Source organism: Pleurodeles waltl, chromosome 4_2 (assembly GCF_031143425.1).
Source record: "Pleurodeles waltl isolate 20211129_DDA chromosome 4_2, aPleWal1.hap1.20221129, whole genome shotgun sequence".
Classification (NCBI taxonomy): Eukaryota; Metazoa; Chordata; class Amphibia; order Caudata; family Salamandridae; genus Pleurodeles; species Pleurodeles waltl.
This window is the reverse complement of record NC_090443.1, coordinates 271,051,589-271,123,677: the sequence shown is the minus strand read 5'-3', so window position 1 is coordinate 271,123,677 and position 72,089 is coordinate 271,051,589.

The following is a 72,089-nucleotide window of genomic DNA, read 5'->3' as shown; positions in this document are numbered from 1 at the left end:
GGATGGGATTGAGGAGGACCCTAGTAAAAGAAATTCAGGATGCTGAGGAGGAACTGTGCCAGATAGAACGGCAGAGACCCGAAACCCTGATAGGAAGCAGTCCCTGCCAGATCAGAAATAGGAAGTAGCAGCTAATTTATAGAGACTCCTCTGCTTTGACTATAGGGGAGACATGGCACAAGCACATGTGGAGAGAGAAAAGGCAGGCACACTCTTGGCCTGGCTGGCCAATCCAGCAAAGAGAGAGACTGCTACTTTGGAACTGGAAACGAATGATGGGGGCAGAGAATTTAAGCAGGAGAAGATTAATGACTGTTTAGTTCGGTACTATTCAAAGTTGTATTGGAGAGCGAGCGCCTGGGAGGTAGAAGCGGGGGCATATTTGGACTCACTAGGGCTACCACACCCCACTTTTGAGGAGGCGGAGACTCTGGGGGAGGCTATCACCCAGCAAGAGATTAAGGTAGCAATAAAAGGAATGGCACGTGGGAAAACTACTGGAACAAATGGCTTCCCGGCGGAATGTTATATGACTTATGCCGACCAATTGGCCCATAAGCTGGTGAAACTGTATAATGAAGCCCAGACAAGGGGCTGTGTGCCTGACACTACTCAGGAAGCATTGAGAGTACTGTTACTGAAACTCGGTAAACCCCCCTGGGATTACAGAGCATTCGGCCCTCTTTCAATGCTAAATGTTGATTACAAAATCCTTAGTAAAGGCTAGTGCACCCGAATCAGGCAGGGTTCATACCTGGGCATACTACACTCCTTAACATTAGATGCCTACTCTCCATTCTGGAACAAGGAACCTCTGACTGGAAGGGTCGTGGTCATGGCTGTTGACATAGAAAAGACATTTGATAGTTTAGAGTGGGACTACTTGTATGCGGTAATGACATGGATCGGACTGGGAGGCGGCTTTGATACAAGGGCTAGGCTATTATACACAGACCCAAAGGCATGTGTACGGACGAATAAGGTGATATCACAAAGTTACAGGATGGAGAGGGGGACAATATAGGGGTGCCCACTTTCCTCCCTGCTTTTTACTTTGGCTGTGGAGCTCCTCGCGGCTCGGGCTAGGTTGGGAACACATTACGGAGGTCTGAAAATGAAAGGGCACTGGCACAGAGTAGCATTATATGCGGACGACATGCTACTATTTTTACAAGATACCTCATAGGATTTGGTTGGGGATAGGACTATGTTGGAGGATTTTGGGCGACTATCAGACCTTAAAGTGACTTGGCAGAAATCCTGGGTGTTCCCAATGATTGCAGAAATAGCACCACCAGATGATTTATTCTTTAATGGGGCCCGAGGTGTGTTTCGTACCTAGGTGTTAAAATATACCACCATCGAGCAGACCTCCTGGCCGGAATGTGGGCAGTGCTATGCGTGCCTTGAAAAATAGCACAGAATATTGGAAAACCCTCCCACTATCAGTCATTAGTAGGATAGCACTGTTGAAGATGCTTGCCCTTTCCCAAATTCTAAATTATTTTGGAGAACTCCCCTTGGGGATACCACAAGCAAAGTTTAGGGAACTGGATACAATGGTTTATTTTTTAGTTGGGGTTCAGGCTCCAGGTGGGTAGCTCGGACTATGCTACAATGACCATTGGAAGAAGGGAGCCTATCAGCACCAGACTTTGAGGGGTACGACCTGGCGGCCCTACTGCAGTGTTTTGTCCAGTGGGTAGCCGGTAGACAAAGGCCAGAAATAAAGTAAGGCCCTTTTGTGCCAGAGTTGACTAACTTAACTGGAATGTTGCTGAAGGTCAGGCGCACTTCCGCGACAGACACTGAGCAATTCAAGGTGATTGCCAAATGTTGGGATAGATGCCTGCGTAGGGCCCATGTTAAAGTACCTTACTCACCGGATATACCAGTGATATTGCTGACAGCTCTGCCACATGGAGTGGATTGGAGAAATTTGAAGGCTTCGATGGAGAAGGGGGCTTCTACCCTGGGGAATCTCTTTAGGGACAGGGAAATTCTTTCATTTGAGGATTTTAGAGTGGACTATAATATCCTTAGGGGACATTTTCTCTTACATATGGCAATCACTGCGGTGATTCACCGCCATTTGAGAAATGGCACAGTTAAACCACAAGCAATGGGCAGTTGTAGATATAAATAGCCCTCTCTCGGGCACTGTTAAAGTGGTTTCCTGTGTGTACAAGGCTCTAGGGGGAGATTGTCATCACCTGTTGGAAAAACTGAAGACTAACTGAGGGGAAATGTTGGGTACCCTGATATCGGAGGAGGCCTGGGATATCATTGTTGATAGAATACCTAGTTTTTAACTAAATGCTCATTTTAAACTGATTAATTTCTATGTGCTGCAGCGAGCTTATTTGACTCCTGAGCGAATACAGTGGTATTTTCAGGTGGGTGAAGCAGGTTTGCCTAGATGTGGAGAGAATGGGGAGGGGCTGCTCCACATGTTCTGGAGTTGTCCACAGCTGCAGCATTATTGGGAATGGATTACGATGCTGCTAGCTGTTGTCTAGACCAAGGATGTCCCTGGTACCCTGGAGCAGTCTCTGCTGAGCTTGTTCCCTAACACTTAGAAAAATAGAATTGCCAGCAAATTTTAGGATTTGGCTTTCCTTATAGTAAAGCTCGAGATAACACGCAATTGGAAATCAAAGGGAGGGCTGAAACTACTGCGCTGACGCAATGAACTGGCAAAGTGGGCAACAGTTGAGGGTGAAGTGCTATTGAGGGAGTCACACAAGGGGATTGGCTCCCTGGAGATGGCAAGTGTTTGGGAGGCCATAGAGGCTGAATTTCAGATGACTGCACTAGGTGATGCCACATCACCCTGAGGGATTACACTCGGAGATGCTTAACATGGGTCAATAATAACAGTTAATGGAACGGTGGAGGACTGGCTCCTCCTCCACCCCCGCAACTAGCTCTTTGTGTGAATAATGTGTATATTATAGGTGTACTGAACATAATGTGCACCTGAGATCTTACTGTATTAAAAGTTTTCGATAGATGCAATCGAGGGAGAGGAGAGTTAGTTGGGGAGCGGGCTGTTCCTGATGATGGTTGCAGAACGTTATCAGGGGGCATCAAATTCGACAAATATAATGATGTGATTAGACACACTTAATATGCCCATTGTGCGTACTGTATTAATGCTGTTACTTGTATAAGGAAATGATGATGCAAGCTTGATGTAGGTTTGGGCCCAACTGGGCCTTTTTCTTTATTGAAAAACTAAAAAAACGAGTTCAGAAAAATGAAGAAGGTAGGCAAAAAGATAAGGTGAAGACCACTCTAAGACTGTAAGGCCTAGCAGGTAGGATCCTCATCACTTTCAAAGACTTTGTATATATTTTTTTATTGCACATATTTTATAATAGTATGTAAAAATAACCTTGATTATGTTTCTGACTGTGAGTCGGATTACGATCTTGGCGGACGAGGTTACTCCATCACAAACGTGATGGATATCCCGTCCACTGTATTACGATCCCATTACATCCCACTGAGATCGTATTACGGTGGAAAGAATATCTGTCACATTTCCTAGTTTTAAAATATTGTGCATATTTCAGTTCTCAGAAAGTTCTGAGTTCCACCAGAACTCAGAGACTAGGATAAGTAGAGATATTTGGAGGGTATTTTTGCTTTGACATAGACAGTGTTAAATGTGTTCATACATTTGATAAGATAGTAAAAGATCTTTATGTAATCTTCACATGTCAGTTATACAGGTGGACCTCAGTGGCTAGCTGAATGACAAGACAGAGGGGTGATATAAATTCCTCTCTTTCCTCTACTGTATTATTCTCCTTTCCCTCAGTCTTCTGTGAAACAAGGCAGTCCTCTTGTGTATGCTTGGCTGTGGATTTCGATAGGCTTGTCCTTGGAACTTGACTTCAAGGTTAGTGCTTTGTGACACATAGAACATGCTGCTGTTACAAACCTATGAAAGGCTCAACTTTGACATGGGATTTGAAAACACTGATATTTCCAGTCCATATAACAAAGTGCTTGATTTTGTTGTGAGTCCACTAGGGATCACCTGTGACACAAGCATGCTTGCAGCCTAGGAGTGGCTCAGCTATGACGCATGAGGTGCTATTTTTTCCAGCCCATGTGAAACTCAACTTTGGCAGAAGAAGTGCATTGCATCCTGCCTATGGAAAGCTCAGCTGTTGTGCTTGAGATCCTGACGTTTCCAGATTTGATGCGTTCAGCTGGTTGTGACACAGGACATTGATGTACTATTGTTTGTGGACCACAGGAGACTCAGCTGTGACACTTAAAGTGATTTTGTTTTCAACCAAAGAGTGGATTAGCTATCTTAATCTGACGGAATTTCTCTTGGAACCGTTTTGTTTAGACTCCATCTTGAAAGACAGTCAAATTAGTTATCACCTCACAAAAAGAGTGTGTGATAAATAGACTTGCCTTCCACATCTATATTTTTCTTGGTCATTAAGACGTCAGTTTACTGCCACAAGGTATGACCAACATTACAAACATAACACTTGACCATCCTTTCTGCAGAATTGCAGTGATAGGAGACCTGAATGCAAGGGTATCCCAAAATTACTATTCTACATCTGAATGAATGCTCAAGGGTGAGGACTGGGCCTTGGTGGTACCAATGGAGACAAATACAACTACAGGTAAAGACTAGTCTAATTGACTAAAAGATGAATGTTGCAGTAATAAATGGCAAATAAAAAATTAAAATCCAGGAAAAGTTATTCAATGCAGTGACTTGGTAAAAGCAACTGCAATAAACTGTGGGGCCCATTCTGATCTAGGTGGTGCAGTGTATCTGTGGGAGATTTCACTCCACCCCATTATGAGTTCACTGGGTGCAGATTCATTGTCATCCCCCTGTGCTGAAAGCCTGTAGAACAGAGGTTTTCAAACGTTTTAATGCCACACCCTCCCCAGTAGGAAAAAAAAAATCATAGGCCCCCCTTCCAGAATTGTTTGCAGTTATTCTATTAAGTTTGTAATGTTTAAATATTTCTAGATTCCAGTGGCGGCCGGCAGCTTTAGGAGGGAGGGGGGCGGGCGGGGCACACACACACAGACTCATTCTTTCACACACAGACACGCACGCACGCACGCACGCACATCCATTAACAACACTCATACCATTCAAACATGCACCCACGCACCAAACATTCATTTTAAAACATCACACACACTCATTCTTTCACACACGCACGCACATCCATTAACAACATTCATACCATTCAAACATGCACGCATGCACCAAACATTCATTTAACAAGATCACATGCATTCATTCTTTCACACACACACGCACGCACGCACATCCATTAACAACACTCATAACACTCAAACATGCATGCACGCACCAAACATTCAATTTAAAACATAACACACATACACACACACACACACCCACGCACTTACCTTCAGCCTCCAGGTCCCAGGAGGGTTGGGACTGCTGCCTTCCCTCATTGGCTGCCCTTAGCTCAGCCAATGAGGGAAGGCAGTAGTCCCAGCCTCGTCACAGAGTGGGATGGGGTCAGTGAGACTGCTGACCCCACCTCACTCTGTGACGAAGTGTCACTGATTGACATTCGCCCTGGGAGCTTCAGGGCTTAAACCTGAAGCGCCCAGGGAGAGTGTCAATGGGTGACGCTTTTCTCGTCACCCAGGGGAGGGTCTCGAGGCACCTTTGCTGGGCCGAGGAGGTCACGCCCATAGGAGCTGTGATCTCCTCAGCCCAGCAAAGTTCAGCTCAGGCAGCCAGGAGTGTGCGCAAATAGCGCATGTCTCACTCCTGGCTGCCTGACCTGCACATGGAGAGTGTCTGTCAGGCTGACCTTTGTTCAGCCTGACAGACACTCTTCATGGGGTAGGGGGCCGTGGCCCCTCCACCCTAAAGGACGGGCCGCCACTGCTAGATTCATTTAAATATTGCAGTTTAGTTCTCTTCCCTTTTTGAAAAAATGCAATAAATGTTATACAGCTTAAAGCATTGTTATATGCATAATGCCCCCCCACATCACTTGAGGGCCCCCTATGGTGGCTCGCTCCCCAGTTTGAAGACTCCAGCCGTAGAATCGGTGCAAAGAAACACAACCAGAATCAGTAATGAACATGCTGGAAAGGGCACATTTATTCAAACTTATAATAGCATGGAATGAGGGTGAATATATTGAACGGTAACTATAATTCTAGGCCCTGGCATTCCTCTGTCCGCATTATCATGCAAATTAGATCAAGCCTTGTGTGTTCACGTTGTTACTGGGTGATGTGGAATCACTTCCAGCGATAAATATGAACGTAAACAACCACACGCCGCTTACGTTAGAACTATTGTGGTCTTTTTTCTGTACTGAAAAGGGTCTCTGGTTTCGATGATTCCCTCTTTGGAAGCCCCTAGCCTAGCCAACATTGATGGACAACATTTGTACAGAGGAAAATGACTACCAACCAACACAGTCTTCAGGTTCAGCCAAACATATTATTGCTACCCTAAAATTATTGAAAGATTTAATGAGGAAAATAGTTTATGTGGCAAAACGCCATGAGCCAGAGTGCGAATTGGAGCTAAATAAGAGACAGCAATATTTCACAGTATTTTGTGAATGAAGAGAAAGGAAACACATAATTATGTGGGAGAAAATACATTCCGCACTGTTTAACCAAAGCTTCAAGAGATTCTAGAGAAATGAAGTCCAGTCGTTGGGCACAGAGCAGAGACAATAAGGCCCGTATTTATACTCCGTTTGCGCTGAATTAGCGTCGTTTTTTTCGACGCAAATTCGGCGCAAAACTAACGCCATATTTATACTTTGGCGTTAGACGCGTCTAGCGCCAAAGTATGGGCAAATAGCATCATTTTTTTGCGTGAACGCCTTCCTTGCGTTAATGAGATGCAAGGAAGGCGTTCCCGTCTAAAAAAATGAAGGCGACGCAAATGCGTCGTATTTATACTCCCGGGCAAAAATCACGCCCGGGAGTGGTCGGGTCAAAAAACCCCGCATTTGCGCCACTTTTTAACGCCTGGGTCAGGGTAGGCGTTAAGGGGCCTGTGGGCTCAAAATGAGCCCACAGGTGCCCTCCCATGCCCCCAGGGACCCCCCTGCCACCCTTGCCCACCCCAGGAGGACACCCAAGGATGGAGGGACCCATCCCAGGGACATTCAGGTAAGTTCAGGTAAGTATAATTTTTTATTTTTTTTATTTTTTTTGGTGGCATAGGGGGGCCTTATTTGTGCCCCCCTACATGCCACTATGCCCAATGACCATGCCCAGGGGATATAGGTCCCCTGGGCATGGCCATTGGGCAAGGGGGCATGACTCCTGTCTTTACTAAGACAGGAGTCATTTAAATGGCGTCTGGGCGTCGAAAAAAATGGCGCAAATCGGGTTGAGGCGATTTTTTTGCCTCAACCTGACTTGCCCCATTTTAAGACGCCCTAACGCCATTTTCCCCCTACGCCGGCGCTGCCTGGTCTACGTGGTTTTTTTCCACGCACACCAGGCAGCGCCGGTCTGCTAGCGCCGGCTAACGCCATTCCATAAATACGGCGCCCGCATGGCGCTTCAGAATGGCGTTAGACGGCGCTAAATTTTTTGACGCTAAACTGCGTTAGCGCAGTTTAGCGTCAAAAAGTATAAATATGGGCCTAAATACCCTTATCTAAGAAGAATGTACTTCTCGGAAAGTTACCTTTTAAAATTCTATGAGTTCCATGGGATCATTGACGATCTCAATAAAGTACAGGTTAGCCTCAGCCAATCAGAAAAAAAGCTCTAGCCCAAGCCAGTGACAAAAATGCTAGGGAAATCTATACAATCTATCAAACACTCACAATTCCAGGTACAGACAGTTTTATCAATGTCTATCCTTCAAGCACCGTTTCAGTTATTGGCAACAATCTAGCAACTATTGAAGTCTACATTCAAAGCCATTCACATTAGTCCATCTTGGCATGGACAACGTACTGTGTTCATAAAAAAGAGAACAAGTGATCTCTTTGTGGCACAGTGTTAGACATGGTCAGTATTACTAATAATTGAGGACAATATGTACATCAACATTGTCCAATAAAGCCACAAAAAAGAGCAGTTTGAAGATACCAAGTCGACGGAGATGGGTTTACTTTGCTGCGATTCTAAAAGACCATAACTCTGAGGCTGAAATATGAATCTAAAATGTATGTTTTTTCTGTGGTCTGAACCCCGAACGTCAGCCCTTTTCGTTGCTTCTCAAATTTAACCGAGTTTAAGGTAAAATGTGGAAAGCATACCTAATAGTAAGCTCAATCGTGTTGGCAGTGGCCGTTGGGCTAGTCAGCAATAATGAGTTATGTCTTAACAGATAACAAAGATAACTCACAAGGCAAAGAACCTTGGTCCAGTTCAAACACGTTTCCCTATATTCACTACGTAATCTAGTGTGCATTGGATGCTAATGGAATGGTGTTTCTTCTCTTCCGTTTCACATACTATCATTTGATGCGGGATGCAAGCTGGATCTAATGAAGCAATTAACAGCTTCTTGATCGCAGATGAAAAGGGCCTTAAAGGCGACAATAACACAATTAGGTTTCCATCATAATTCTTGTTACTGTCTTTCCTTTAAGTGGATAGAACCTATTTGTATGACAGGTAAATAGTAAGAGGTGCATTTCTCACCATCAAACTAATTAGTTTCGTCCACAAAGGTTATAAAAACATGGACAAATATGTAAAAGAAAAAGGGAGTGATTTAGACTCTGTCAAAGGCTTGTCCATTCTACTGAGAGATCCCAGCTCGCCTGGCCAGGATCTCTGTTCTCTAAAGGCAGTCACTAGTGTGGTGACCCTTTTCACAGCAGAAATGTTTCAACAATCCGTCCATCATTTTATTTTGTGGTATTGCTATGTTTGCCCTAAGTGGCCAGGGTATGCCCAGAAGTGGGTCACTTGCTTGCTGCACCACTGGATTCAAGTTAGTCTGTCTGATGAAGGGTGATATGCCAAAACCAGTCCCAGGATGCTCATTTCCGATCCAAGGGCGTCCTGGCATGGCAGTTCGTGCTGGACTGTTCCCATGGGGGGCAGGGTCAAGACTGATTTGCATATGGTTGGGTCCAAACTATGCTGATGTGGTGAGCAAAATAACAATGGATTTAACCCAGATCTGTGACTGTGGGTGAATATTTGAAAACTTTCACCACTCTGTCCATCATCTTTTTGTGTTGCTAAAGTTGCCTTAAGTGGGAAGGGTATACCCAGACGTGGGTCCCTTGCTCGCTGTATCACTGGATTCATGCAAGCCTTGCTGATGAGGGGTGATACCCTGAAACTGATCCCAGGATGCTTGTTTCCAGTCCAGGGATGGCTAGCATTGACAGTTTGAGCTAGACTGCTCCCATGGGGAACAAGGTCAAGACTGATTTGTATATGGCTGGGTCCAAAATTGAGTGATGTGGTGAGCAAACTAATGATGGATTAAACCCAGATCTGTGAGTAGGGGTGAGTGTTTGAAAACTTTCAACACTCTCTCCAACATTTTATTTTGTGGGGTTGCTATGTTCGTCCTAAATGGCCAGGGAATGTTCAGAGATGGATCCCTTGCTCTCTGCCCCACTGGATTCAAGCTAGTCTGGCTGATGGGAGATGATACCCTGAAACTGGTCCCAGGATGCTTGTTTCTGGTCCAGGGAGTGCCTTCCTTAGCAATTCGGGCTGGACAGTTCCCATGGGTAGCAGTGTCAGGACTGATTTGCATATGACTGGGATCAAACTGGGGTGATGTGTCAAGCAAAATAACAATCAATTTAACCCAGTTCTGTTACTGAGGATGAGTGTTTGAAAAGTTTCACCACTCTGTCCATCATTCTTTTGTGTTGCTAAAGTGGCCCTAAGTGTGAAGGGTATCCCCAGACATGGGTCCCTTGCTTGCTGCACCACTGGTTTCAAGGTTGTCTGTCTGACGAAGGGTGATATCCTGAAACTGGTCCCAGGATGCTCCTTTTTCAGTTCAGGGGCTGGCCTGGCTTGACAGTTTGGGCTAGACTGCTCCCATGGGGTGCAGGATCAAGACTGATTTGCCTATGGCTGTGTCCAAAATGGAATGATGTGGTGAACAAAATAACAAGGGATTAAACCCAGATTTGTGACTAGAGGTGAGTGTTTGTAAGGTTTCAACACTCCGTCCAACATTTTATTTTATGGGTTGGCTATGTTTGCCCTAAGTGGCCAGGGTATGTCCAGACATGGGTCCCTTGCTCTCTGCGCCACTGGATTCAAGCTAGCCTGGCTGATAGGAGGTGATACCCCAAAACTGGTCCCAGGATGCTTGTTTCTTAGCAATTCGGGCTAGTTTCTTCCCATGGAAAGCAGGGTCAAGACTGATTTATATATTGCTGGATTCAAACTCGGGTGATGTGGCGAGCAAAACAACGATCAACTTAACCCAGATCTGTGACTGAGGGTGAGTGTTTGAAAAGTTTCACCACTCTGTCCATCATCCTTTTGTGTTGCTAAAGTTGCCCTAAGTGGGGAGGGTATCTCCAGACATGGGTCCCTTGCTCGCTGCACCACTGGATTAAGTTGGTCTGTCTGATGAAAGGTGATTCTCCGAAACTGGTCCCAGGACTCTCGTTTCTGGGCAGGGAGGACCTGGCATGGCAGTTCGTGCTAAACTCTTCCCATGGGGAGCAGCGTCAAGAGTGTTTTGCGTATGGTTGGGTCCATACTGGGGTGATGTGGTGAGCAAAATAACAGTGGATTAAACTCAGATCTGTGACTGGAAGTGAGTGTTTGAAAAGTTTCACCACTCTTTCCAGCATTTTATTTTGTGGTGTTGCTATGTTTGTCCTAAGTGGCAAGAGTATGCCCAAATGTGGGTCCCTTTCTCGCTGCACCACTCTAGTCAAGCTAGCCTTTTAGATGAAGGATGACACCCCAAAACCGGTCCCAAGAAGCTTTTTTCCGGTCAAGGGAGGACCTGGCTTGGCAGTTCGGGCTGGACTGTTCCCATGGGGAACAGGATCAAGACTGATTTCCATATGTTTAAACTGGGGTGACATGGTGAGCAAAATAATTATGGATGAAACTCAGATCTGTGATTGGGGTGAGTGGTTGAAACGTTGTCACACTCTGTCCATCATTTTATTTTGTGGCGTTAGTATGTTCACCCTAAGTGGCCAGGGTATGCCCAGACATGGGCCCCTTGCTCGTTGCACCACTGGATTCAAGCTAATCTGTCTGATGAAAGATAAAACCTCGAAACTGGTCCCATGATGCTTGTTTCCGGTTCAGGGAGGACCTGGATTGGAAGTTCGGACTAGATTGTTCTCATGGGGAGCAGGATCAAGACTGATTTGCATTAGGGTGGGTCCAAAGTTGGGTGATGTGGTGAGCAAAATAATGATGGAGTAAAACTAGATCTGTCACTGGGGTTGAGTGTTTGAAAAGTTTCAACACCTCATTCTTCATTTTATTTTGTGGTGTGACAAGAGAGAACCTACTTGTTGCATTCACTACATGAGATATTGCCCTAAAAAACAAAGGATGCAAGCATCTTCATGAAGGATTACAGATACCTTTTCATGGTGGAAATACACTAAATAAATCCTTGCTTTCTCTTGACAATACCCATGAAATTAGGATGATTAGTGGGTGTTGTCTTGTGTGAATACTCATCTGTATGTGTGCTTGGGATGGGTTGGGGTTGAGTACAATAGGACTGGGAAGTTGGAGGGGGGACAATACAAACAGGGGCAATGGCTGCCATCAGAGCCAGGGCCAGATCCTGAATTGATCTCTGTTGGGCCGCCAATCCACTGTGGATGCCCTCCAGGAATACATTGCATTGCTGCATCTGGGATGCCAGCCCCTGGATGGCATTCACAATTGCTGACTGCCCTACAGAGATGGATCTCAGGAGGTCAATAGCCTCCTCAGTCAGGGTAGCAGGGCTCACTGGGGCAGGGCCTGAGGTGCCCGGGGTGAAGGAGAAGCCCACCCTCCTGGGTGAGCAGGCACGGGAAACTTGGTGAAGGGCTGCTGGGAGGGCGATGCTGGTACAGTGGTGGCAGCTGTACCTGCAGCTGGGGTGGTCACAGAGGTGTCCCCCACCACCAGGGAGCTCCCATCGGAGTCCATGTTGTCTCCTCCAGTCTCCGCAGTGGTACTCCCCTCGCCCTCAGTCCCACTGGTTCCCTCGGTGTCCATGGATTCTGCTTCCTGGGTCATGTGGGATGCAGTTCCCTCTGTCGCCGGTGTCCCTGCTCCTTTGCCAGATGATGCTAATGCAAACAAGGACAAGATGACAAAATAAAAAATGGGTGGAGAGAGACAAAGGATACACTGGAACAATGACTGCACCAACACCACTATTGGCATACACATCACCGTCACACACAGGGAACAGGCTTAAGCACTATGCATTGGACTACCGGGGATATGGCTAGCCAATAAGGCAAATTGAGGGCAACACATTGCCAACTGCAGCACTCCTGGGACCCACGATGCCCTGCCTGAAATGGACTGCTAACAAGCTATGTCACCTGTATTTGCCATACACCCATTACCCTCAGATGACCCACACTGCAATGTCTGGCCTGGCCTTGGGGGCATCCATTGACACACATCCACCACACGACTACCATCCCACCAGCCAAAAAATGCATTAATACCCACTATACTCACCCCCTTGTGGCTGCTGTGATTCCCTCAAGTGCCCATCCAGCTCAGGGTAGGCCACTGCCAGTTTGAGGGCCATCAGGGGGGTCAGGGTCCGACGGGCAACGCTTCCTTGTTGGGAGGCCATCCCCAGCTGGGTCTCCGCGGTCTTCCGTGCCCAGTGTCTAAGGTCCTCCCACCATTTCCACCAGTGGGTGCTCTGCCTGCCATAGACCCCCAGGGTCCGCACGTCCTTGGCGGTGGCACGCCATAATTCCTTCTTTTGATTGGCGCTGACCTGCAGAGGCAATACAGACAGGAGAATACCATTAAACAAACAGTCCAGCCCGTCACACAAATGGCCCACCATACCTATTTCCATCACCATTGGCACACACATAGCCCAGCACACAACATGTACACCACCAGCAGACAATCCCCCCACCCACCCTTACACGATGCATGCACACACATCTCCATGCATCCTTGACACATGCATTGTAGCCAAAGTGTACTCACCTGTTGGTCTGGAGGCCCATACAGCTGTCTGTACTGGGGTAGGACAACATCCACCAGTCGCTCCAGCTCCTCCAAAGTGAAGGCAGGGGCCCTTTCCCTGGTCACACGGGCCATGGTAGGTTCCAGAAACAGGTCACAGCAGCACACGCAGTATAGGTCTTCTTCTGTTGAAGGTCAGAAACCAAATGAGGATTGAGTTAGAAAATGCTGGTCACGTCCGCAGAGGTGTACACCGTCACCACCAGCGTAGATCCCCATTGGCCACTGTGCTCCATAGAGCCCCATATTATCCATTGAGGAATTGCACACTGGTGCAAGACCGCCTTCCATCACGCCGCCCAGGTCGGCGGAGTTACCTCACTTCCAACTGCCCCTACATATAGGACAGGCGGTCGCCGTTTCCAGGGGGGGGTGGGAACAGGCATATCGACATTAACTGCGTCACAGCCTAGATTAGCACATACCTCACCATTAACACTGTCCCAATATAAGTGCACCATGTGGACTGCTGTTGTGGTTTAGTTGTTCAAATTGTGTCAGTCTGCTCACTCTTGTGTCCCTTAGATACCTACTGCTGCGGATGAATAGGAGGAGGAGACATACCCCGTGTACAGACCCCTGGTGGTCTTAGCTACAGTGGAGGACATGCACATTATGATCACCTATAGACTGGACAGGGCCACAATCACAGAGCTGTGTGCCCAGTTGGAGCCTGACATGATCTCATCTATCTGTCATCTGACTGGGATTTTCCCTCTTGTGCAAGTGCTATCAGTGCTCCATTGCCTGGCGACAGGTTCTTTCCAAGTGACAGTGGGCTTGGCAGCAGGAATGTCACAGCCAACGTTCACAATTGTGCTGGCAAGAGTGTTGTCTGCCCTGGTAAAACACATACGCAGCTACATAGCTTTCCCTAAAGTGGAAGATTTGGCCACTGTGAAGGCCGGATTCTATGTAATGGGACATATCCCCAATATTATTGGGGCGATTGACAAGACAAATATTGCGTTTGTCCCCTCCCGCCAGAATGAACAGGTGTACAGGAATAGAAAGAGTTTCCACTCCATGAATGTGCAGATGGTGTGCCTGGCAGACCAGTACATCTCCCACGTCAATGCTAAGTATCCTGCGTCCTTGCATGATGCCTTTGTCCTGAGGAATAGCAGCATCCCAAATGTTATGGCCCAACTACAGAGGAACAGGGTGTGGCTAATAGGTGAGCCTTGGTCCCCACCCACTGTATGTTAGTGTATGCCTCTGGTGTTAACCTCATAGGTTAGTGTGTGGCTAAATGTTGTCCCTCAGTACCTGAAGGTGACTCTGGCTACCCAAACCTATCGTGGCTGCTGACCCTGTGAGGAATGCCAGGACAAGGGCTGAAGAATGTTTTCATGAGGCACACGGCCGAACCAGACGGATCATCCAGAGAACCTTCGGCCTCCTGAAGGCCAGGTTCAGGTGCCTCCATCTGACAGGTGGATCCCTGTGCTACTTGCCCGTTAAGTCTGCCAGATAGTAGTGGCATGCTTCATGTTGCACAACATGACCCTCAGACTCCATGTACCTTTTCTGCAGGAGGAGGAGACAGGAGATGCCCCTGTGGCTGCAGTAGACCCTGATGACAGTGAGGATGAAGAGACTGAAGATGAGGATGAGGACAACAGAACATCAGTTATCCATCAGTTCTTCCAATGACACACAGGTGAGACAGTGCAACTTCACATTTCTATGTGTATTGTATTCTGTGTGGCTGTGGCATGATGGCATTAACCACTTTTTACCTCTACTTACTGTCAATTATGGATTAGCATTTTACAGATGTTGGTGCAATGACAACTGTGTACTGATGGGCTGACTACAGCCAGCTACAGGTCTTTATTTCTATGCTCTCACAATGTACAGTTCATTTGCAATGGATGTAACTGTTTCTATAAATACACTGTTTCAACACATGACATGCAAATATTTGAGTTGTGTTTAAGGGTGTTTATTTTAGTGCTAAGAAATTGAGGGGAAAGTGCAATGGAATGGGGTGATGATGGAGGAAAGTCCAGGGTATTGTTCCAGTCTGTTTGTAGCACAGGTGCAGTGTCCAAGTGTCCATAGGAAGGGGAGCTACGGCAGTCCAAGGTGGACAAGGTGACTGAGTGGGACAAAATGGGGACAATCAGGAGAGTCTCATTTCCTGGTGGGGGAATTGGCAAGTGTCTCTGGCTTCTGTCTGGGTCGCAGGGATGGTTTGTGGAGTGGTTCACCTTCTGCAGGGAGAGGGGTGCTGGTGGCCTGTGGGTCCTGTGGTGGGGCCTCCTGCCAACTAGCGGAAGTGGAGGGCTGGTCAATGGACTGGCTAGTGGTAGGGGCCCGATGTTGTGCTGTTGCTTCCCTCATGATGTTAGCCATGTCTGCCAGCACCCCTGCTATGGAGATCAGGGTGGTGTTAATGGTCTGCAAGTCCTCCCTGATCCCCTAATACTGTCCCTCCTGCAGCCGCCTGTTCTCTTGCACGTTATCAAGGATCTGGCCCACTGTGTCCTGGGAATATTGGTAGGCTCCCAGGATCTGGGAAAGTGCCTCCTGGAGAGTCGGATCCCTGGTCCTGTCCTCCCCCTGGCGCACAGCAGTCCTCCGAGTGTCCTTGTTGGCCTGTGTCCCTGTCCCCTGAACGGTGTGCCCACTGCCACTGACCCCAGGTCCCTCATTGTCTTGGGGGCGAGGTGTGGACTGAGGTCCCTGTACAGGTGGCACACTGCTGATTGACGTGTCCTGGGGACAGAGGTGTGGGTATGCTGGGTGGGTGCAATGGTGTTGCATCCTGATTGGGGTGGCTCTGTGGTGGTCTGTGAGTGGGATTGGGTGACCAGCTGTCCAGTAGTCCGTGATGGTCCAGGTAGGCCATCCAGATCCTGAAGTCCAGAGTTACTGTCATCACTGGGGGCATCTTCTGTTGAGGGACCCATAGTCGTGGCACCTCCTCTCCACTGACCTTGGCTGGGGTACCTGTGGGGATGTAAGTGATGTATTATGCTTCATGTGTGAGACATTTCTACATCCCTGGCTTCCCCTCTATCATTGGTGTTGCCCTGCCACCTTTTGCTTGTGTATAGTGATGTATTGAGGGATTGTTAGTTTCCCTATGCTATGCATGCTTTGGTGATGGGTGTCCATGCATGGCTGGGAGGGGTTTCCATGCATCGGTATAGCATGAAGGGCTTGGGATTGTGGTCAGTCATATGTGTAGGTGCAGTGCGTGGGATGGAGTGGAGCGATGGGAGTGGGGGGTGTGATGGCATGCAGGTATGGGGGGGTGATAAGTAGTAAATGTTGACTTACCTGTGTCAAGTCCTCCGGCTACTCCAGCGAGTCCCTCAGGAGGCAGTAATGCCAGTTCTTGCTCCTCCCATGCTGTGAGCTGTGGGGGAGGAATTGGGGGTCCACCGGCAGTCCTCTGTATGGCAAGCTGGTGCCTTGCTGCAATGGAACATACCTTCTCCGGTAGGTCGTTCCACCTCTTCCTGATGTCGTCCCTTGTTCTTGGATGCTGTCCCACAGCGTTGACCCTGTCCACAGTTCTCCACCGTAGAACCATCTTCCTGGCAATGGATATCTGCTGTACCTGTGCTCCAAACAGCTGTGGCTCTACCCTGACAATTTCCTCCACCATGACCCTTAACTCCTCCTCAGTGAAACAGGAGTGCCTTTGTGGTGCCATGGGTGTTGTGTGTTTGTGAGAGTGTGTTGTATAATGTGGTGGGGTGTGTGATGTGGGGTGCGTGAGGAATGTATGGGTGTATGTGGTGTGTGCCCAGTTATCTCTGTGCTGTTCGTGTCAATCTCCTGGCAGTAATTGTTGTTCATAAAGGGCTGTGGGTAATGTGGGTGTGTGTTTTATAGTGCTGTGGGTGGGTGGGTGTGGTGTGTGTATGAGTGTCAGGTGTATGTTTTTAGTATTGGCCAATGTAGTGTTGTTTTGTATGTGGGTGTCCATTCTGAGCGTGGCAGTATGTACCGCCAATGGTTTACCTCTGTCAAATGTCCGCTGTTGTGTTTCGAGGGTCGTAATGTGGTGGGCGATGTTCTGTTGGCGTAACGGTATGTGTGTTGGATCTGCCACTTTTGCACTGACCTTTGGTCTGGCGGGTTTGTGTATTTGGCTGTATTCGGTCGGATTGGTATGTGTCATAATATGGTGAATGGATATTCGCCACCGCAGCGGTATGTTGGTGGCTGTCAGTGTGGCGGTAGGCGCCATTTACCACCAAAGTCATGATGAGGGCCTTTGCTATTGGAATTAGGTCCTAACTATAAATGCCTACTAGCCCAGTGGCGGTCCCCGGGATCCGGGGGTCTGTGCATCCCCCCTAAGTTTTTTTTATTATGTAGCCCCAGGGAGGTGGTGGTCCCTGGGGTTAAAGGAGGGTCCATGTGGCACCCCTAAATATATATATTTAATGTTGCCCTCTTTAAGCTCCAAACCCTTTCAGCCACGCATGGCACAGGGGTTGCAACTTATATTAGTTCTTGGGACTCAATCCAGTTTCATAAACAAAGCAAGGAAAAGACTTAAGGGGCGAGGTAGGGATACCGTGACCTCCTAGGCCAAAAACCTTTTAAATGTTGCTGCAAATGCATGGAGGATCTGTGAATCAGTGGCAAAATTAAGAAAAAGAACAAGCTTGGGCTCCTTCACTTGTTTATTCATCCCCCCCTGAGGTTGGCCAGAGCAGGGTGGGATGATATGTATTTTTTTGAGGGAGGGGGGGCACGTGTGGCCCCTCTGCCCAGGCTGATTTGAGCCCATGGGATCCCATTCTCCAGGGTCGGATTGTGAAGGAGGAGGCATGTGCCCCCCCCAACCCACTAAGCCATTTTTTGACCTGTGGTCCCCATTTCCTTGGGCCAAATTTTTTTTGAGGGGAAAGAAGTGCACAGAACCCTCTCTGAGATTCTTGCAACCTGAGCTCCGGGCCATAACCCCTGCGAACAGATGTGTTTTTGAGGGGGAGGGAGGCAAGTGACACCACCTCTCGGATGCTTTTCTTCCCAGGGACTCCATCTGCCGTGGTCTGATGTATTTGTAAGGTGAGGAGGGCCACATGGCCCCCATGCTCAAGCCTCTAAAGGCTCCGGGGACCCCACTCCTGGGGCCCACTCACTAGCTATGTCGTAGGTAGCCCACTCATGATAGATTGCATTTTCCCTGCAACAGCTGGTGTGAGCAGGGAAACCTGTGTGTGCTCCTTCTTGGTGGGATCATTCTTAAAACTCCTATCATGCAGGAGCAAACATGTCTGCTCCCAGTGGGCAGGTGCTTAGAAAATTCTCCCTCCAGGTGGGAGCAGACTTTTGATTTGCTATCCTGCCTGCACTAATTTGCGCATGGAAACAGATCAAAATATTGCTCCCACCTGGAGGAAGCAGCATTAGTAGTTGCTCAATGTGGACTGGAAAAATGCCGGATCCCGCTGTATGTGGCCGGCTGCGGTTGCAGGTGCCTTGGGCCCCCCCCCATAACTACCAGTGAGAATATGATGGGAGCCCTGGGTGGGAATCAGAGCACCCACCTTTAAATAATGGAGGCCTGGGTTGATGGAGCTCCATGTGCCGATAATGGCTCCGAAGGAGGGGCCGCACCAACACCTTTCCCTTTATTGTTAGTCGTGGCCATGGGAGATGGGATTGAAGGGGCCTAACAAAGCTTGCGGGTGGGGCCATGAGCCTCACTTCCCCTAAATTTAAAATTATGTCCCCGAGGAATGGAGTCCCCAGGACCTAATAAGGCTCCGGGAGGGGAGACATGTAGCCCCCTCCACTTTAATAACAAAAAATTGATCCCGGGAATGGGGACTTCAGCGCCTAATAGGGGTCCGTGAGGGGGGGCACACAGCCTTCCTCCCCTTTAATTAAAACACAGCACTGATGGATGGGGCCACCCTGGACCTAATAGGGTTCGAGGAGGGTGGCCATATGGCACCCTTGCCATTTAAGAGAAGTCAGGCCCTACATTAATTTTTTTGATGCCCAGGGAGGTGGAGGCACCGGGGCTGTGGCGTGGCTGTGAGGCCCCCCCATACATTATGTTTATTGGTCTGGGGAGATAGCTGCCCCTGGGGCTGTGCGTGTCCACCCTTTCTTAAAACAATAGTTGCCCTGGGGAGGTGGTGGTCCCCAGGGCCTGTTGGGGGTCCACAGAGTCTCCCCTTCAATTATCTATTCCTTGCCCTGGGGAGGTGGCAGTCTCTAGGGCACAGGGAGGCCACGTCGTTCTCCCCCACACACTTTATCGTTACAGTCCCAGGTAGGTGGCAGTCCCCAAGGCCAAGTGGGTCCATAGGATCCCCCCTTATATTTATTTGAAGCTTTGTCCCGGGAGGTGGTGGTCCCTACGGCATGGGGGGGAGGCACGCCCCCACATAATGTATATTGAAAACCAGAGGTAATACCCGAGAATTGAGTAGGCCCTAGGAGGGGGGGGGCCCTTTCACCCCGCCTTAAAAAACATGCCCTGGGACCTGGTTAACTCTTGGGGGTAAATATAAAGAAATGGGCAGGAGAACACAATTGCTTTTTTTTCAAACAAAATTGTGGCAACATTTGTGAATAGACATGTTTTTTGCAGTGCTTTTGTTTGATTTTTTTATGCTTTTTAACCCTGGGGTGTCCCTAGGGTACTCCAGGACCAAGGTCAGTGGGGTTGGGTAAAGTTACTCTGCCCCCTTTTCTTTTTCTTTTTTTTACATCGTTTTGAGACTCTGTAGAAGCCGAGTCTTAAAATGGCTGCCAGCACTTCCTGTTTGAAGTGTTGGCAGCTGATAAGATCTCTGCACAAGATCGGGAATATTCGCAAAATTGTCGTAACCCTAGATAAATAAATTTGGATTTCCTTTAATTTCTCCTAAAATACTGAACCAATTTACACCAAATGAAAAAGGCTCATCTGCGGACCAAAAGCTACCCTTCTGCCAAATTTGGTGTAATTCAATCCAGTGGTTTGGGCTGCAAGTGTGTCTTAAGAGTCTAGGGGAAACACACTTTTTGGACCCTCTGCTTTTTCTTGGCCCCTGCTTGACAGATCACCCTGAAACGTTCCACACACAACAACATTCTAGGGAGCACTTTTTTTTTTTTTAATGTTCATGGGAAACTAGGCCCTAACCATACCTACCTATAGAGAGAGAGATAGATAGATAGATAGATTGATAGACAGATAGATAGATAGATAGATAGATAGATAGATAGATAGATAGATAGATAGATAGAGAGATAGATAGACAGACAGATAACTTGACCCCTTAGCTCTGGTGCTGGGTTCCTAGAGGGACCCCCCCAAGGCAAAAAAGTACTTTTTCCTAAAAATGTCACCACAAATTTGCGACTGAGTTACGAATCCACGGTACGACTTAAAAGAAAAAACAAGTGTGGTCTCTTACGCTTGTTTGAAGAAGGCCTCTGGGTGGGCCAGGTCCCGGGCCATGTTGAAAGTAAAGGAGGGGCGCACAGGCCACCCTACTTGGCTGATTTAAGTGAAATAGCTCTTGCTTGCTGGAAGTGGAGGTTTCCTCTGTTTCCCTTCCTGCAGAGAGGTGGGCAGGGAAACAGAGTAAACAATTGCTCTCACAGAAAGGGAATTGCATATTTAGCAGTTCCCTGTCTGTGACATCAATGCCGGCTCCCGCAGGAGGAATGCAGTCGACTGGGACCCCAGGGGCCTTCTGACTCCCCCCACGTCTCATTTCACACAGGGTGCCCTGCAAGGCACCCAGGAGAGATGGCAAAGCCCTGTGGGAAGGGGTCCCTTGGGCAGAAATTGGCCGGTGAAAGGGGACTGCATGGCCCCTCCCCCCACAAATATTTTAAAAAGTAAGCGGTCAGGCCCCGTGGGATGGGGTCGCCCAGGGACAAATTTGGCCAGGGAACGGGGGCTGGGAAGTTCCCTCCTCCATTTATTGAAGGCCGGACCCGAGGGAATGGCATCCCTGAGCTGGGATTGGCCCAGGGAGGGGGCCACATAGCCCTCTGCCCCATGGAATTTTAGTGGGCCCCAGGGGATGGGGGTCCAAGGGGCCAAAATTGACCAGGGAAGGGGGGCACACAGCCCCCCTCTCCCACACTACGCATTTACCAAAGAGGCAGCATTTACTAACTAACCAGTAGAAAATGCTTCAGTTGGGTAGACATTTTGTGCAAACTGTGGACTCTTGTTGGATAAAGGAGCAGGTGAGCTTCTGTTCAGTTTTTTTGTTCTATTTTTTCTTTTTTTTAATAAATTGTTTGTCTCTTCCCACACATAAATCTGATATTTACTCCCTCCTAGGGGATGAGCAACCGGATGGACTGTTCTTAACTAAAATTTGGTTACAGGATGAGTCCGGCCCTGACCTTGCCCAGGCAGTTCCCGACAACTACTATATTTGTAGGAAATATTGTCCCAGTAAAGGAAGAGGTGAGTGGCTATCATCCTTAAATCCCCCTTCAAATGTTGAGATGGGCCACTCACCTGAAAAGCAGGATGTCTGCAGGGGCGATGGTATACCTCCGACCTCCTGGAACACCTCTAGGCACTTCCTGGTGGACACTGAAATCCCGGCAGGTGTCCCAAAAGGAAAGGGGGAGTGGAAGAGAAAGAGACAAAACACTGCCACGTCTTGCCGGTCCAGCCAGGCACCTGTATCTTTGGGGGGCAGGTCGTTGTTGACAGAGTGATAGTAGAGTTAGTGCACTCAATTTCCTTGAAACTGAATATCTCTTTCTGATATGGGCACGGGAGTGGTAGAAGAACACCAGGATGCCCCAGCACTTTTCTTGGATAATAATAACTGTTAGCACAATTACTAACACTGCATTACCAAAAACCCAAACTGAGTACCACAACAATATGTACTGCAACACTAGGGCTGGCTTCACAGAGATTCACTGTTGCACACTACAATTAGAACTGTGGTTGCACTTATCATGCACAAGAGAGACAAACAAGGGCATTCATTATATCACATATAACTTTCCTGCATGCATAGGGTTAAACTAAAAGGAACAAAAACAATCCAAGAAATGTAAATGTCCACTCTGGGTTTAAACAATTAGGGTGGCACAGTTTGGTTTGGTTTTACTCTGTGTGTGAAAAACCCTTCTAAAAGCAAATTCCTCAAACCTGAAACACAGGCATGAATGACACAATTTAAATCCAAGAGTTATGCTATTAGAGAAAGAAAAGTCACGTAAATGCTCTTTTAAAATTACACTGTCACTTTTTGTAGTACTTGAGCTCAAGCAGATTTCCTGAAGCACATTTAGGCAAGTAACTACAATAATAATATAGAATGTTCAGAAATGCATTTGTCTCTTCAAGATAAGCACTCCGCCAAAATACGAGGGCTGAAATACACCAGCTGTTCTAGGAAAGCGCGGCGGTCAAAGAACAAACTCCCTGGAGAATACTAGTCACTTAGCTGCAGTCTTTTCCGGTGTGCTGGAGGAATGCCTGGTGTCAGCTGGTACAGGAACCAAGAAAATAATTGCCTCAAAAGTCCTGAATACGAGGATGACGGCAGGGGCTGGACTGCCAAGTCAGATGCTGAGATCAGGAAGCAAAACTAAGCCAAGCAGGGAGGCATGTTTCACTCTGCTATTTATAGCCAATCAGGAAAGCAGCTGAGAAGAGTCACCACACCAAATTAGAAGCACATGTCTACACCTGCTTACATTAGCAACCAAGCATTGGTAAAACAAGCATTGATAAAACCAATTGTGTAACACAGCACATTATGTTTACTTAGAAACATGAAGGTTTAACCAAGAACAGAGATACTCTAATCCCTGGGGACGCTGACAGATAACGCAGGAGGCACCTTGGGGATCCCTGACATCAAATTCCTGACCAATTCTTATCCACTCCCTGATTGTGAAAATTTAGGGTTCTCTATTTCTTTCTGTGCCACCTATACATTTTCTGGTATATGAATTCACCGACCACAAGGGAAGGGCAAGGAATTTATAAATGCCCTTCCTGAGTTGATTGCCAAGTTTGTGGCTTCAAAGTCTAGCTTCACACTTTTAGGTGACCGAAATGTTCATTTTGAGGATATGGTGGACAAAGCAAGCCACTGCAATTACTCAAGATCTCCTGGAAATTGCGGTTGCTCAGAGGGTATCCAAGATAACTGACTCGAAAGGTCCCTGTTTTCTCTAATAATGACAACTTAGTAAGTGTAAATCCGGTGCCAGTTATTTGGTTGGACCACTTGCTTGATCCTTTTAGGATCACCTGTCCTCAGCATCCCCCCTCCCATGGTCACATCCTCATCATTTCAGTGAAAATGGTCTAAGCTTAACATTGACGATTGAACCTCCGCTCTTAATAATACTAGAGCTGATATGAATACAGACTCTTCCATAGCCTATGCTGAGATCACTCACTGGCTCACTCAATCTCTGGCTTTATTGTGTACCATCACTAATCAGTTCACACATCAGCGCACCCGCTCAGCTCCTTGGTATACTCCTGAACTTCGACTTTTAAAACAAACCTGTAAAAGAGCTGAGAGATGCTGGAGAAACGATTACTCACTGACGGCGAAGGCCAAATATGTGGAAACTGTTAGGAAGTACCATGGGGAAATTCTAATCCCTAAAGTAGCATAGTAAGAAAGTAAAATACAGACGGCTTTGAATGGGCCAAGAGAGATATTCCAGATTATAAAATCTCTTCTAAAACTTGTCGGTAACTCTCCAATTCAAGTATCCCCGACTATGCATTGTAATAATATTGTCAAGCTCTTCAAGGAAAAGATAGATTATATTTACTCCTCACTCCCAGGTTTAGACTCAAACCTTGGAACCAAGGTTCAGAGTAAGGCCCAGTTAACGGGCAAGGCGATACTTTCAGGCTTCCCAGAAATCACTCTGGAAATGTTTTCTTCTCTGCTTAATAAGCTGAAGTCAGGCTCTCCACTTGATCCGGCTCCTCCTTCTGTCTTATTCAAAATCTTTGATGTGATTGGACCTTCCCTTTTAGCAGTCCTTAATCTGTTCTTGGCTAAGGGAATGGTGCTGGTTGCCTGGAAGCATGCAATAAAAAGAGCCCTTTTCAAAATGCACAAGCTGGACCCACTAGAGCTTAGGAATTATAGGCCGATTTCACACTTGCCTCGGCCAAGTAATATCCTTGAGAAATATGTAAATAAATAGCTTTTGGATTTTCTTGAGGAATATGACTCATGTTATCCTACTCAAACAGGATTGTGTCCTCGCCATGGTACAGAAACTGCCCTTTTGGCAGCTGTGGAAGAAGCAAAAAGACTTCTAGCTCAAGGATGTGTGATTGCTATCATCCTCCTAGACCTTAGTGCTGCCTTTGACACAGTAAAGTACAGGATCCTCTTGGAGAGACTCCAAATTGTTAGAGTGACTGGACAGGCTTTTCTCTAGCTTCAATCATTCCTCAATCAGAGAATGTTCCAAGTATTCGATGGTGACTGTAGATCAGATCCCTTGCCGCTCAACTGTGGGGACCCGGAGCGATTCTTGCTAAGCCCCACCTTTTTTAATGTTTGTATGTTCCCTTTGGCTGAGGTCGTCCTTGCACATGGTATCTCGCTAGTATTGTATGCTGACTATACCTAACATTTTTCAGTGAGCCATGTAAAGGACAATCAACCTCCCTCTCTTGACTCCTACATTAGGGATGTAACTAATAGAACGAGCCATTCAGCTCTGAAACTCAAGGGGGAGAAAACAGTGCTCCTGATTCTAGGTAGCCCCTCTCCAAATGTAATAAATCTCAGATGGCCTAATGACTTAAGCTACCGCCAACACCAAAGCTGGAGGTAAAAAGTCCAGGTATTAGGCTGTACAAAGACTTGACCATGAACACTAAAGCAAAAAAAAGTGGCTGCTACCTGCTTTGGGATGTTGAGAGCTCTTAGGAAAATGTAATACCTTCTCCCATCCCTGTCTAAAAGTCTAGCAGTCCAAGCACTCATTCTGGCATGACTGGACTATGGAAATGCACTATATCTGGGCACTCCCAAATCAACAGTTTACAAGTGGTGCAGAATGCTGCTTCCTATCTTCTACGTAACATCTCACAATTTTACTCCAACCTGACAAGCTCTAAAGTCACTACACTGGCTGCCTGTTGCTCAAAGAATTCAATTTAAATCCCTAAGCATTGCTTGCAGATCACTCACCCAGATGGTTCCCAAGATTGGGAATGCATGGATCACTTCTTATATCCCTACAAGATGCTTGTGTTCTTCCAACGCCTGTCTAGCTATGGTTCTTCTGATCCAGAGAGTAAGAAGCAGCAGATCTTTATGGTACAATGTTTCCAGGCTATGGAATTCTCTGCCTACTACTATGCAGACTACTGAATTGGAATTGCCATTCCGCAAACAGACTTGGCTATTCGCACAAGCTTGTTGATCACCTGGCTCTGATGGCAGATATTTAACATTGTCACTGCTGTGTCATGTGTAGAACACTATAGCCCCGGGGTGCCCTAGGGTAGCTATGCACTCAATAAGTGCTTAATACAATATAATACAATACAATACAGGGCTCATTTCACAGAAATTAAACCTCAGCTGGAAGCACTTACAAATATAAACTAATTTGGTCCCCCCAGTTGAAGCTCCACTTCTGGAAAGGACAAATTATCCTAACTCCTGGGCTTCAAGAAGGCAAAGCAAGTGTGTTTACTCTGCGATTCCATGTTGAAAACAATCTGAAATGCTTTGAATGTATCTTTCATCTATTGTAACGCAATCAGACACTTTCACACCCACATAGACCCTCTCACACCCAGTCTCACACCCAGACACTCTCACAGCCACTCTCACACCCAGAGATGCTGTCTCACATCTATTCTCACACCCAGAGAGACAGGTCCTGTGGTCAACTCCTGCTGTGCATGACCAAAAGCCAGCAGCAGTGTGGGGTTGGGTGGTTAGGGGGGTTGGCTGCAGACCCTGCCGTCAATCCCTGCCTTTTGGTGCAGCATTGGATTGTGTGGTTATAGGGAGTTGGCTGCAGGGCCTGGTCAAAGGCCTGACCCTGTGGCCAGATCACACCATGCTCTGCCTTTGGATTAATGTATAGTAATGAAAGTTACATAAAATTTGTAGAAATTCACTGAAAAAACAAAGGTTACAGGGACATTATAGTTAGGAAATATAATTATAAAAGCCTTAAAAATTCCCTTAAAAAAACAAAAGTTACAGGGATGTTATAATTAGGTTCTGAATTCACTTGCTCAAAACCATAGAAGTTTAGCAGTTATAGTTAGAGTGATTTCAAGTAATCATAACTCATGGCCTAAGCTAACTATAACTTGCATCCTCGCACCCAGGCTCTGGAGAACATCACCTCCCTTGGGCCACTAAAATTGTAAAGAAATTGGAGGGGGGCTAAATGTAGCCCCAGGGAGGTGGTGTTCCCCGGGGCTTTTTAAAGCTTATTACTTATATTGGCCATGCCAATTCATTAATTCATTCATGGCCATTCATTAATTGTAACACTAAATTAGTTGTTTACATTTTGGGTTGCGCATGTAACAAGGTCTACGTTGGCAGTACTATACGCCCCTTAAAACTCAGAATACAGGAACATCTGCGAGCCATAAAAAAACATGATTTTACATATCCACTTGCTACACACATGATACTTGTTCACCCTAACGATCCAAGAATCTGGTTCCATGGCATCGAATATGTTCCTGCCCATCCTAGAGGGGGCAATAGAGAAATGATTTTGCGCCAAAAAGAGGCGGCCTGGCTCTGTCACCTACAAGCGGTAGACCGAGGCCACAATACGGACCACGAGCTTCATTACTGTTTATAACCTGCTTATCTCTTTTGTAATTTATATCTCTTATGGTCATACAAATTCAATTTTTCTTTGTATCTGTTATGAATTGATCACTACTTATTTTGTTATAGTTTATTGTTATTCGCTCTATTTGTGCATCATGTTGTATTACTGTGGGTGCTCAGACTCATACATTGTTTCAAATGTTTGAATCTATTTTTAGTATGTTCTATGTAAATTGTTTACACAGTGTATTTAATGAATTACATATGTCTCAACTTGGGTCACATGAACACATCACCTTTGTGGGGGTTAATTTTAGGGTTCCACTCCTCTTTTTGCTCTCACTTCTCTTTCTAGTCACTTTTTCCCTCTTTTTTACTATTATTACGATTTGTGGTTTATTTTCTCCCACTGTTATTTCTTGTTTTTACTGTTCACATCTCACTATTATCTCCAATATTTTTGGCTTATTACAGCTGTTCCTTGACACACCAACCAGTCACTTCTTTAATGTCCCGGCTACAACAATATTGGTTTTATATAATTTTCAATATACACACTTTTTCTTTTCCTTTCATTTTTGCCCCTTTCTCAGTTCAAATAAACGTTCTGCTTTCACCTCTTTTCCTTTCACTAATTCATTCCAACTTGGTAAATGTTTGTGGTTTTTCTAGCCTCCCCCCCTTCGGTTCGTTCGTTTTCTATTCATTTTCTTCATATAACCACCCCCAACATGGCGGCGTTATTAGTCCGTCTTTTATTTTTACTCTCAGGTTAGGGAGACTGGTACTCCCACTTCCGGATCCCGGGCACATAACTTGTGCCTTTCGGGACCGGCTTTTGATTCGTGCTGTATCTTCGGCATTATGGCCGGCCATTCTTTGATTTGCCGGCCATACGCGCGCTCCGGCGGCCTTTCGGACCGCATCTTGATAGTAATCTATTTGGAGCCACCTTATTTTCCACTCATTAACGGACGGTAAGCGTCTTTGGAACCTTACATGGTTCCCATTATTGACTAACCCTCGGGCTTTTTGTGCCCATTACCCCTACTGCATATACCTTATAGGTTTGATTTTGATTTTCAGGTACATTTTACCTTTCCTGCGCCACATATCGGGCTGGCCACATGTTTCTTTCTACGTCTTTTCAGATTGCTTCTTTTGCGAAGTTACTTTTTTGAAATATTATATAGCGGTAAGCCTCTCTCGCCTCATTTTCTTTCTTTCACTTTCTTTTTGGACCATGAAATTTTATTGATTTGACATCCCATAGTCCGGTTACCTAATATACTGTAAATTATCATATCTATTTTGGAACTTATTCTTTAGGTGACTGATACACCAACACACATTGAGTTACTATTGACTGGATACTTTTTAGGGTACGTTGCTCAGTTTCTCCTTACAGTTGTCACTTTTACTTCTTATCTCACGTACTATTATCTGCTATATACACTCCATCGGAATCACCTTTTCTTTGCTACATTACGGGTACACGCTGCACATTATGCGAATGCATGACCAAGAACATGCCATGCACGGGTCTGCCCACATCAAATATATGTCGGTATACACATCTTTGATTGACCTTTTTGATTGATTTCCCTGTACACTTATCTTTATCTCTATTTCTGGTTGTGGTATTTTTACATTTATACATCTATTCGCTCTTTTCTGCACTAGAGCACAGAATATATATGTTTTCTCTGGTTATGTTACAGCCCTGAAGAAGCCCTATGCTGGGCGAAACGCATTGGCTATTCATCGTGAACTTATCATCTGTTCATGAACTCACTACAAGGACATAAGGCTCTCGGTGTTTTTCTGTTTATATATCATTTGTGGTCAGAATTTACACTGCCTCCTTTGGCGGTGTAAAGTTAATATTTTGGACTGTCAATGAAATATTAAATCGGAAATTTTGTTTCTTTACATTGTTACACTGGCTTTGGCCGTTTGTATATTGTCTTCTGTATAGTTTGCAGTGCACCACCTCTTGGAGCAAGATTAAAGTTATATTTATTTTAGAAGAGCTTATGGCGGTCATTACAACCCTGGAGGATGGTGTTAAAGCGGCGATAAGACCGCCAACAGGCCGGCAGTAAAAAAATTGGAATTATGACCGTGGTGGAAACCGCCAACAAAGACAGACACTTTAACACTCAGACTGCCACAGCGGTACAGACAAACAGCGCGGCGGTCACCACCAACAGACAGGCGGAGGACAAGGTACCGCCCACAGTATCACAACCTACCAATCCGCCACCTTTTCCGGGGTGGATTCACCGCGGATAAAAACACGGCGGAAACAGGAATTTCGAAGGAAAAACGCTCACCTCTACACACTCCACGAGGAAGGAGGGCACCATGGAGCCGGAAATCCATATTCTCCCTGCGATAGTCTTCCTGCTCCTATACGAGGATCATCAAAGCCGGCGGCGAAGACCACGGTGCGTACTGCACCTACGGCATAGGGGAGGGGGAGGCAAAAACACAGGGACACACACAACCAACATCCCAACCCCCACTCCGACCCTCACCCACTACAACACGCACACCAATGCATATCTATACATTACAGTAACACCCCCCAACCCCCCCGGAAGAATGCAAAGACAAAAGGAAATGAGTTGAACCATTGTAATATATCAAAATACAGTAAGCAAATATATACATATATATATATACACAATAAAAAAATATACACCACAATTAGTAGTGCAGGTATTGCACCATTCATAGTCCGTGGACCACTGGGCCCAAAATGCATGGGTGAGGCCCACACAAGATACCCGATCAAAGCGGAGAGAACGCTGCAGGGGCATCAGATTGAAACCAACAGGCACCTCAGGGGGAAGGGAAGGGGGGGCACCTCAGCCAGATGAGTGCACGACGCCAGATCTACGAGGGGGCTCCATGCCCACTGATGTATCCTGGGGAGTGCAAAGCCACAGTCTCTCAAGTCTTTGCAGTGGGTGGGTTGCCCACTGTACCATCCTGGGAAGTGCAAAGCCACAGTCTCTCAAGTCTCTACAGTGGGTGGGTTGCCCACTGTACCATCCTGGGGAGTGCAAAGCCACAGTCTCTCAAGTCTCTACAGTGGGTGGGTTGCCCACTGTACCATCCTGGGGAGTGCAAAGCCACAGTCTCTCAAGTCTCTGCAGTGGGTGGGTTGCCCACTGCTTTATCCTGGGGAGTGCAAAGCCACAGTCTCTCAAGTCTCTCAAGTGGGTGGTTTGCCCACTGCTTTATCCTTGGGAGTGCAAAGCCACAGTCTCTCAAGTCTCTCCAGTGGGTGGGTTGCCCACTGTACCATCCTGGGGAGTGCAAAGCCACAGTCTCTCAAGTCTCTACAGTGGGTGGGTTGCCCACTGTACCATCTTGGGGAGTGCAAAGCCACAGTTTCTCGAGTCTCTGCAGTGGGTGGGTTGCCCACTGTACCATACTGGGGAGTGCAAAGCCACAGTCTCTCAAGTGGATAACAGTCTCCACTGGTTCTGGAGGGGGCATGGTGCCCAGAGTGCTTCATCCTGCCAAGGACTGAGGTAGTGGATGCCTTTCTCCACTGGTTCTGGAGGGGGCGTTGTGCCCAGAGTGCTTCATCCTGCCAAGGACTGAGGTAGTGGATGCCTTTCTCCACTGGTTCTGGAGGGGGAGTAGTGCCCAGAGTGCTTCATCCTGCCAAGGACTGAGGTAGTGGATGCTGTTCTCCACTGGCTCTGGAGGGGGACTGGTGCCCAGAGTGCTTCATCCTGCCAAGGACAGACGGAGTGGATGCTGTTCTCCACTGGTTCTGGAGGGGGACTGGTGCCCAGAGTGCAGCACACACCCTGTGACGGTCCCAGTTGCGTCACTGCCCTTGCTGCAAATGGGCTAGAGGTGCATTCCATGGCGGTCTTTGCCCTGTTCAGCGGTCTCTGGCCTGTTCAGCGGTGCTTGAGTTGCCAGTGTGAGACCTGTTCAGTGGTGCATTCCATGGCGGTCTTTGCCCTGTTCAGCGGCCCCTGGCCTGTTCAGCGGTGCTTGAGTTGCCAGTGTCAGACCTGTTCAGCGGTGCATTCCATGCCGGTCTTTGCCCTGTTCAGCGGTCCCTGGCCTGTTCAGCGGTGCTTGAGTTGCCAGTGTCAGACCTGTTCAGCGGTGCATTCCATGGCAGTCTTTGCCCTGTTCAGCGGGTCCTTGGCCTGTTCAGCGGTCCTTGCCAAGTCTGTCCTTCATTGCCCAGCAAGGCTGTGGCTGGCGGTCCTTCAAGGGTCAGCTGGGCTGTGGCTTGCGGAGCCCTCCTGGCCAGCTGGGCTGTGGCTGGCGGTGGCCTCCTGGCCAGGACGATGGGGCTGGCCTCCTGGGCAGTGACTCTGGCGGTGGCCTCCTGGCCAGTGACGATGGGGCTGGCCTCCTGGGCAGTGACTCTGGCGGTGGCCTCCTGGCCAGTGACGATGGGGCTGGCGGTGGCCTCCTGGGCAGCGGGGATGATGGCGGTCTTCTCCGCCGTGCTGCTCCTCCTAGACTTTGGAGATTTCTTCTGCCCCTTCCCCACCTTGGGAGGAGTCACAGCTGAGTCGACACTCCCCCCGGGACCCTTGTGAGTGGCTTTGCTGGCTGAAGTCTTCCCCCTCTCCCTCCGGGCACTGTCCAACTTCTGGTGCTTCACAGGGGGGGGACTGGCTGTGCTGTGGCTCCGTGCCACACTGGCTGGCCTGGTGGCGGGTGCACTCCTCATACCTGTAACAACAGGCACCACTGGTCCCGGAGATTTTTTGGCTGAGGTGCTAGTACGGGACCTATGAGTTGGAAGGGGGGTGGGAAATAGGTTAAGGGGGGACAGGAAAAGTTTTTGGGAGACACTGGGACGGGTAGCTGGAGGGGGTTTGGGAGTGGATGAAGAGGTGGTGGTTGTAGGAGGTGTAACTTTTGTAGATTTGGGTGCAGGTGCATGGGCTGAAGGCTGTCGTGAGGTGGATGGCTGTTGGGTGGGTGTGTGCCTGTGTTTGTGTATCTTGGGAGGGGGCATCACAGACACACTGGGAGAGGACACAGGGGGCGTGGAAATGGTAGTGGGGTGGTGAGTGCACGTGAGCGGGGTGTGGTGGTGGGTGTGCTGGTGCGGGACATAGTGGCTGTAGTGGTAGTGCATGCAGGTGTGAGTGTAGACGAGACTGGGAGGGAGGAGGGAGGAGGGAGACGAGGAGGAGGGGGACACAGTGGAGGCAGTGGATGTTGGTGTGTCTGTATGTGTGTGATGCTTACGTGAGTGCCTATGGGATGTGTGGTGCTTATCTTTGCTTGAGCTTCCCTTGTGTGGTGAGGTGTGTGCAGGCTGGTCTGATGGTGTGCTTGGGATAGGCTGGGGTACAGGGGATTGGGTCTGGGTGGAGGAAGTTGGAGGGGGAGGCTAGATACAGGGACAATGGCTGCCATCACTGCTGAGGCCAGAGTTTGCAGGGTTCGATGAAGGGCAGCCTGACCAGAATGAATGCCCTCCAGGAATGCATTTGTGTATTGCAATTCCCTTTCTACACCCTGGATGGCATTCAAAATGGTAGACTGCCCAACAGTGAGGGACCTGAGGAGGTCAATGGCCTCCTCACTGAGGGCAGCAGAGGTGACAGGGGCAGGGGCTGTGGTGCCTGGGGCGAAGGTGATGCCCACCCTCCTGGGTGAGCGGGCACAGGGTGAAGGCTGAGGGGCTGCTGGGAGGGCGGTGCTGGTAGGGAGGGTGGCGGCTGTACCTGTAGAAGTGGGGGGCACAGATGTTGCCGCCGCCACCACAAGGGAGCCCCCATCGGAGGACGAGTCGATGTCGCTGGTTGCTGATCCTATGTCCGCCGTGGTGCTCCCCTTGCCCTCCGTCCCACTGGTGTATTCTGAGTCTGTGGTGTGGCCCTCCATGGCCATGTGGGATGCAGCTCCCTCGTGCTCTGATGCCACTGTACCTCCACCTGATGATGCTGATGCACACAAGAACAGGGAGACCACAAAAAGGGGGGGGACGACAGAAGAAAGACAGGTTGAGTGCATGGCTTACCGCTACCGTTGGCGGACACTACAGACACAGCAGCCCCCTGCACTATGTCGCGCTGTTGGGCTCTACAGATGCAATTCCTGGGATATGGCCTACATGGCTATGGATGACATCTGCACACATAGATGACACAGGGGCATGAATACCTGTACTTGGCACTCTACAGAGGTGGGGTGGGGTGCCACATGGCCTGCATTACGGAGGGGCCTAGCCTACGGAACTCGCCCTGGCCTAGGGAAACCCACAGCCCTCCTCCCCCACCCAGACACCTTCACTGCGCGCAAAGTCCGCTGAATGATGTTGTACTCACCCCCTTGTATCTGCTGTGATGCCCTCAAGCGCCCATCCAACTCAAGGTAGGCCACCGCCAGGATCCGGAACATCAGGATGGTCATGTTTCGACGGGCACCCCTCCCACATTGGGAGGCCATCCCCAGCTGAGCCTCCGCCGTCTTCTTGCTCCAGCGGCGAATGTCCTCCCATCTTTTCCGGCAGTGGGTGCTCCGTCTGTGGTGGACCGCCAGGGTCCGGACGTCCTTGGCGATGGCACGCCAAATATCCTTCTTCTGGTGGGCGCTGACCTACATGACATGTACAGGGGAAGAAGAGAAGTCATTACCAACTGCACCGTCTAAGTGAGTGGCCCACATCCCTACCCTTGCCATGTGGCACATGCATTCACAGTCCTTCATGCATGCAGAACTGTGCCCCCTTCATTCTTACAACCAGCCCTCTCCGCACAGGCATAGCCCATACAATGGGCTCCCTGTGTAATTACCTGTTGGTCTGGATAACTGTAGAGTAGCGTGTACTGGGGGAGGACCCCGTCCACGAGCTTCTCCAACTCCTCTGCAGTGAATGCAGGGGCCCTTTCCCCAGACGCACGAGCCATTGTCTCTTCCAGACTGAGGTCACAGCAGCACTTGCAGTGTAGGTCCTCTCCTGTCGAAGATCAGGTATCGAGTGATTGAACAGATAGAAAATGGCGGTCACGTCCGCGGTGGTGCGTACCATCACCACCAGCGTACATCGTCATTGCCTCCTGGGACCCATAGGGTCCAATGTTAACCAATGCAGCATTGTGCCGCGGTCTCTGACCGCCTTCCGCGATGGTGAACAACGCCAGCGCAGTTACCTCACATCCCATTGTCCCAGTTTAGAGGTCAGGCAGCTGCCATTTCAGGGGCCCACATGGTCTAATTACTAACTGCGTCACACATACCTAGGCCTTGTCTCACAACACAAATACAGGCCACATTTTGTGTATGAATGGTGTTATGTGTAGACTGTGGGTACATACCTCTGAGTTGTTTGACTCTGTGCTCGCTGTTGTCCTTCCTAGGCACCGTCCGCTGGGACATGTGAGGAGATGGCGGAATCCTCTGGTGTACCGACCGCTGGTGGACCTGTAGACAATGGAGGAAAGAAGTTTGATCATCACCTAAAGGTTTGACCGTGCCACAATCCAGGAACTGTGTGCCCAGTTGGAGCCTGACCTGTTGTCAGCAATCCGCCATCCCACAGGAATCCCCCCTCAAGTGCAGGTGCTATCAGTGCTCCATTTCCTGGCAAGTGGGTCATTTCAAACAACAGTGGCCATGGCATCAGGGATGTCCCAGCCTATGTTTTCCAACGTGTTGTCCAGAGTGTTGTCTGCCCTTCTGAAACACATGCGGAGCTACATCGTTTTCCCTCAGGTGGAGGACTTGCCTTCAGTTAAAGGTGACTTCTATGCCCTTGGATGTATCCCCAACATCATGGGTGCCATTGATGGGACCCATGTAGCTCTGGTCCTCCCCCACAGGAGTGAACAGGTGTACAGGAACCAGAAGAGTTATCATTCCATGAATGTACAGATGGTATGTTTGGCAGACCAGTACATCTCCCAGGTAAATGCTATGTTCCCTGGCTCTGTGCATGACGCCTACATCCTGCGGAATAGCAGCATCCCTTATGTGATGGGTTAACTCCAGAGGCACCGGGTGTGGCTATTTGGGGACTCTGGTTACCCATACCTGTCATGGCTACTGACCCCAGTGAGGAATCCCAGGACCAGGGCAGAGGAATGCTACAATGAGGCCCATGGGCAGACTAGGAGGGTGATCGAACGCACCTTCGGCCTCCTGAAGGCCAGGTTCAGGTGCCTCCATATGACAGGTGGTTCCCTATTCTACTCACCAAAGAAGGTGTGCCAGATCATCGTGGCCTGCTGTATGCTTCACAACTTGGCTTTACAACGACAGGTGCCTTTTCTGCAGGAGGATGGTCCAGATGACGGTGTTATGGCAGCTGTGGAGCCTGTGGACAGTGATGAGGAGAAAGCAGAGGAAGAAGACATTGACAACAGGGACTCAGTTATCCAGCAATATTTCCAGTGACACACAGGTGAGAAAACATTCCTGCCTACTACAAGTACTTTAACTCTTCTACCTCTATCCTGTCTGTCGATTTCAACCAGTATATGGTCACCGAGTTGTACATTTCCCTTACGGTTTCAAAGGTGTGGTTTCCAACGTGTGTCATCTGCTTAGATTCCTCATGGACTTGAGATGTGTGACATAGGTATGTTGACATTACATTTGAAAAAGCATTTTGTCACTGTCATTGCTAATACACATTTACGAAATCACAGACTGACTCCAGATTGTTTTGTGCTTCAAGGGTGTTTATTGAAGTGCTCAATATTGGAGGGGGGTTGTAAAATGGTGAGGGGTGATGGTGGAGGAATGTCCATGGCAGAGTCCAGTCTATTAGTCTCACAGGTGCATTGCCCATATGTGCATAGGAAGTGGAGCTGGGGCAGTTCCAATATGGACAGGGTTACAAAGTGGGACAGTGGTTTGACAATCAGGGTGGTCTCATTTCTTGGTGGGGGTCTTGGCATCGTGCTCTGTCTCGTTCCTGGATCTCAGGGACCGCTTGCGGGGTGGTTCTCTGTCTGCAGGGGGTGGGGTGCTAGTATGGTGGTCCTGTGGCGGTGCCTCCTGTCCACTAGCGCCGGCGGAGGTGGTGGGCAGTTCATCATCCATGCTAGTGTCAGGGGCCCCTTGGAGTGCCACAGTGTCCCTCCTGGTGTTAAGTATTCCCTCCAGCACCCCTACGATGGTGCCCAGGGCGGAGCTGATGCTTCTGAGTTCCTCCCTGAACCCCAAATACTGTTCCTCCTGCATGCGCTGGGTCTCCTGAAACTTGGCCAGCACCGTAGCCATCGTCTCCTGGGAGTGGTGGTATGCTCCCATCATGGAGGAGAGGGCCTCGTGGAGAGTGGGTTCCCTTGGCCTGTCCGTCCCCTGTCGCACGGCAGCCCTCCCAGTTCCCCTGTGTTCCTGTGCCTCCGTCCCCTGGACCGTGTGCCCACTGCCACTGCCCCCAGGTCCCTGTTGTTGTTGGGGTGGTGGGTTATCCTGGGTTCCCTGTAGTGGTGGACACACAGCTGATTGACGTGTCCTGGGGACGGAGGTATGGGCCCGCTGGGTGGGTGCTGTGCTGGTGTTACCAGAGGGTGGAAGGTCTGTGGTGGGCTGTGCCTGTGTGAGGGGAACCGACTGTCCTGAGGCCCACGATGGTCCGGGCTGGTCATCTGGATCCAGTTGGACAGAGTTGCTGTCATCACTGTGGGACTCTTCTGTGGGTGGGGTGGAGATGTCTGGATCCTACTGTCTGGTGACGTTGGGTAGTGGTCCTGCAGGGGTGTAAAAGCATGATTATTGCATCTGTGTGTGTCATGGTGTGCAATGGGTGGGTGACCGCGTACCCCAGTGCTAGCATTCCTGTGTGGGGGCTTGTGTGATGATGATTGAGGGGGGTGTTATGGATATGTGCAGTGGGCATGCTTTAGTGATGCGTGTCCATGCTTTGTTGTGTCATGCAGGGCTTAGTGTCGGGATGTGTGGTTTGTGTTAGTAGTACATTTGTGAGGAGTTGGAGTGATAGGGGAGGGGGCGAGGGTGGGGGTCTGTGATTGCATGCAGGTAGGGTGGGGGATGTAATAGTAAAGCTTTGACTTACCAGAGTCCATTCCTCCACCGACTCCTGTGAGGCCCTCAGGATGCAGAACCGGCAAGACCTGCTCCTCCCATGTTGTTAGTTGTGGGTGAGGAGGTGGGGCCAGTCCGCTGTACCGCGATGTGGTGTCTTGAGACCACGGAACGCACCTTCCCCCGTAGGTCGTTCCACCTCTTCCTGATGTCATCCCGATTTCTTGGGTGCTGTCCCACTGCGTTGACCCTGTCGACTATTCTTCGCCATAGCTCCATCTTCCTAGCTATGGAGGTGTGCTGCACCTGGGATCCAAATAGCTGTGGCTCTACCCATACGATTTCCTCCACCATGACCCTGAGCTCCTCCTCCGAGACCCTTGGGTGTCTGTAGGTGATAAGTGTGGTGATATGTAGTGGTGTGTGGTGTTTTGTGCGTGGAAGTTGTGTGGGTGATGGTGTTGAGTGCCTGTGGCTGCCAGTTTGTGGATGGTGGTGTCTCTCTCTGGCCTTCTTTCGGAAAAATGTTGGTCGTAGGGGTTTGTGGGTGATGTGGGTGTGTGTTTTATATTGTATTGGGTGTGTGGGTGTGGTGTGTGTATGTGTATCAGGTGTGTGTATTTCAAATTGTCCAATGTGGCTGTGTTTTGTATGTGTGTGTGTATTTTGAGCACGGCGGTGTGTACCGCCAATGGAATACCGCGGTTGAAAGACCGCCGCGTGGATTCGTGTGTCGTGATAGTGTGGGCGTATTTCTGTTGGTGTGACGGTGGAGGTTTTGTTTTCGCCAGTTTATCACTGACCTTTGGTGTGGCGGACTTGTTTGGGTGTCTGAATTTTGTTGGATTTCAAGATGTGGGTCGTAATAGCTGTGGCGGATTTCCTTGGCCGAGGCGGTGTGTTGGCGGTCTTCTGCACAGCGGTAAGGGGCTTTTACCGCCAATGTTGTAATGACCCCCTAAGTGATTTGCCCAGAATCACAGGCTGTTGAGCTGACGCTGGGATTCAAACCTAGTGCCAATGTTTACAGCTCTGACCATGGATCTGCATCCAATTTTATGCAACCCTCCCCAACAAGACCTAAAAGACACTGGGGCTGAGGTGACAATAACTGGCCACAAGGGAAGGCACTTCCATTGCCCCCTCCCCAGCCCCAAAGCAGCCTCAGGTCAATGACCTGGCAAGGGAGGTGTCAACAAGAGCGCACTGTTGTTGCTCCAGGAGGCTCAGGTGAAAATAGCCAGATGACACAAAATCTCCTGGCCTCCCAGCAAGGCCCCTGCATACTTCCACCCCCACACATACATTCATCCTGGCCTAAACGTGATGACCCAACAGGGGAGGACAATATTTCTGGCAGGGCAGGCCACATGAGGTAGGGTGCTGAGGTGAGATTGCCCCAAAGACTAAAGCAACACCTTGTCATAGGACTCTTGTTGTGAGGGTGAGACTGCTGGTTTTGGATGGCAGCACCACCATTTGTAAGGGTCTTAGTCAATCCTACACGGTCTGGTAACTGCTGGCCTAAAACTTTGGGCTAGCTAGCAGCACCTCACACAAACCTGGAAAGTAAAGGTGATTTGTGGCAGCCTAACGAATAACGCTCTGATTCCTCAGGGAAATCGCAGGTTCAGCACCTTCCTCTCATAAGTACAAGTATCACAAATGCACAGGCGAAGAAACGGATGCAGGAGAGTTTTCAATGTATATGTTGAAAAGACTGCAATACATGATGAAATGCATAAGCTGTGATTATTAAGATGATTAGACACATCACAATAAAAATGGTCACCATAAATGAGAAGCAGATAAACAGTCCCAGCATAATGGAGCAAGCATATGGCTACAAACACCTTTGATTCTCTACCTACACTTCTAGCAAGAGCATAGCAGTGTTAGCACTTCTCTGCCTGTACTAGTCCATGGAAGGAACACTTGCCCCCATAACTGAGAGACAAGGGTCTTCCTGTTGTCACCTCAGTTGGCTGTAGAGACAAGGGTGAGGTTAGCAAAGTGGCAATGAAGTGGCACTCAGTATAGGAATGCTCCTATAGCTGGAATGACCTCTCTAACCTTTGGCCTAGATGATGTTTTATAACAAAGCATGTTATGTTCTGAGAAACAGGACTGACATGATCATGCCTAAGTATTGAGGTTGGCTACGCACTCTTGTGGAAGTAATACTAGATAGGGTATCATGTACAGCCTTAGGCAGAGGTACAGTGTGAAAATGTTGTGCAAAGTATTAATAACAACACTTTTGCAGAATAGCAGCTGATTAGGCAAATACATCTAAGCTAAAAAACATTTATGTTAAAATTAATAAAAATGGATAAATGAAATAAAGCATGTAACTAGGTAGAAGGGAACCGGACACAGGCCTAAACTAGAATAAGTGTTTCCAAGCAACACTCTAAAATGGACCCATGACAACGTGGCCCCCAGACTTAATTTATAGCATGCAGGGGAGTGACATAGATACTGGCCTTACAATAAAGTGACCTGGTGGGGAGTCGGGAAGAAAGCAAGTCTCTTGGGCCGGTTTATAGAGACACTAAAAAAATGGCCCTTGGGTGAATCTGAGGCACCAGCCCATCTCCGAATGCCCGAATTCCCGCCTTCCCAATCCGACCCTGCTAATCGAGCCCATGGTAGCCTAGCTGTGATACAATGTATGGTTGTGCTGTTGTTTCGAGTTCATGCTGGAATCAGCTGTGACACAAGACTTGCATAAACATGCTATTGTTTGCAGCATATGAGGGGCTCGATTGTGACACGGAACTTGGGAGTGCCACCTTCAGTCCTTGATGGGCTCAGCTGAGACAAAAGATATGAATTTACAATATATCGACGTGCTATTGTTTCCAGCCTTCCTGGAGGTCCGCTGTGACACGGAATGTGGACCTGCTTTTGATCCCAACCTATTGCTGTCTCAGCTGTGGCACGGTACATGGGTGGCAGTGTTATTCTTTCCAGCTCTCGGTGGGCTCAGCTGTGACAAAGAACGTGGACGTGGAATTAGGGCTCACCTGAGGCACAAGATGTGGGCGTTCTATCGTTTGCAGCTCAGGGAGGGCTCAGCTGACACGGTATGTTGATGGCTGTGCTAATGTTTCTCTGATACGGGACGGAGATTAATGTCCTGATATTGCTTCCAGCCCATTGAGGGCTCAGCTTTGACACAGGATGTGGACAAACGTGCCACTGAGGGCACGTGGACGTATGTGCTAATGTTTCCAGCCGATTGAGGGCTCAGCTGTGACACAAGATATGGAGGGACGTGGTATTCTTTTCAGCTCTTGGTGGGCTCAGCTGAGACAAGGGATATGGACCTAGTGTTGTTTCCAGTCTATTAGCTCCCCTAATAACTCTGTCATTATTCGGCTCTCTGTGGCACATATAGTGTAATTGTTAGAGACGGCTCTGATTGCAGACTTCCTTTTATTTTTCTGCATCTAATTCACCCCAATTGAAAGACTCTCTTTCATGTCTGTAAAGAAACCTCTAAGCGAGGGATGAGAAAGCTTCCGAATGACAGCATTTCTTTTGTTTAATTTGCAAAAAAACAATCCCGAGTGCCAGTAAATTATACATGATCGACATGTTCAGTGCGCAACTGTGATGACGCCTTTCCTACTGTATGCTACGGTTTATTAAAGCAGCAAAGGAGCTTTGACACGGCACAGATGAAGTGAAAAAGAGGCCTATGTACACTGGGCAGGTCGGCGGCAAGCACGCCGTCTCGTTGTGAGACATCTCTGAAAATAGCCTTACACGTGAGGGTTCCCCTGTAGGATTTGCTGAAGGGACCCCAGACACACAAATAAGAAGGGGGCGGGGCTGGGGGGTGCTCCAGTATGGAAAAACCTGCCCCGCCTCACACACCCACCATGGGGGCCTATGTTGCGCCCCTGAGGCTAACGTGCAGATCACCACCGTGGCGCCTTTGAGAGAAGTCTCACGCTGACGCCTGATGACCACTTGAACATCAGTCTGATATTGAATTGGATAACGCTCACTTTATGGTCTGGTCAGTCTTATACTGAGGAGGACACCAGCTGCACGACATCTTGGATGCCACTCTCGTGATAACTTTATGGGAAGTGTGATTGAGCTTTGGAGAGCGGTATAGGCTTGAATAGCAGTCTTGTGACTTCACGAGCTGTGGTGTGGTGACTTGTAGAACGTTGTCCAAGAGAAGCCATCTTGGGGGGCAATCTCATGATGCTTTGGAAGAGGTCTCAAGGTGACTCGCTTTGTAGTTTCAAGAGACTTTGGAGAACAGCCTTATTCGGTATCGGAGGAGAGTATGAGAGTATTCTAATGCCCTGAAAAGCGGCCTTTTGCTGACTCGATGCCTTAGCGAGCAGGCTTGTGCCTCTTTTGAGGGAATTATAGTGACTTGGATATCGTTCTCAAAAGGTCTTCGAGATCAACCTCCTGACCCCTTGGAGAGCAGTCTCAAGGTGCATTGATAAGCAGTCTCAAGATGCCTTAATGAACAACGGTCTCATGTCGTTTCGAAGAGCATCCTGTACTGCCTTGGAGAGCACTGGCACGATGCCTTTTAATGTCAGTCGAAGCGTCCTCTCCGAGTCCTGCTCTTCACCAACCTTGCGCTCTCGCACAGCAGGGCTAAAAATAGACTGTAATCTTCAACCGGGTGCTTTCGGTTTTTCTCAGCTCAGTGGCCCGCGCAGTAATGCAGCCTAACAGCTGGGTAATCCACAGTCCACAGCAATTAGCTTTGGAGTCATGCAGATGCACATATCCAGCACAGTTGATTTTATAGGCCTTCAGTGGTGACCTGGGTCCAAAGCAAGTTTCCCAGTAGCAAATACTAAGTGGAACCAGAGAAACTGCATAGACCAGGCTGTACTGTCAAAGGTCATTTTCCAAACTTTATAGCAGATGAGATGGTCAATATTTTGAGCGGAGAAGTGCCCTGGGATGTACCCGTGTCAGAGAAGATATATTTAGAAAAAGTAAACTTGTGAAGCCAATTAAATTTACAAAACATTCTACGAAAAGATCACCCTCCATAAATAGATTAGTGACTCTAGCCCTTGTGGCAGGAACTGTGACATTTACAGGTTAAACTTTTCAATCCAAGTAAATAGTTTCGCAGTTTGCCTGACTGCTGCACCCTTCTGTGTAAGAAAACAAATGCCCCCTATTGCCCTTGCAACATATGTTGAACGCAACTGACTGTGGGATAAATATATAACATTTTAGTAGATTAGTGAACCTTTAACATTAGTAAAAGGCTTAAAGGATTTTTTCCCTTTGTAATATCACTGCCTTGATACTGTATTTATTTTGTGCATTTTTAGAGTTACTTTTATCTGAGTTCATGGAGCCACACACATCGTTAGCAGTGACTCTGAGGGCTAACGCAAGTGAATTTTTAGGTACAAGACAACATAACAAGATAAGAATATTTCAGTTTAACTGAAAGGTAGCTATGGCTAGCAGAGCGAGACATATCTCAGGTACGAAACCTATCTCAGAACCAACTGAATCTAAAACGAAAAACCGTTGACCTAAAGTGTGATAGCTAACTATGGAGGCCATTTAGCGTTTGGTGGAATGGTGCATCTGCCAGCAGCAGATACACCGCCTTGCCAAACTCTCCTTCCTCTCGCCCCATTTAGAGGTGTGAAAGCTGCTGGGTTTCCGCTAGTAGAGGCTCAGCTGGCTCTTCTGGCGGCAACCTTGACCCAGTGGTCTGTTCACCACAAGACAACTGCAGGCACTAATTAAGGCAGTGCAACTGATACTCACTTTCTCTACCTGTGCTCCATGCGAAGCATGGTGGTCCCGGGAAGTGAAATCACACGGTGACCCACATGTGCAGGGAGAAAACTTGAGGGGACCATTGTTATTTTGTTCTGCGAGAACAAACCTCCGCTTTGGGAGTTTTTTTCTTACAGAACTAATACTTGCCTGAGCAGGTGCATCTACCATGGCCCTACTGTAAGGATTTTGGGGGCCCTGGGCTAAATGTATTTTGAGGGCCCCTGTTCGGAACAGCTATGCATTTATTATTCAATTTCAGCTCTTCCATGTCCTCTTGGGCCCGGTCACTGACAATGCACAGGTCCAAATTCTTAAATGTAGTTACATCTAATATTCAGGGACAGTGACTTGTGTTTGTAATATTCTAACACAGCAGCCGCACACTCATATTAATGCAAATGATCTCTGTGACACCCTCCCATTTCTCATATTTGAGGTTCTGTTTTGATCTAAAACGTTTGTATGGATGTTGCTTGAAAAAACAAGATATATATAACATGCCCACACAAAATGTCTGTAAAAGACTGTAACACATCACGTACATTAAAAATAAATTAAAAGAAAAGAGTATGTAAGTCAATCTGTTTAAGAATTATTCAAGGTCATCAGGGTAAGCAAGTCTATTTGCAGAACAGAGGTGGCTCCATCAGGGGCCGCCTGAAAGACTGGGGCCCTTGGCCAGCGTCCACTTTGCCCATGCCCTAAAACGTCTCTGTGACCCAGTCACCAAAAGATCAGTGCACCCAGTGGACTTGCGACATAGGCAGTTCCAGTGAAGGCATAAAGAACCCCACTAGGTGGACGGCTACTCTAAATCTGAAGAACAGTCTGCACCAGCGGTGGAGAGTCACAGCTTCCGGTGACCTGGCAGGGCCGGCTGGCTTCCAGCTTGATTTTCAACGATGACCTATGTCTGTTGTGAAACACTTCCCTTTGTTGGTGCTTATGTTGAATGGCTTACCGTGATAGCATTTAAAATTAAAAGCCAGAAGTAAATGCTACTCTTTAAAGGCACATGAAAGAGTTGGGCATGTGTAAAACATCGCTTGATATGTGGCCATCATTGATAAATTGTGAGATTTTTCCATAATACCATTTTCAATGTCCTCTTTTTTCTATTGGGTTTATTCTTTGTTGTCAATGAACTAAAGAAGAGGTAATGGAATAATGAAGATTTAAAAGACTAGGAATGAAAAATCGTGGGGTAAAAAAAACCTGTTATGTTTTCTTGCAGTTGAAACAAAGCCAGTGTGAAATAAAAATAGCTTAAAACTTACGCTATTGATTCACGAAAAAAATGGAAATGTAGAGTATACAGGAAAGAACAACAGAGTCTCTCATTATTAGAGGCCTTTAATTCTTGATGAGTTCGGGAACCTTATTATTTGCTAAATAAGGAATAATGAAGTCTGCAAAGTTACCAAGGGTCTGTCCTATATATCTCTGATATTTTTGCTAAAGCTGTGGGGGGAAACTGAGGGAGGAGGGTTACAGATTACCGGGGGGAACAGTCCTGGAATTACAGATATCACCAAAGATTCCTCATTTCTCAGTAGGTTTCATGGTTCAACCTGTAATCCCCAATATGTCTGCATTCACAACGTTAACAAATCCATGGTATTGCTTCAATTTCTTACTGGTATTTGCATTACTTCATGTTCTTCTCTAGTTAGATTCCTCACCCATGAGGCCTCCGTGCCTCTCCCAACACTTTCCCCAAATAATAAAAGCCCCTCTGCCCTCCTTACTTCCTCAACAAGCCACTGAAAATACAGTTGGCATGGGCTAACAGGGCTGGGAGGGAGGAATCTAAGTGAGAAAAGGCCTTGAAGTAAAGCAATTACTCGTAAGTAATTGAAGCACTACCTCCTCATACTTCTCGTTTACATTCCTCATCCATGAGCTGTATCCAAGCCAGGGAAAAGCCAGGGCAACTGAGTTGGATGTCAACACAACGCACTTTATTAATCAAAAAAGTAACCAGTTACAATACTGCAAACAGAACTCTGGATCCAAACAGATCTTCAACTGCAGGACCCTGAATGATCCAGTAATGTTTAGTAAAGGTAAAGGGGAGGACCAAGTTTCCGCCCTGCATATTTCAACCAAAGATGCCTCCTGACACTCAGCCAGGGAACATGATCTTCTTCACGTAGACCGACCCTGAATCCCCCCACCAAATGAGAAGGAATACCAAACTGGGGGCAGGCCAAGGAGATTTGAGAACTATGCATCTGCTCGAAGTTTGGGTGGCAGGCTTCTGACCCTTCTTAGCAGGCCTAAAATTGACAAAGAGGAGTCCTGCCTGAATGCACCACCCTCTCCAGATAAATCAGAACTGCTCTCTGGACGTCCAGAGAGTGCATAGCAATTCCTTCAAATAAGGATGAGGAAAGAAAATAGACAAAATAATCTCCTGTTTGAAATTAAAGGAATAGTTCACAGTAGCATGGACAGAGACAAACACCTTGGTAAAATAATGATAACCAATTATTAATGTTTTGTCATTTGTTTATTTCTTCCTCAGTATTATTGCTTAGGTTCTAAACATTATTAGGCTGTTACTTCACCCTTGGCTTGGTTCAGCCGTTTAATCCTCTTCTCTTGTTGTTTTTCTACTTAGGAGTCCCCAACCTCTGGATGCACTGGTTAATTCAGTGGATTCACCAGACCACGGGAAACAAACAGGACAACGAGGATTCAGGTAAGAGGCTACCTCTGGGAAAAGGGAGGGAAAGGAGTTGCCAGTGAGGTATCAAAGGATCATCAAACAAGTGTCATGTAATGATGCAATAGGTGATTCTCAATATTTCCTTGTGGTCATGCGTGCTACCTTTTGTGCCCCGATAATGCCCAGAACATGAAGGCACTGGACACAGATTGTGGGGCCCAAACCAATCACCTGCCTCACCTCATTCCGCTCCCTAGTCTGCCAGTCCACAACCTCTCCGTGGACCAAGTAAATGGGCCCGTACCTTTGCCAGCCACATCCCATCTGGGACATAATGAAAGTGCACATCCTGCAACCTGTCGACTGCTGCCGTGATCCGACCCGCCTCTTCGCTCCGCTCTGTTTCTCCTGCTGCATCAATCTCCGGATTGCCATCGGTATTCTCTTTTCCTGCAATTCCTGGTGTCTTTTCTCCTCCTGGCTCTGCTGCAGCCGCCAGTCCTAGAAGTCCCGCCTCTTTTTCTGCTGGTCCTATGTCCGGGTTTTGTGCCTGTGATGTCACTGGTTTTCCTTTCTGCTCATTCCAGAATGAGCCCCCAGGGTACATGATAGTGTTGCCAAGTATCGCATCATCTATCCCCATATTGCCTAGCCTTCCACAGTGCATCTCAACCAAGCATGGCCGACCGGGCCATGTGGAAGAGGAAACCCTCGAAAGGAAATCCGCAGGAACCTGGCACCACCCAGGCAAGTGAAGAGTCTGAAAAGAAAAATGGTTGCAATGCCAAGAACCATTGTAAAATCTGAGTGTTGGTGTCCTTATGTCTGGCCAGCCTCCTTAAGGGAGCATGATCAGTCAAAAAAGTAACAGAATTGCGAAGCAAGTATTACTGGAGGGACTCAATGGCCCATTTAATCGCTAGGCATTCCTGCTCAATTATGGGATAATTGACTTTCTGAGGAAGCAATTTGCGGCTGATATACACCACTGGGTGTAAATGTCCCAAGGAATCTGGCTGTGACGGCACCACCCCCAGACCAAAATTGGTACCATCGGTTTGGAGTACAAAGGGTTTCGAGAAGTAGGGCACTTCAGCACAGGGTCTGCACACTGAGCCATTTTCATCTAAACAAAGCTAGCACACTGTTGCAGGGTTAAGTCAGCCATCTTATTCAGTTGCCTGTTTTTTAATAGATCAGTCAAATAGCGGCTTGTTCAGAGAAGCGTGGTATAAAGCGCCTATAATAGCTGACCAACCCTTTAAAGAATCTAATGTCTCGCTTGCGTTTGGTGTATGGCTACCCTTGGATGGCTCATACCTTGTCCACTTGGGGTCTTATGTGTCCTAATTCTATATGATACCCTAAGTGTTTGATGGAGGTTACGGCTAGATTGCATTTTTCTCAATTGGCCATAAGGACTGCCTTTCTAAGGGTTGTAAGAACAGATTCCAACTGTTTCAAATGCTGATCTCATGTGGGGTTGTGAACCACTATGTCATCAAGGTAGGCCACTTCATAAGGCTGAAGAGACTTTAAGAGGCTGTCCATTAACCCTTGAAACGTGGCAGAGGCCCCATGTAGTTTAAAGGGCAATCATTTGAACTGGTAGAGCCCTGAAGAGGTGGAGAAAGCAGTCTTTTCCCAATCCTGCTTGGTTAGGGGTATCTGCCAATATACTTTTCTAAGGTCTAGGGTAGTAAGGTATTGGGTGCTTCCTAGTCTTTCAATCAGTTCATCCACTGGCAATGTTTTCTGTTAATTTCTGGATGGCCGTTTCATGCACAAGCTGATTATTGTCAAGGACAGTGGCCTGGGACTTTAATGCTTTCTATAATGTCTTCCTATCCTGTTTGGCACCTTTTGCCTGTCTCTCCACTACCAACTGTAGGAGCATTTGTCTCTCAGTAAGTTGTCTAATCATTTCGTCCAAGGTGACAGTGGGCTCCAGCTCTCTCTGCCCTGCTACGTCTGGAAAATCCCACTTCTGACACCACTGTAGCATTGATAAATATACTAAAGTAATGTTATGTCTTTTGTTTATTTCTTCCTCAGTATTATTGCTTAGGTTCTATGCATTTTTAGGTTGTTACTTTACATCCCGCTTGTATCAGTCTTTTAATCCTTTTCTCTTGTTGTATTTCTTCTTAGGAGTCCCCAACCTCTAGATGTCCTGGTTCGTTCAGTGGATTTACCAGACCTCAGGAAACAGACAGGACAGCAAGGATTCAGGTAAGAGTCTACCTCTGGGAAAGGAGAGGGATGGGAGGTGCCAGTGAGGATACAAAGGATCATCAATCGTGTACCATATAATGGTGCAATAGGTAATTCCCAGTATTTCTTACCAAGAGTTCCTTGTGGTCATGCATGCTCCCTTTTGTGCTCCTATATTGCCCACAATGTGCAGGTGCTCGTAACAGATTGTGGGGCCCAAACCAATCACTGCCGCATGCTCTGCCGTTTCAGCCTCACCTCATTCCCCTTCCTAGTCTGCCAGCCCACAACCTCCCCAGTGACCACATAAACAAGCCTGTGCCTTTGTCCGCCACATCCCTCCTGGGACATGGCAGGAGTATGTGTCCTGCAACCTGACTCCTGCCACTGCAGTCTGATGCGCCTCTTCATTCCGGTCCATTTCTCCTGATGTACTGATCTCCAGATTCCTATTGATGCTCTCTTTTCCCCTGATTCCTTGTGTCTTTTCTCCTCCTTGCTCTGCTCCAGCCACCAGTCCTAAGAGTCTTGCCTCCTTTTCTGCTGGTCCTATGTCCAGGTCGCAAGCCTGTGATGTTGCTGGTTTTCCTCCTTGCTCACTCCAGGACACTCCCCAGGATACACAATAGTGTTGCCAAGTATCACGTCATCTATCCCCATATTGCCTGACCTGCCACATTCACCTTGTGAACAAAACCAGGCCCTGGGCACAAGACCACTTGAACCTCAAAAACAGTTAGGAATGGAAACCTACAAGAAAGCAAACCCAGTTCCCCCAACGTCCTTGTAATAGCCACCAGAAAGAATACCTTCAAAGTAAGAATCTGGAGATTAAGTGAATGGAGAGGCTCAAACGGGGAATAACACAAGGCCAGCAAACCATAGGAAGATTCCAGGCTGGACAAACTAGAGAATCTCTAGGGCGAAGGTTAGAGGACCCTTTAAACAACTTAGGCACCAGACCCTGAGGGTGTTCCAAAGAACTCCAGGGAGACCAAAATGCCCAAATAGCTGTGCATTTCCAACTTCAGGGTCAAAAGATTAAGGCCCAAAGGAAACCCATCTTGAAGAAATTGTAACACCTGATGAAGAAAATCTGAAAGAGGCAACACCTGCTGTCTATCACACAATTTCTCAAAGGACCCCCCCCCCCCCCCCAGTGATGGGCATAGGAAGCTCTAGTGGACAGTCTCCTAGAAGCCTAAATACAGGAGGAGACAGCGACTGAACAACCCTGAAACATCAAACCAGCCAATTTGCTCTCCAAGCAGTCAACTTGAGACAAACCAGAGACTCCTCCTGGAGCACAGGGAGTACCATAAGAGAAGGAACTCCTGAACTCTCTTCATCATCACTAGAAGAGGAAACCAAGAGGAGTGGGCCCATGCCAGAGCCATCAGAATCACACAAGCCTCCTCACTCCTCACCGATAATTGATCCTCCAAGGGGCAGCCTCACTCATTCTAGAACAAAAGCTGGGTAGATGTGTGTTGTGGGAGGATGCAAAAAGGTCAAACACCAGACAACCCCACCTGTGACGTATCTGACCTAGCAACAGGGGAGAGAGACAAAAGTCATGGCATGAGGGAATCGCCGTGCTCAATAGATCGTTCAGGAGCCCCTGAGTATAAATTCCCATCAGAGAAAGGAGACATGTCTGGGAGCAGGAAAAAACATATAATCTGAAATGGTCGATGGGGACAAGGCCTTTGACCTTTCCTGCCATTGGAGATATGATTTTGCTGTGGCACTGTTGGTCCAGATTAAGACCACATGGTTCCCAATCAAAGGGGAAAAGCCAAGAGAGCCAAACGATTCGCCTTGAGCACCCTCGAGTTGGCAGACCGAAGACTGAGAACGGATGTCCACAGAATCTGGACCTTATGAGAAGACATCCAAGCACCACACGCCTTCTTGTTCGTATCTGTAGTGAGTTTACAAATGGAAGGGAAGGACACAAAGAGATTCCCTTGAGATAGAAAGGGTCCAACCACCAAGCTAGTCCCTGCCCCATGGAGTTGGAGACCAGGAGGGGGAGAGACATATCCTGCGTTGCAGGATACCAGTGCTGAAGAAGAAAATTAATTAGCTTAAGTGGAATAGAGACAATGGAACCAAAAGCCCAGTGGCAACCAAATCTCCTTGAACATTCATTCCATATGATCCCTTGGGAGAAGAGGCTGTGAGGAGATGCAGAAAATGAGAGTAAATCTTTTGAACCCTCTTGTGTGGAAGGGTAACCACCCCAGATCCACAAGGAATCTGGCACCTATAAAGACCTGATCCTGCACTGAAGCCAACTCAGACTTTGCAGAATTAATGAGGAATCCATGAGACGTCAACATTTGAACTTTCAGATGAACAAATGCTGCCATTCGAGGGGCAGAGTTGGCCAGCATAATGCAATAGTTGAGATAGGGCTGAACACATATACCCTGTAGATGAAGAAGTGCCATAAATGGAGCCAGCACCTTCGTGAAAACCCATGGGGTGGATTTTAACTTGAACGGGAAAACATAGACCTGGAAGTAGGAACCTCGTATCGAAGAAACCACTGATGGCCTTGCTATAGGCACATGCAACTAAGCATCCTGCAAATCGTTGGTTGACAAAAAGTCTTGTACTGAGATCAATTAAATGATGCTTTGCAGGGCAACCATACCATTAATATTTCTAAATCATCGATTGAGTCTCTTGAGAAAAAGCACTGGCCAATAGCCTCCTGATACTTTCTGAACCAAAAAGAGAATGGAATACCTCCTTTCATCTGGAGGAACTGGAATAACTGCATCTTTGGACAGTAAAAATGAGACGCCCTCCCACAGGGTGTTCCTCTTCACCGGGACCTTGGGATCGGAAGTGGGGATGCATCTACAAGTCCGGAGGCAGAAAGGTGCATTCTATAGAGTAACCATTGCAAACAATCTTCAGAAGCCATTGATCTGAGACTGAAGTGTCCCAAACAATGTTCCTTGTAAGGCGCGCGCGCGAGCGCGCGCACACACCTTTCCTTCCCCCATCGCGCAGGCCCCTTTGGCAAGCGCGCACGTTGTGCTGTTATCAAATGTTCCACCTTTCCTATACTTTGTGGTAGTTTATATGCGTTATCACTTTCTAAGCCTAAATAAGCCTTTTAGAGCGATTTACGTGCTCACCTGAGGCAGATAATGCTCATATTTGAATCTGGATTGAAGTCAATGAAAACAGCGTTTAAATGCCGCGGGGAGTGTATTAAACATCATTTGGCGTACTTTAGCATACAAGCGAGCAAGTGATATTTGTCTTGGAAATTAATGGTTAATGAGCTAGGAAATGCTTCAGAACAGTAGAAAATGTGCTGTTATCGAATGTTCCACCATTCCTATACGTTGTGGTAGTTTATATGCTTTATCACTTTCTGAGTTTAAATAAGCCTTTTAGAGCGATATACATGCTCCCCTAAGGCAGATAATGCTCATATTTGAATCTGGATTGAAGTCAATGAAAACAGCGTTTAAATGCCGCGGGGAGTGTTTTAAACATAATTTGGCGTACTTTAGCATACAAGCGTGCAAGTGTTATTTGTCTTGGAAATGAATGGTTAATGAGCTAGGAAATGCTTCAGAACAGTAGAAAATGTGCTGTTATCGAATGTTCCACCATTCCTATACTTTGTGGTAGTTTATATGCTTTATCACTTTCTGAGTTTAAATACGCCTTTTAGAGCGATATACGTGCTCCCCTAAGGCAGATAATGCTCATATTTGAATCTGGATTGAAGTCAATGAAAACAGCGTTTAAATGCCACGGGGAGTGTTTTAAACATCATTTGGCGTACTTTAGCATACAAGCGAGCAAGTGATATTTGTCTTGGAAATTAATGGTTAATGAGCTAGGAAATGCTTCAGAACTGTAGAAAATGTGCTGTTATCAAATGTTCCACCATTCCTATACTTTGTGGTAGTTTATATGCGTTATCACTTTCTAAGCCTAAATAAGCCTTTTAGAGCAATATATGTGCTCCCCTAACAGGTCATGTCCTTGGGGTGTGTAACCAGGTCACAAAACTGCCTTGATGCCCTATTGCATGGAGCAATGATATCCCTTTTTTGCTTTAGTTGTATGGAGAGGCTAATGCCAAAGATCTTGGCTAGTTATGCGCTGCGCGCGCGTGAATGGTCAATTTCTTGGCGCACGTATCCTTGGCTGCAGCGCACAGAGACCGCACACTGCCGCACACAGTGGAAAAAATTAGAGGGAACATTGGTCCCAAACGTTGACAAAATCCATCCATCATCCGCCCACCTTGTCCAAAGTCAGAGAGCTGAAGTAGTCAGGAATGCTGATTGTATGGTCCTGCCTTGCTGAACCCATCTTGCACCTTCTCAGGTTTGTGCTGCTGATACCTGTAATGGCATGCCAAATAAGGTTCAGAGTTGTTTTGGGATAGTCTGTGGACTCCTGAGGCCAGGATCTGAAATTCTTACTGGATGACGTTCGTAAGGACCAGGAATGCTTCTTATTCTTAAATGACTTCCTCATGATGTGACCCAACTGATCCCTGAAGAGATTATGACACTCAAACGGGAGCTTCAGGAAAAGAGGCTTTTTCTGAAAAGTCAACCTTCCAATCCCAGAGCCATAAATTCCTTCGGGTCACCACCACAGAGCTGGAGGCCACAGAGGCAGTTCTGACGATATCCAAAACATCAGCCAGAAGCTTAGATTGTTGCTCCATCTGAACCAAAATATGAGGCACACCAGCCTCCTCCGGCATTGATTCAGTCAAAATCCTTGACCAAGGACTGGGAAATAAGAGCTGCAATGGATGCTGCCCTCAATGTCAGATTCGTAGTCCCAAAACATTTTTGAAACCAGAGTCCACCTATTTATCCACGGGATCTGCAGGAGCACAGTCAAGAGGATTCAAGGACGACCTGCCAATCGTAGGAGCCAAGATTAAGTCCACTTTAATGCAAAGGAGGATGAATATCCACCTCCTCCAAAGTATAGGATTTCTGCAGGAATCTAGGAATCTGGAATTGATCCAGCTCCTTCCAACCCTGAAAAATAGCATCTTTAATCTTGGGATGAAGAGGAATAGCCACTACAGAAGGCTTGTCATACTGAGGAACTAGCCCCCAGCCTACTCAACAGCTGGCGGGGGATCCAATCCTATCCTTGATTGTACCAAATATGCAATAAAATAGTGCCTAATTTCTGTCTGGAAATTAGATTGCCCCCGACACAATGACTGTTCTAGATAATAAGTCAGCTCAACATCTGAATCCATGCCCATCTGCGCAGATGCCAGAGTCTTAGGATTGGGAGGTTTAGAAGCTAAGGCCTATGAAACTGCTGCATCAGATCATGGCCTGGGCCTGCCGGGCCGTCAGCTTCTCAGAATCCTCAGGCGAATGACTTCTGTGTTGCAAAGGCAACTCTCCATCCTCACCCTCGGAAGAAGGAGAGGGAGAACACAGATGTTTAGAACTCTTCTTTCCCAATCTCCCAGAGGGTGAGCACAGGTTAATTGAGGGTATGTATCTGACTTACTCTGACTAGGCTTGTAGTCCCTACTTGCACAGGGTGAATTCCTCTGCCAACTAGACACTCAATTTCTAACACTGGTGATCAGCAGTGAGGATAGGACTTGTATTTGTGCAGTGTCTTACAGTAATTTTAGTGTACACTATTATACAGACCATTACATGTTTTTCTCCTTTTCTCTCAATTGGTCATTTTTCTGAATTATACCACTGCTTCATCCTCTTGTATTGGGACTCTTGTTGTTGCATAGGTGGTGCCTTAGCAGAATGGAGTCAATCCTAGATCTGTCTCCTGGCAGATTACACTAGGAATGAGCTGAAAATATTCTGCAAGCAGAGGGGGCTGAAGGTGTCTAAAAGATCCACAAGGCAGGGCATTCAAGAAGCCTTGTCTGCTTTTGATGACCCCTTTGGAATTCTAAAGATCCCAAAACCCTGGAATCTTCTGGATCCCAAACCAGAAAGATGAGGCATTGGAGGAAAATGCACAGGCTACAAGAGAGAAAAGGGAGCCCACAGAGAGGAAGGCCCCTGTTGGATCCTCTGTAGGAAACAGTGTCACCCCAACACCATGTCTCCTGAGGAGTTCAAGGACAGACAGGCTGACAGGGACCAGACGCTGCAGCTTTCCCAAATGGCTGAAGAAGAGAAAAGAGCTGAGGCTGACAAAGTCCTGGCAAAGGAGAGGATGGCGGAGGCTGAAAGGGCCCTTGCCAGGGACAAACTTGCCATGGAGGTAGCTGAGGCTTAGAGAGTCTTGGAAGAAAGGACGACCTTGCTGGCCCATGAAATGAGTCTCAAGGAGCTGGACATGCAGGCTAAACAGCTGTCAGAGTCTAGCAGAAATGGTGGCAGTGAAAGTACCATTTCCAGTGCTGAGGGAAATGTCTACACACCCAGAGATTTGGTGCCTACCTTCCGGGAGGGAGAAGACATAGACAAGTGGTTTGAGGTGTATGAGGTCACTCTAGTAGGGCAGGGTACAGGATCCCTGAAGAGGATTGCGGGGTGTCCTATAGAGGCATATACCTGGAGATGGGAGGGATGCCCTACTGGCCCTAGTTGGGAGAGATAGGCTGAGGTATCCCACCATGAAAGGGCCCCTTGTCAAGAGGTATTGCCTTACCCCAGAAGAGAGCAGGTTAAGTTTCTGTTGTGGGTCCATTTTAGTTTTCCCTGTGTATAGGAGTTTAGCTTAGCTTCGGCTTGATGGCCTGTGCCCTTTTATCTAGATAACATGCTCTGTTTTTATTGTTCGTCTTTATTCATTTTAGCACTGCTTGCATTTTGGAAAAAGTGTTTTTGTTTTATAATCAGTTGCCATTCCGTGAAAGCATCTTTATCAGTAATGTACGTATTGGATTGTCATCATGTTCTCTTGCTTTATGTCTGACAAAGAACAGAATGTGAACTTGTTAGGCAGTTTGTTATGATATTGCAGATACAAATTTGCGCACACAATCTAACGTTTCGGTACATACCAACGTCAGGATGTCTGCACAAACAATAACATGTGCCTTATAAAAACACCTTGTGAGACCAAGGCCATTAGAGGGGCTTCCACCCAGGATATTACATCTACATAGCACGTCACTTTTCAGCAGACCTCAGCCTTTGTGCCTACGAGGTGTGATTTTGAAATTGGAGTTCGACCTTCACATAAGTTAACAGGTAGGGACGCTTCTCATGGACACGGCATGGGCAGATTGGATTTATCACACCCTGCTCTCTTTAGGATAGAAAATACGCTTTAGGGAGGAATTTGCGTATTCATGTTTATTGCAATATGGTAGGGTTGTTCATATTTACATCGCTTATTTTCACAATCTTGATTTTATTGCTTGTCATTATCCTAATCATTACAGCTAATGCATTTTATCACAGATTGCAGTCTTGTCAATAAATGAATTGAAAACTATTGTGCATCTTATTTCTTGCCTGTGTGTGTGTGATAGACTTATTGCTAATTAAAAAAGAAAAGTAAGACTTGTTCAACCACAATTTCTTTGAGAGGTTTCCAGAGTCCATGCTCTAGGCTGCCAGAAATTACCTTTACTATTTTGTGTTTTGGTAAGGTACTGCTAGAGAGCCGTAAGGATTGGGCCAACAGCTCCCAAATGATGTAGGAATGACTCACTCACCTACAAGCAGGGGTGCTGCCACTTCTAATCCAGCAGTTTCATAAAGATGCAAGAGCCCTTATGACAGTTCAGGGGCAGTAGGAAGCTGTCTCACCAGTCCTGGGGGGATTTTGTGGGTCACGTTTGCACAGCAGTAGATCGTTGGGTGAATGATAATATGGAGAACACATTTGAGGGGCTGTTCAATTTGGCATCTAGAGAGCACATGTGCGGTCACTGTTTTCCAGAGCTATGCCAATACCTGATTGATTGTAAGTTCTCTGACCCCAGGGAGCTTGCAAAGCGAGGCAGACCTCTTGGTGAATACCAGAGTGTCTGGTATGGCTTTGGGAAGCAATCCTAAGGAAGATGGCTCAGGTTTTCCCCATGAGAGTGAGGGGAAGGGTCGCAGTGACCCTGAGAGGTCCCAGCGTATTAGGGGCAGGTGTAAAAGGGTCCCATGTCTTTTCCAAGATTAGGAAAATGGGTGGGGTGGGCAAAGTCCCAGGTGCCCTATTTTCAGCCCCAGGGCTTGGATTGCTCACAGGGTGTGTCAAGCAAGGGGATCTGGTTTGTACCAGGAGCCCATCCACCGATTGTAAGCCCACAGTGTCAGGATAACTTGGGGGTGGCTGCCACAAGCACCCCACTGGGAATGGTTTCTAGCAGTACCACCTCACAGAGGAGGGTGCAGAAGCCCAGCTGGAGAGGCAGGAGGTGGAAATGGTCCACAAGGGAGGGCATGCGGTCCAGGGGTTGTCAGCTCTAAGTTCAGAGCACCCCAAGACTAACCCTGGTTAAGCCACTTCTGGCCTGGGGGAGACACCATGCACTGTCACAGGGACAGATGGCTGTTGACCTGTGCCAGGTAGATTCTTGCTCAACACATGCAAAGTGTGTTTCTTTAGGTCGGTGGTAGTTGTACTCCCCTGGAAGTCTCGGCTTGCCAGGCACAGGTTCAGCCTAAAGGGACAGACCCTGGGATGAAGGACCAGTTGCAGGATATCACCACTGAACTGGTGAGAGGGGCAGTTGCCACAAGCTCTACAACAGTTTTGGCTACTGGGGTTACCGCTCCCAGGTGGAGGCTACAGGACCCCAGAGGGAAGAGCAAGGTGATGGAGAGCTCACCGTAGTCTCCTGTTCAGCCTCAGGGTACAGACCCAGGGCTGAAGGATCAGTGTCAGGATACTACTCCTGAACTGGTGGGAAGGGGAGTGGAGAGGAGATGCATGACATCTGGAGCTACTTCCCCCTACTCTGAGAAATCATGGATCCAACCAAGTTCAGAGAGACAGCAGCTGGCAAGTGCCCTGCAGTAGTTGGCAATTGTCAAAGTTCTATTGCTTTAGGCAGGGACGTTCATCAAGGGATTGATTAGTCTCCCCTGGCTTTAGGCTGAAGGGGGGGGGAGTAGTGTAGGAACTGTCCCTTCTACAGGGTAATCCGCAAACTGTTTGCCTGCCCCCTGTTTTACTGACCTTATTTGTGTTGGTTTTAGGACTCTGGGCACTTACCACTGCTAAACAGTGCTAAAATGTATGTGCATTCTCCTCTAAACATTCTATAATTGGGTTACACTTGTTTGCCATACTTAATTTACATGCAAGTTCTTAGTAAAGTGCATTATTTGAGTCCAGGGCATGTAAATTAAATGTTATACATAGGCCTACAGCACTGCTTGCGCCACCCTCTACAGTAGCCTTTCAAACATGTCTTAGGTCTGCTACTGCATAGCATGTGTGTGCAGTTCTAAACTGCCATTTCAACCTGGCAAGTTTATGCACTTGTCAGGTCCAAACCTTCCTTTTCATTACATGTAAGTCAATCCTAAAGTAAGTTAGCCCCAAGGCCAGGGTGCAGTGTATTCAAAAAGTTGGACATGCACTTTTAAATTTAACATGTACAGGTGGTGAAAACTCTTAAATTAGTTTTTTTCACTACTAAAATGCCTATCTCTCCCATAGGATAGCATTGGGGTTGCCTTGAAACATCTTTTAAGCGTAACTTCCAAATGGGAAAAGATAGAAATATGGAGTTTGGTGTCCCTGGACTCAAAATTTAAAATCACAACTTATGGTGAAGTCGGATTTTAAATTGTAAGTCTGAAAATGCCACTTTTAGAAAGTTGGCATTTTCTTACTTTGACCATTCTACGCCTCTGTCTGTCTTTGAATACACGTCTGGAGTTGTTGACAGCTGGGCTTTGTGCATTACCTATAGGCAGTCACACACAAAGGGAGCTTGGGTGTGACATTTGCATCCAGATGGCCCATCATCAGGCTGATGGGCCATTTACTGGCTTGATGCGGGGCATAGCTTAGCACTGCCTCAATTATACCTGAACAGGGCTGGATCTCTCCTTACACAGAGGGCTTCATAACCCCCTTTAGAGTGCCTGGAGCCAGGGAGGACAGGACAGGGACATTTTGGACTTCAAAAGGCCTGTCAGTTTCTCTTGCCTTCCAGAAACAGGGCACCAAAGTATAAATACTAGACTCCAAATCCTATCTCTACTGGAACCAAGGACACTCAGCCAGGAAGGACTGGTGTTCTGCCAGAGTGCCAACCACTCTGCAACTGCATTGCTCTGTGACCTACTGCGGCTGTGTGCTGTGCTGTAGGAGAGACTGACACTTTGCTGTTTGCTCTGCTATGTTGGCCTGCTGCCTGCTCTCTACATCCTTGATCCCAAGAGTCTCCAAGGGCTTGCTGTCTTGCCCCCTGTTCTTCTGCAGTCTCAGGGACATCAAAGACTGCTTACAACCCTCCTGGTGCTGCTGGACTCTGCCATCTATGAGTCTTACCCTTGCCTAAGATGCCACCCTCCAGTCCTGGGCCTCAGAAGTGGGCTCTGCAGCTACAAAAAGCGATGCAGCACCCGGAGTGCAGCAGAAATATCAGTGAATCGTGTCCTCACTGTTGACACATTGTTCCAACAAAAGTAATGTTTCAGCGGGCCCTGCATGGGTTCTGTAGCCGGCCTACCCTGCAAAGCGGTCAGCCCGAATTTTGGATTTGCATGGTTCCCTTGCGACCTCCAATAACCTTTTGACGGCTAGTGCCTTCAAAGCACTGTTGTCACATTTAATCTATAAAAACTCATATCTCGACTTCTACTGATTGGATTATTATAATTTTGGTCTTGTTTCACTCAGATAAATATTCTCTATTGTTCTAAATTGGTATTGAGTCTTTTGTGGTGTCTTTCAGTGTGTTGGCAATTAAGTCTTACAGAAATACTTCACACATTGCCTTTAAGTTAACCATGACTGCTCTGTGCCAAGCTGCCAGAAGGTGAGCACAGGTTAATTTAGGGTGTTTATCTGAATTACCCTGACTAATAGGATTGTGGGCCCTACTTAGACAGGGTGCATACCTCGGCCAACTAGAGATCCAATTTCTAACAAACAGTGAGCAAGGTAGTTCAGTGTGTAGTGAAGCTGCTGCTGAGAGTGTGCCATAAATGAAAGAAATATCCAAATCGCAACACTAAGGCACATCATAAATGTTGTAGAGATAAATATTAATTTAGAGGTTTGTAAGTTATAAAGTCTCATGTCATGCACCACCACTGAGTGAGATAGCTGAATGGTTGTGCATCTGCCATTGTAAGCAGGCCGAAGCCACATGTAAAGAGGGACCAAAGTCTTTAATACTGCAAGAGCATAAAGCCCATGATCTTAAAGGAAAGATGTGCTTTAAAAAAGCATAAACATACACATACACTGCACCACCAGTGAGCGAGGTAGCTTAGTGTGTAGAGCACCTGCTACTGCGTGTGCCATGAATGAAAGAAATATCCCAAGTACAACACTGAGGCGCACCATGAATGTTGCACAGATAAATATTAATTTAGATGCAAGTTATGAAGTCTCACTGAGTGAGATAGCTGAATGGATTTTTATCTGCCACTGTAAGCAGAGATGTGTGCACTGTCAGGCAATAGATATAACTGACAGAGTTTCCAGCACTGGAACCTGGGAAGCAGGATCAATTCTTGGCATTGGTTCAACATCTTGTGATTCTGGGAAAATCAAATTAGAATTGTTTCACAATACGATAAGTCGGGCACTAAGGTAACTGTAACTCGCACCCCTGCCATGCAAGTTTTCTCATCAATATTTTACTGGAAATGTTACAGTGATATTATCAGTGGTGTCATAGAAAATGTCATGAGTGATGTAATATCTGGGGTAATTAGCAATGCATGGCAAGGGCGAGAGTTATAGTTTTTTGAAATAACTCTAACTATAACAGCTGAATTTCTAATATTTTTTTAACGTTTGGAATGTGAGCCTACCCGTATCGTCCCTGTAACCTTTGGTTTTCTAAATGAATTTCTATGATTTGTTTAATTCTATTTGCTAAATATAGGACCCCTGTAACTTTTTCAGTGAATTTCATTTTTTGAAAAATGTAAAGTAATTTTAATTACTTTACATTTTTCCAACCACCACCAAGCACGGCCTTCAGCTAGGCCCTGTGCCCAACCCCCTATAACCACTCAACCCCCTGTCACCTTTGGTCTTTGGCAATGTGCAGTGAGTGTTGGCCACAGGGCCAGGCCTCCAGCCAGGCCCTGTGCCCAATCCTCTATGGCCACTGAACCACGAGCCATGCATGCCCGTCAGGCAGGCCCTGCGGCGAAACCCTTATATCCACCCAATGCCGTGCCACACATGGCCTTTGGCTGTGAGTGGCAGGGTTTGACCACAGGGCTTGGCGTACGGCCAGGCCATGTGGTCTACCCCACACAACTCATGAAGTGCGTCTCTGTTTGGTGGAGGTGTAATCATATTCGTATGCATCACAAACGCTTCTCCAAAATCGTCAGGAAACGTGCTCGGGGGGGGGCTTTTAATAAGCTCACCATCTTCCATCAAAAATGGGGGGTGATGTTGCATATCACTAATGTATGTGGAGTGGGACGAAATGGGTGAGTCTTCTAGATTCTTGTACATACTCGTAGTTTTTAAAAGTTTGAAGACAATGTCTGGTCTCAGCAGCAGATAACAAGAAAGAACCCACTCGTCACAGACACTACTTGAGATATTGCACTTGAAAAAAGCAAGGATACAAGGATTACAGGCAACTTCATGGTGAAAATGCACCAAAAACAAACTTGCGGTGCCTTGGCTATGCACATGAACTTAAAATGTTTAGGGGACCATGGGGGATCCTCAAGGCTCCTGCGGTCCCACCCAGCTCCCTGAATCCTGCAGGAGCCGACATTGCTTCTGCACACAGGGAGCTGGCAAAAATGCAGCTCCCTGCATGTGGGAGCAATCTTTTCATCTCTTTCCCTGCCCGAATGAAAGCGGTAGTAGATCTAACACTCCCACTTGCTGGGAGTAGAGTTATGCTTGCTTTTGCTTGGCAGGACCTGTCACTGCTCCTGCCAAGCGAAAGCAAACAGCTACCTCCTGAGGTTGGGAACCTCAGGAGATAGCAGGAGCCAGCCTTGTGGGGTGGCGGTGCCCACGGCTATATGTGGCTCCAGAATGGGGGCTGCATGACCCTCCTCCTTCATTTCTATTTGGCCCCACCGGTTGGCTACTACCAGTAGGTTATATATCTATATCTATATCTATATCTTCATCTATATCTATATCTATATCAATATATATATATTTCACTTAAAAAAAACAAAAGTTACAGGGACGTTATAGTGAGGCTCAGATTTTAACTGTACCAAACCATAGAAATTCACCAGTTATAGTTAGAGTTACATCAAGTAAGTGCTCTAAGGTAACTATAACTCGCGCACCCGCCATGCACAGATTTTTCATCAAAATGTTACTGCAAATATTACATTGATATTATCAATGAAGTTCTGAAAGATGGAATGATTGCCGTAATTTGTGGGGTAATGGGCAGTGCATGGCGAGAGTGCAAGTTATCGTTACCTTAGGGCACGAGTTATAGTTAGTTGTGAATTTCTATGGGTTGGTACTGTTAAAAATCTGAGCCTGACTATAAGTAACCTTTGTTTTTTTAAGTGAATTTCCATGGTTTTTTTAGTTCTATTTCCTAACTGTAACATCCCGATAACCTTTGGTTTTTTTGTGAACTTCTATGTTTTTTTAAAAAACGTATAGTAATTTAAATTACTCTACGTTAATCCAACCACCACCTCACACAGCCTTCGGTGGCCAGGCCCTGAGGCCAACCCCCTAAAAACACCCTACCTTGCACCGTGCACAGCTTTCACCCAGGCACAGGGGAGGTTGCCCACAAGACCTGGCCTCCAGCCAGACCCTGCGGCCAATACCCCCTAACCACCCAAAACCACAATGTGCACATCGCTTGGCTGTGCGTGGCGGGAGTTGGCCGTAACTTCTCTGGGTGTGAGAATCGGTGTAGGGGGGTTTCTGGGGTGGGAGTGGCTGTCAGATTGTCTGTCTGGGTGTGATAGTGCATAAATAGTTGTTTTCTTGGGTGCGTCAGTGTGTGTGTGGGTCTGTGACTAGGTGCATGAGGATGTCAGTGGGTCTGTGAGTGGGTGCGTGAGTGTTTGAGTAGGTCTGTGAGTGGGTGCATAAGTGTCTGAGTGGGAGAAATTGATTGAAAGAGAGAAATAGAAAAAGAAAGTGAGAGGAAAATTGATTTTAAGGCTTTAATATCTCATACTTAGAATGAGATATTTGTGTTCAATTTAAAATAGTAAATGTATTTATTACTTTAAATAAAACATTAAAAAAAAAAAAAAAAAGGAAATGAGTCCAGCTGGACTCGAACTCCCAAAGATCAGTGTGAAGGTATCTGACCTTCACACTGAGCTGTGGGTGTTTTTTTATTTTTTTATTTTTTTCAAAAAAGCCCTTCTGGGCTTTCTGGGATCACAAGGGAGCCTTCAAGGCTTTAAATAAAAAAAAAAAATTCTAACTTAAAAGCCCTTTCGGGCTATCTGGCATCGCAAGGGGCTCCCCTGCGGTCCCAACATATTATTTTATTAATGTGCGAAAGAGATGTAAGCTCTGCTGTTTGACAGTAAGACCTGCAGCCAAGCTACAGCAAACACCTATGTAATGGGGGTGGGCACCCTGGGACATAACAGTAGCCAGCCCTGGGGGGTGGCGGTCCCAAGGCCATCTGTGGCTCCAAGAGGGGATCTGCCTGCCCCCCCCAACATGAAGAAAGCCCTGGGGAAGTGGTGGTCCTCGGGGCTAAAGGGGCCTAAAACAGACCTCCTTTCAATTGTTTTCTGTTTGCCAATGGGGTTGGTGATCCCCCCGCATGTATCTATATAGAAGCTCTGGGGGTGGTGGTCCCTGCGGCTTGGGGGCCCAATAGGGACCACCTTTCTTTTTTAAAGATTTTCCACAGGTAGTGGTTCCAGTGGCAGCAGGCGGGGAACATAGCCCCCCTCTCTAAGTAAAGTGTTGCCCCAGGAGGTGGCTGTCCCTGGGGCGTGGGGTGGTGGACATTGCACATTTTGCCCCAGCAGTTAGTGGTCCCTAAGGTGCAGGGGGGCAACAGGTTCACTCACTTAAAATTACCTTAATTCCCTGGGGAGATGGCGGACGACAGGAGAGTGGGGGGGGGGGCAAAGGCTCTGCTGCATACAAAAAATAAGCCCCGGGGAGGTGGTGGTCCCTGGGGCATCGGGAGGGTCCCAGAGCCCCCCCCCTCCCACTGCTTTTAAAAAAAACAAAACAACGTGGGACTTGGCCCATGTGGAGGGGTGGGCATTAGACTAATGAAGCGCTGGAGACTACGCTTCATTTTGTAAGTTTTTTATTTTACCAGTGGAGTTCCCGATTTACCACGTTTCCACTCATAAAATAAAAAAATGCTTTTTAGCCCTAGGGAGGGGTCCCTTTTAGACCCCACCACCAGAGCTAAGGGGTCAGGATGTTCATACCCTGGCCCCTTTGGGGTTTTTTTGACTTTTTTTTGGGACTCAACTTCTGTTGTTGAAATGTTATCAGTAGATCTCTGCATGAGATTGGAAGGGGGTCACTAATCCCTTGCACCCCTAGAAATACAAATTTGCTTTCCCCTTAATGTCTCAAAAACTACTGAACAGAATTACACCAAATCAAAACAAGCATTCTTTCTGGACCAAGACCTACCTTCCTGCAAAATGGGGTGTAATTCTCCCCAGTAGTTTTTGCGCTGTCGCTGTTCAAAATCCCCATGGGGAAGATGAGTTTTGGGATCATCCTTTTTTCTCTGCCTCACACCCCCCCCCCCCCCCCCCCCCCCAAGAGGATCACCACAAAACTTTCCAGGCAGCAGCTGATGAGACTGACAAATGTTTTTGGAAAGTTTTGTGAAGGTTGGTTAATAGAAATAGGCAAGTAAATAAATACTTTCTATATAGCACCTAGGTACTAACTATAACTACCTAGTGGCCCTTGCATTGCACAGTTTTCTTCTCAATGATTTTATTGGAAATGTTGCAGTGATAATATCAAAGATGCCATACAAGATCTCATCAATTATATAATATGTAGATGATTTTAGCTGTGCATGGTGAAGGCAGGAGTTATAGTTACTTTAGGATGCGAGTTATAGTTACTTAAAAGAACTCTAACTATAACTGCTGAATTTCTATCATTTTGTACAAGAAAATTCAGAACCTAACTATATCATCCCTGTAACCTTAGTTTTTCTCAGTAAATTTTGATTTTTTTTTTACTTAAAGCAATTTTAAAATAACCTTGTTAATTACCATGGGGATTTTGAACATGAGTTTAGCCCGAACCGCTGTACGGAATGACACTTCGTTTGGCAGAAAGGTAGCTCTTGGTCCAAAAGCATGCTTTTTGTTATTTGGTGTAAATCCTTTCAATAGTTTTTGGGATATTAAAGGAAAACGAAGTTTGTTTAGCCAGCCGGTGACTAACCCCATATTTCATGGTGAGATCGGAATGGCTGTTAGCACTTAATCCGGGAAGTGATTTCAGCCATCTTGGGACCAATATACATGATAGCAACCAATTGAAATGCACTGTAGTGAATAGCAGGTTTTGAGGGTCACAAAAAGGAGAACATATAAAGGGTGATACATTTTCGTTTCACTATAAATCATTTGTTGATGGTACGATACAAATATTAGGAATTGTGGTGTGTTCTAAGGTGATTTTACAGTGGTGGGATTTCATGAACCATGTTTGAGTGACAACAGTTTTGTCATGATTTTCCCTCAGAGGTTATGGAAGGTGCTCCAGAAGTTAAAATGCAGGCATATTTTCTGTAAATTCACACTATCTTTCGAAGCCACATGAAAATGAAGTCTGACATTCTCAGTAAAACATAACCTTTCAACAGGAGCAGCCTGCCAGGTGACCCACTTGTGTTCTACTACAGCCTCCCAGAGTATTTTAAGGAACAACTAGAGCTCTAACAGTCTTACTTATGCCAAAAGTGTGGCATACCTGAAGTCATCTTGATTGAATCAAACTTAAAACATTTGATTTAGAAAGGAACAAAATGAGGGGGTTCATTTTGTCATAGAAATTATTGTTAGTTCTGTAAAAAGCAAAACTAGGACACGTTTTAAGTGAGTTCTCAAATATCTTCCTCTTCTATTTCATTAAAACATTCCAATGTGCAGACTGAAACATACACTTTCAACACTATCAGTAGACTGGCAGTTAACTCACTGGTGATCAGCAGCTTACTACAAGCAACTAGAATGATAACATTCTGAATTTATGCCAAAAGTGTGACACATCTGAAAACCATCCTGATGGAATCAAAATAGAAAACTGGAAGCATTTTCTACTGAGAATACTGCAGTAAATGAGGAAATTAGGGAGCTTCATGACAAACAAGTCTCCCAAAATGACCACCAGACAAAAAAGAGCCCAAATGTAGCACAAATGACAGAAGTGTGCAATATACTTAATTTCTTTGTTTTGTTTTTGCAGTTTTATGTAGCACAAACTGGACCCGAAGGCATTGGTCTGGTTTACATGAGCATCAGTTATATTATACAAGGACACATTCATTTTGGTTTTAGGCATGAGGAGATTAAATGATTTTCCCAGAAACACAGGTTTTTCGAGCTGACGCTGAAACTTGAACCTGGTTCCCCAGTTACAAAGTCTGCAGCTCTGACCATAACGCCACATCCTCTCTTCTAATTGAAACATACAATCAATTGATCAACTGGATAAAAAACAGAAAGACAGTAAATAATTTAAAAGTGCTTTGTCACTATTTGAGAACTCAGACAATATATCTTCCTTTAAGTTTTTTATAGCACTAACCATAATTTCTATGGAAATAAGACCCTCTAGTTTTTATAATTTGTAAAGGAAATGCTACAGGTATCACCGTTTTTATAACATCAAAATGACATCAGGCGTAAGCAATCTAGTTGTTCTTTAGTGTACTGTGGGGAGGCAGAAGTCAGGTCCGTGGACTTGGATAATTGAGAGCAGGGAGGAGTGTGTAGAGAAAACAAGCTGACCGCACTGGGCAGGTGGGGGAGACAGTACAACAGGCCATGGAGGGCAGGGCAAAGGGGGGTAGGGACAACAAACCAACCATGCAGGACAGACAAGAGACAACACACTATTGAGGGCAGAAAGAAGAGGCAGTGGCAGTACAACCATACTTGCCAACAGACCCATTTCAGGCAAGAGAGATCTGCTGGAGCATTTTTATCCTTCGCAGGAATCAATGCTCATCAAGGTCAATGGATCTTTCGTCCCTGCATAGGATGTGGTAGAACCATTAACACAGTTTCAATACAACCCACTTAATTACACAGTATGACCAATGTAGCCATACAAGGAAAACTTCATTCAAAAATAAAGTTAAGGAATTTTAATACAAACTTAAGCTCAAAGTAATTTAAAGAACTCTCAAGACAAAACTATAAAGGTGCAGGATCAACAAAAGTTGCCCAAGGTGACCAAATAAGTTCAGGCAAACTAACATTAATAAAACTAAGCATGCAAACAGAAGAGTACAAAGCTTTGTTAACTCTGAGTTATTAATGAATTTATCAATGAATATTCATGCATTTTGAGTGTTGGATTTGTGTAGAAAGTGTATTAACGTAGAGAAAAATAATGCATGCATTTGAAGGTGCGCCCACCAGAGTGGCCATCAACATTCAAGAAGTGTAACTATTAATGGCTTATTAATCTGAAATATTGAGCTTATGTTTGATTAATGTAGTAATATGACATATTAAGGTTTATGTATTATGTATTAGCTTTATTAATTGCAGACCTTAACTTAGCGAGGTCTTGGCCTAGTTGCACGGCCTCATGTCAAGCTGCATTTCTTAATCGACTCATAAAATTGATGCTTAGAGAATTAAATTGTGATTTTCCACTGTACTGACCATGTGCTCGTAGCTGGAGTTAGTTCTCATGAGAAACTGCTTGCTAGAAGATGCTGTCCTTGCTAGTGAAACAATGTAAAATGTAGTGTGTGTAAGACTGACCTTCACAGGAGAAGACAATGGTTGCAATGTCTAGAGTATAAGCTGCAACAATATAGATACCTGACGAACCTAATGACGGGAGCAGGAGAAGAGAAGCCAATCATCGACATGTGAACCATGTAGTAGTAAAATTGTAGATTTGAGGGATTCGTTTCATTGGACTAACCGTAGACATGCGATCCCTTGAATAATTAGGATGTGGAAAGTAGTTTTAGGAAATCTAACTTAGCCAGACTGCACCGGGAGGAGAGTGATCATTCTAACACTGTTACTTTCCATGACCAGACTAGCGTAGCTTTACTACTTAGAGAGACTTTGCTTTTCTGAACTTTGATGCTGAATCCTGATGAATTGCTGACTGAACTGATGTCCTGTTGATGAAGACTGTCACAGCTTGCTGAACCTTATTGAGGACAGATATACTAACAATGTTACTGATTGTTATGTGTATTTGCTTTGTCTTTAGGTACCAACCGCTATTTTATAGAGCCATAGTTAGATATTTTTCCAAATTTGTGTGATTACATTGTTTTGCATGAAGTCCAAACATGCTATTCTAATCTGATGTTAGTTAGGGTTCTCACTGATTATGCTTGCTACATGTAATAACCGTTGATGTCTTTTCTTTGCTGAATCTAAATGTATGTTATATCGTTTGCGCAGTTAGTCTTGCTATTAATTTGTACTGTAACCTTAGAATGTGTAGTAGCCCAAGCTTTGATTAGATTGTGATTCTTTCACCGCTTTGGTCAGCCAGTATAGTTTCCATATGTTTATAATTTGATTTTAAGACTAAGGCCCTCATTACAAACCTGGTGGTAAAGTCCGCTGACCGCCGTGCCGACGGCCGCCAACGGCCGCCAACTTACTGTGTCCGTGGTGGAAATCCGCTACAGGTATTATGACCCACACAGAGAAATCCTCCACAATACAGAGACCCACACACGTCCGCCACACCAAAGGGCAGTGATAAACTGGCAGTAACAAAACCTACACCGCTACGCCAACAGGAATGCGCCCACACTATCATGACCCACGAATCAACGCAGCCGTCATTCAACCGCAGTAATACATTGGCGGTACACACCGCCGCGCTCAAAATACACACACATTTACAAAACACAACCACATTGGAAAATTCAAAATACCCACACCACACCCACACACTCACACCACTATAAAACACACACCCACATTACTCACAACCCCTTACAACGAAAATGTTTGAAGAAGCAGAGAGAGAGAAAAGCAAAGACCACACCAGCATCCAGAGGCACACAACACCATCACTCATACACCATCCACACACAAAACACCACACACCCCAAAACATCACCCCACACATCACATCACACATCACCTCACACATCACTCACACCACATTATGGCACCTCAAAGACACCCCAGGTTTTCTGAGGAGGAGCTCTAGGTCATGGTGGAGGAAACCATCCGGGTAGAGCCACAGCTATTCGGATAACAGATGCAGCAGACATCCATTGCTAGGAAGATGGAGCTATGGCGGAGAATTGTCGACAGGGTCAACGCAGTGGGACAGCATCCAAGAACACGGGATAGCATCAGTAAGAGGTGGACGACCTACGGGGGAAGGTACGTTCCGTGGTATCAAGACACCAGGTAGCTGTACAGAGAACTTGTGATGGACCCCCAACTCCTCCCCCACAACTAACAACATGGGAGGAGCAAGACTTAGCAACTATGCATCCTGAGGGCCTCACAGGAGTTGCAGGAGGACTGGACTCTGGTAAAGCAAATCTTTACTAATATATCCCCCACCCTACCTGCATGCCATCACAAACTCCTACCCCTACCCTCACACCCATCACCCCGCCACCTCACATATACCCCACTATCACAACCCACACATCCCAATACCAAGCCCTGCATGTTACACCAATGCATGGACACCCATCACAGACCTGCATGGACACCCATCACCAAAGCATGTACAAGGGAGAGACTCACCCAGGGCACACAATCACCACTCACACAAGGGCCAAGGCGATATTGCAAGCACAGTAATAGAGGTAAACACACCCATTGCACAAGATGGCACACACAGTTAAAATAACAATGCATTTACACCCCAACAGGACCCCTACCCAACGTCACCGGACAGGAGGTGCCAGCCATATCCAGTCCCCTCACAGAAGAGGCCTACAGTGATGACAGCAGCTCTGCACGCCTGGATCAAGATGACCAGCCCGGCCCATCAGGGACCTCAGGAGAGTCGGTTACCCTGCACAATCCCAAACCACCACAGAACCTCCCCCCTCGGGAAACACCACCACAGCACCCACCCAGCGGGCCCATGCCACTGTCCCCAGGACACGTCAATCAGCAGTGTGTCCACCACTACAGGGACCCCAGGCAACCCCACTAACCCAGGACGATCTGGGACCTGGGGTCTGTGGCAGTGGGCACACGGTTCAGGGGACAGAGGCACAGGACAACAGGGAAGATGGGAGGGCTGCTGTGTGACAGGGGGAGGACAGGCTCAGGGAACCCACTCTCCACGAGGCACTCTCAAACATCCTGGGAGCATACCACCATTCCTAGGAGACCATGGGCACAGTACTGGCCAAGTTTCAGGAGACCCAGCGGCTGCAGGAGGGACAGTACCTGGGGAACAGGGAAGTCCATTAACACCACCCTGGTCACCATTGCAGGGGTGCTAGCAGACATGGCCAACACCATGAGGGAGACAGTGGCATACCACTGGGCCCCTGACACCAGCCCAACCGATGAACAGCCTTCCACGTCCAGGAGGCACCGCCACAGGACCAACAGGCCACTAGCATCCCACCCCCTGCAGAAGGAGAACCACCCCGCAAATGGTCCCTGCGATCCAGGCAGAAGCCAGAGAACATTGCCAAGACCCCTGCCAGAAAATAAGACTCTCCTGATTGTCACCCTTCTGTCCCACTCTGTTACCCTGTCCACCTTGAACTGCTATTGCTCCCCTTCCTATGACCCCTTGGACAATGTACCTGTGGTATCAAGAGACTGGACTCTACCCTAAACTTTCTTCCGCCATCACCCCAGTCCCTTCCACATACCCCTATACACATTAACCCATAAATAAACACCCTTGAATCACAAACCAATCTGGAGTCAGTCTGTTCTTTCACAAATGTATAATTACAACATCATCCACAAATATCAATGTAAATGTTCATTTGCTCATACCAATGAATGACAGTTGTTGGGCAGCAGTACATATAGCAGAAGGCAGAATGAGGTACCCAGATCTGTGAAATGGAAAGCCAAAGTGAACTGTCAGTGTCCATAGACAGAGGTTAAGAGGCTGACTTATACAATGTCCTACAGTAGTCAGATGTGAGATGAGCAATGCCAGTCTCTTACCTGTGTGTCTCTGGAAGTACTACATGATGATGTTCGTTCAGTTTTCAATATCTTCTTCCTCTGCCTCCTCTTCCTCACTGTCCACAGGCTCCACAGCTGCCACAAGACCATGATCAGGCCCATCCTCCTGCAGAAAAGGCACCTGGTGTCGCAATGTCAGGTTGTGCAACATGCAGCATGCCACAATTACCTGGCACACCTTCTTTGGTGAGTAGTATAGGGAGCCACCTGTTAGATGGAGACACCGGAATCTGGCCTTCAGTAGGCCGAACGTAATCTCAATAATACGCCTAGTTCGCCCATGTGCCTCATTGCGTTCCTCTGCCCTTGTCCTGGCATTCCTCACTGGGGTCAGTAGCCATGAGAGGTTGGGGTAACCAGAGTCACCTGCAAATGTCGAGGGATGTCTGTTAGACACACACTAACCCTTAGGGACTACCCTATACCCAGACACCTATTCATACTGTGTGAGGACCTTGGGCTCACCTACTAGCCAGACGCGGTGCCTCTGGAGTTGGCCCATCACATGAGGGATACTGCTATTCCTCAAAATTTAAGGGTCATGCACAGTGCTAGGATACTTGGCATTCACATGAGAGATGTACTGGTCTGCCAAACACACAATCTGCACATTCATAGAATGGTAGCTTTTTGATTTCTGAACACTTGTTCATTTCTTCGGGGGGCGGGGGGACAAATGCCACGTGTACCATCAATGGCACCAATGATGTTGGGGATATGTCCCGGGGCATAAAAGTCAGCTTTCAGTGTGGGCAAATCCTCCACCTGGGGGCAAACAAATCCTCCCCTAGTACACACTACTCTACGGTCCTCCAGACAAACAGGTGAGTACATTGTGAGTATGATGCGTGGCAATGCCTGTTTGGAGTGGTGTGGATGGAAGATACATGTGGGGGGGGGTGAGGCCTGCATGTGAGGATGGTGAGTGTATGTGCGCCAGGGCATGGGTGGGAACTAGTGGGCAATGAGTATGATGAACCAGACGGGAGAGTAATTTCCTTTCATCCTGTATGTTTCCTCTAGGTCAGTGCCCACCAGAAGAAGGGTATTTGGCGTGCCATCGCCAACGAAGTGTGGACCCTGGGGGTCTATCAAAGACGGAGCACCCACTGCTGCAAAAGATAGGAGGACCTGTGCAGCTGGAGCAAGAAGACAGCGGAGGCCCAGCTGGGGCTGGCCTCCCAACGTGGAAGGGGTGCCCATCGCACCATGACCCCGCTGATGTTCCGGATCCTGGCAGTGGCATATCCGGAGTTGGATGGGAGCTTGAGGGCATCACAGCAGCCACAAGGGGGTGAGTACAGTGTCATTCAGCTGACTCTGCGTGCTTTACAAAGTGTCTGGGAGGGGGATGTGGGCTGTGGGTTCCCCTAAGCCAGGGCGAACTTGGTAGGGTAGGTCCCTTGTTAGGCAGGCTCTGAGGCACTCTAACCTCATTAGTGTTAGTGGGCATCTACAACTGGTCAGGCTCCTGTGGGTTCCAGGTGTGCAGCAAATGGTGTTAGGCATAGTACCCATGGGCAGGTAATTTTCCTTTTAACTGCTAGTGCATGGCCTAGTGCATAGGGCTGCTCCCTGTGCGTTGTGTCCGCCAACGGTAGTGGTGTTGCTGGCATTGACAATGTGTCTCCTCTGTCTTCCCCCCCTTCTTGTTTTGTCACCCTGTCTGGGTGTGCATTAGCATCATCTGGCAGAGGAGCAGAAGCACTGCCAACGGAAAGAGCTGCATCCCACATGGGCCTGGAGGCCGAATCCACTGAGGGTGAGGGCACCAGTGGAACGGAGGGCGAAGGAAGCACCATGACAGAGGGGACACTACAGCCAGCGACTCCTCCTCCGATGGAATCTCCCTTGCGGTTACGGACACCTCTGTGCCCACCCCAACAACAGGTATAGCCGCCACCCCTCAACCAGCACCGCCCTCCCAGCAGCCCCTCAGCATGTCTCCTGTGCCCGCTCACCCATGAGGGT